At 42.7% G+C, this 60,378-nt stretch overlaps 1 protein-coding gene and 2 long non-coding RNA genes across 3 annotated transcripts in view; all 3 read right to left on the bottom strand.

Moving 5' to 3' along the window:
- LOC123600028 overlaps positions 1-2,901 on the bottom strand; it is a 4,869-nt gene extending 1,968 nt beyond the window's left edge. Inside the window, exon 1 of the long non-coding RNA XR_006713433.1 lies at positions 2,403-2,901. This is a non-coding gene — a long non-coding RNA (uncharacterized LOC123600028). The remainder of the gene's footprint in view (positions 1-2,402) is intronic.
- Positions 2,902-34,792: 31,891 nt separating this feature from the next.
- LOC123600029 (60S ribosomal protein L39-like) lies at positions 34,793-35,105 on the bottom strand. Its single transcript, XM_045482421.1, is given in 1 exon segment — positions 34,793-35,105. A coding segment is annotated over 1 exon segment (156 nt). The 3' UTR covers positions 34,793-34,949.
- A 9,776-nt stretch (positions 35,106-44,881) lies between these two features.
- On the bottom strand, positions 44,882-58,691 carry LOC123598265. The gene is made up of 3 exons (XR_006712470.1): positions 58,402-58,691; positions 46,750-46,819; positions 44,882-46,406 (listed from the first exon to the last, which is right to left on the bottom strand). It is a non-coding gene; the product is annotated as an uncharacterized LOC123598265 (long non-coding RNA).
- Positions 58,692-60,378: the final 1,687 nt, after the last annotated feature.

The following is a 60,378-nucleotide window of genomic DNA, read 5'->3' on the forward strand; positions in this document are numbered from 1 at the left end:
AGTTGGCTTTAGATGTGTTTAAATCTAGGGGTCAGACAATTGCTCAGGATTCGGCCATCTCTTTGCTTACCTTAAAAAGGGCAGCTATGACCCCTGGCTCACAACCTCCTCGTAGCACCAGAGAGGACTCTGAGTGCCCCCATGAGACCACTCCTGAATCAATCCCTTTTTGGGGAGAAGGGGCAAGACTCTGACTGTCCTGGCTTGGGTAACATGCTCACTCTTGTGGTTCTTGTATGAGGCTGGGGGTGGGGCACGGTAGTAGAATCACAGAAGGAGTTCCTCAAGGAAAAGACAGATTGTGTAACTAGGATGACCTGAGGAAATGGTGCTAAATAATCAAGAACAATAGAATGCCTTCCTGCAATAGACACCCTGTGCCAGGTGCAGCAGTAGGTCTTTAACCTACACGAGGCAGAATGTACAGGGGAGATAGGGATGCACTATGGAATCGGATTGCTTCAGTCTAAATCCTACCTCTTCCTCTTACTAGTTATGTTATTTTGGGCAGATTAACCTCACTAGGTCCAATTTTCTCATGATGAACCAGTGATATAAGACGTTCAATAGACTACTAGCCAGCCTTGAAAGGGAAGGAAATTCTGACACATGCTATAACACCGATGAACTTTGAAGACATTATGCTAAGAGAAATGAGCCTGCCCAGAAGGACGGATGCTGTATGAGTCCACTTATATGAAGTGCCTAGAGTAGTCGAAAACATAGACACAGAAAGTGGAAAGCAAAGGGCTGGGGCTGGCAACCGGGAGTTACTTTTTAATGGGCATGGACTTTCACCTTGGGAAGATGAAAAAAGTTCTGGGGATGGATGGTGATGGCAATTGTGCAACAATTGCGTGTTCGTAACCCCACTGAACTGTACGCTTAAAAGAGCTAAAATGGTCAAGTTTGTGTTATGTATATTTTACCAAAATAAAATAAAATGGTGATGTAAGGATCAAATGAGACACCAGGCATAAATGTGAAATACTATTAATTCTCATAATAATCCTTAGAATGAGGTATTGTGATCTCTAGCTTTCTCACTGGATGGAGACTTGAAGGTTAAGCAACTGATTCAAGGCTACCCAGCTAGAAAGTGGCAGAGCCAGATTCAAACCCAGTACTTGACCCCTGAGCCCTGCTGTTTTCCATTATACCACATTTCTTCCCAACACACTGCTTACTAGCTACTGTTGCCTGATTAATATTTTAAAATGCTACTTTGATTACATCAAGCTCCTGCTTAACAAAAACTTAAGGGATCCACCCCTGGTCTAAAGCCCAAATGCCTCCCCAATGGCAACTCTCCTTGCCATCTGACCCGTTACTTTTCCAGTTTCACCTCAAGGTCAAGGACCTGCTTTACCATACACTGTGTTATCTATGTCCATAGCATATACTGGTTCTCCTACTGGGACATTGTTGAAATTCTCCCCACCTTTCAGTGCTCAGCTCAAGACCCAACTCCTCCAGAAAGCCCCACCTAACTGAAAGAAAGACATTATTACTTCTTTCCCTTCCCTGCCACAGTATGTATTATTTGATAGTGATGCATAATGTGCTTTAATAGAAGTTATTACTTCAGGGGTGCCTGGGTGGCTCAGTCAAGCGTCCGACTTCGGCTCAGGTCATGATCTCATAGTTCGTGGGTTTGAGTCCCACATTGGGCTCTGTGCTGACAGCTCAGAGCCTGGAGCCTGCTTCGGATTCTGTGTCTCCTTCTCTCTTTGTCCCCCTCTCCCCACCCCCACTCATGCTGTGTCTGTCAAAAATGAATAAACATTTTTTAAAAAGTTATTCCTTCAGTTGTTTATGTCTTATCTCCACAGCAGGCCACCTGCTCAGGGAGAGCAGGGATCGTGTTGGTTCTTCTTTACATTTCCCACAATGCTGCCTTAGTGTTTTGCTTTGCACAGCAACTTAATAACAATGTCTTAATGATGCTGATTCAGGAAACATGACAAATGATGACTAGTTCACTCAACCATGATTTGGACTGAGGAAAAACATGTATTATTCCCTTTCTTGTTAGAGAAGGTGCTGGAACTTTTCCTTGTACTTTTAGGCCAATTCAGGACATAATGTTCCTAGTCAGCTTGGAAATGAAAAGATTGAGTCTGGTTAAAAAGCTGATCTGCTGGTAGGCCTGTGTGAGAGGTAGATGTCTCCTACTGATTAAATTCTGAGAAACAGAAGCTGGCAAAACTATTTACAAAGCCACCAGAGACAAAGCAGTGTTGTTTTGTTTTGTTTTGAGCACATCCCCCAAAATATAAAAGGTCGTTTCAGGTTCTGCAACTAGTGTCTACTGTGCAAATACTGTAGTCTCTACAGAGGTACTGGAAATGTTATCATAATGTCTTCAAGTCCATAAACGTTGCTAATGACACTGTCCTTACCTCCAGCCCCTGCTCAAATGCTAGTCCTCTGTGAACCATGTAGAAGATCTGCAGACGTTCTCCAGGAAGAGAATCAAGGTCAAGGTGCTGGAAACAGTGCAGAGATGATATTCAGCAGAAAGCCCTCTTGCAGTAGTTCTGAGTGGTTATCAGGTTTGTCCTGATTGGCCAGTTCCCATTCTTTAAATATTTTGAGCATCATCTCTGAGCAAAGGGACCAGCGCTGGAAGTGCAGATAGTTCCATTTGACTGGAGCACAGAACACCAATAGGAGAATGACAGATGAGGCGGGGCAAAGGTAAGGACCAGAACTTGAAGGAATTCAAATCAACCATTTGGGCAGATAATCCACAAAAAAACTGTTAAGGAGAAAATGACTATTCAGCACATTTTCAAAAGATGAGAGATACCAGCTAATAGGTTTTTATAATGTACTGGGTGAGAGATGATGAAAACTCAAACCAAGATGGAAACTCAAACCAAGGGCCTGGGTGTTGTATGGAAACCAATTTGACAATAGATTATATTGGGGAAAAAAAAAAAAAACTTGGCCGTGCCAATGGATAGGAGGGGATAGATGTAAAAGGTATCTTTTTAGGTAAAATTGACTAGATTTATGATTGATTAGAGGTAGTGGGAGAAGTGTCAGGAGGAGTCAGAATCTGAAATGTGAATTTTCCAATTGGTGGTATGTGCAAAGAATACATTGATGTTTCATGTTTATTTTCCCTTTCTTACCTCGAAGTTCAGGGAATAAGTTGTGGTGGATCATACAAAATACATGAGCAGAGCAGATGACCATGAGGCTGCTGGCCACTCTTAAAAACTGCAGTCACCTGATTTGACCACATTTTGGTTCAGTGAGCCTGCACATGAACTGCTTATTTGAAATTGCATGAGTTCAGCTTGCCATGACTGAAGCAGATATGGAGAACATTCTGAAGGCTTATGGCAACTATGAAAGCAGCAGGCAGAAGCCTTTGGATGAGGCCATTTCCAAACCTTCTCACAGGACATCGTTTCCTCTTTGCAGTAGTTGAGCCCTGGGTATCATTGGGACTGCTACAAATACTTTGGGGCTTTCCTCATCTACAGAGCAGTTGGGATGGGAATGGGGAGCATGCCGCAAGTCTGGAGAGCCCCAGGGGAGAGACTCTGAGTTATTTCCCCAAGGTGGAACAGAGAATCACCTGGGTTTGCAAGGATAAAATGTAAAATGATTGATTTTATGATATCCATCATCGAATCCCTTATGACTGCCTTCTTGAATAGTTCTTTAACTTTGCTTGTCTAAGTAAAGGAAAACATAATAAACCACAAACAATTTGAAACATTGGTAGACTTTTACATTTCATCTAGATCTCGGCTCTCCGATTCTATAACTCGGGATTTTATTTTGAATGGGATTTCTTCCAAATAGCAGCAATTTCTCCTCTCAGTGAGGACCAAGACTATAGTATCTTTATAATTTTAAAAATAAACTGTTCTTTGGACCTGCAAAGAAGTATTCAGATGTCATAACCTGAAAATGCCTCAGAATTTTCCCACACTCTAACAAATCCCTAAAGAGTCAAATGGATATGCACCAACATTTCTAGATCCCCTTGGGAGCACATTTGAGAATGCTTAGTACTGAAGAAAATGTTAGGGAAATATATACACACTCAAGAAATAGGGGTTTACACCAAAAGTGTTCTCCTGTCAACACAAGGAAAGTATCTCAAATATAACATGGTAATACATGTAAGATAAATTATTTATACAATACAGAGAGCAGTGTCACTTAACCTTCTTGCCAACAGGTTAACATTTTTATTTTAGTAACATGTTTAAAGAAACAAACCAGTAAAGAAAAAAAGAGAGAGAGAGACGAACCAAGAAATGGATCCTTAACGACAGAGAACAAACTGATGGTTCCCAGAGGGGAGGTGGTGGGGGATGGGTCAAATAGGTGATAGGGATTAAGGAGTGCACTTGTCATGATGAGCACCGGGTGATGTATGGAAGTGCTGAATCACTATATGTACACCCGAAACTAATATTAAACTGCATGTTAACTGTATTGAAATTTTTTTTTAAAAAGATATTTGAAACAACACAACAGGAAAGTTAAATGCCTCTTCATTTATTTGGTGAATAGAAAACATACATATTTCTTTTTTTTTTTTTTTAATGTTTATTTTTGAGAGAGGATGCAAGCAGGGGAGTGGCAGAGAGAGAGGGAAGCAGAGGATCCCAAGTGGGCTCTGGGCTGACAGCAGGGAGCCCTGTGAGGGGTTCTTGAGATCATGACCTGAGCTGAAGTCAGACGCTGAGCCACCCCCGCACCCCAAGAAATAAAAATATCTTAATTTCTTTTCTCCCTCCCTCCCTCTGTTATGCTTATCTTAGCCACGCCCAATCCCAGAATGAGCCCAAGGAAACCATTCTTTGGCCTTCTACTTAGCGGCTAAGCACTGATGGAAAGCATCACCCAAACTGGAAATAGATGCTGTTATAAATTCTTGGCTGCCTCCTCATCTGCAGGACAATCTAATAAGCTAGCTCTCTATTATCCATAACAATTGTTTCATACTTCACTCTCCTCAAACATCTGATCTTTTCCTCTTCCTCCACGCCTTATTGTAAATGAATGGCTTCGGATAACATTTCATTACAGAAAATATAAGCAATCTTGACCAAAACCATGAAAGGATTTTATCAAGGAACATCAAGTGGTTATAAAGACTGTCCAAAAAGTAAATACACAAGGATAGCCGAGAAAATGGCAAAAACAAAAATGACAGGGGCAATATTGCCCTCCCAATTATCAAACAAACAATAAAGATTCCATAATTAAATAACGTGGGGTTGCTGAAATAGATAATGCATCAAATGGCACAGGCCGGAGACCACATCTTTAGAATATAAGATAAGATAAAGGTAACATTTCAAAACAGAGGATAACGATAGAATATTAACAAATGTTGTTGGAAAAATTGGCTGTCCATTTGGAAAAGATAAAGTTTTATCTCTGCTTCTCAGAAATTCAATAAAAATGGATAGATTTTAAAAGCTGTGTGTTAAAATACAAAACAAAATTATAAAAGTATGAACTGGAAATATGGGAGAGCGTTTATAATTTTCCTGACGGGAAAGGCCTCAAAAAGCCAGACTTAAAACCAAGAAATAAATAACCAGAAAATCCGACAAACTGATTATCATCCATCCATGTACACCCTGACCTGGCCTTTAAGGAAGTCACCGTGGTAACATCTATCAAAATGTTCCTATCTATTTATTTCCAAGATCCTTTCTCAAAAACGTTCACATATGCATAAAGACGTTCCTTGTAGCCCTCTTTGAAACCATTAAAAATTAGAGATGAGGGGCGCCTGGGTGGCTAAGCATCCGACTTGGGCTCAGGTCATGATCTCACGGTCCGTGAGTTCGAGCCCCGCGTCGGGCTTTATGTTGACAACTCAGAGCCTGGAGCCTGTTTCAGATTCTGTGACTCCCTCTCTCTCTGCCCCTCCCCTACTCGTGGTCTGTCTCTCAAAAATAAACAAACAAACAAAAATAGTAAAAAAAAAAATTAGACACACAAAAAAATTAGACATGATCTCACTGTCCTATAGTAGAGTAATACTTTGAATAAATCATATACACTCATGCGATAGAAAGCTACAAACTTTTCTAAAAAATGAGGTGGATAATAATGGATTGACATAAAAATACCTTCAGAGAGAGATAGAAGAAAAAATCAAATTTCAGGACAATAGAATATGTATGTTCACATTTACAAAAAACAATATCAAAAACAGTTGTATGTGTGTGTGCATACATATGTAAATGTGTAGAAAACACTGTCAAAGGATACACATCAAACTGTTAATTCCTAGTACTCTGGTGGGTTGGCAAATTCGATTTGGAAAGATGGAAAGTATTTTAGCTTTTACTATACCTACCTCTGCCCTGTTTGAATTTATTACATTGAACATATATTCTAGTATACTCCTATAATGGAATTAAAAATTAAAAAGAAGAAAATAGAAATTATCAGAACCAGTTGCACATAGCAAAGGCAAACATTGTTTCATTTAACTATTGTTTTCTGAAACATTTGTTTTGATTGTATGTGTGTAGAGTACAATTTGTTTCAATTGTATGTGCTAGAGTACACGCTGAATCAGTGCAAAATAGATTTCTTTCCAGGAGTTAGTTGCATTTGAGTGCATAATAAATGACCAAGGATCTCCTGACTATTCATCCTATTCATTGATTCTTGCTGCCATAGAATCCTGTACATGTGTATTTAATTGTTTAAAAATTATTTTGGGGGCGCCTGGGTGGCTCAGTCAGTTGGGCGTCTGACTTCAGCCCAGGTCATGATCTCATGGTTTGTGGGTTCAAGCCCTGCATCAGACTTTGTGCTGACAGCTTAGAGCCTGGAGCCTGATTCAGATTGTGTCTCCCTCTCTCTGCCCCTCTCCAGCTCATGTTCTCTCTCTGTCTCAAAAATAAATTAAAAAAAAAAAATCATGTTGAGGGGTGCCTGGGTGGCTCAGTCAGTTGAACACCCGACTCTTGATTTTGGTTCAGGTCATGACCTCACCATTGTGAGATAGCACCCCTGGGTCAGGCTCTGCCCTGGGCTTGGAGACTCTCTTAAGATTCTCTCTCCCTCTTCCTCTGTCCCTCCCCCACTCACATGGACACATGCGCCCATGTTTCCGTTTTCTCTCTCTCTCTCTCTCTCTCTCTCTCTGTCCCTCTCTCAAAAAAAAAAAAAAAAGAAAAAAAAAGAAAAAAAAAAAAGAAAAAGAAAATCATTTCGAAAAGTACTCCTGAATTTAGGAGGGTAATTTTAAATAAACACCCTAGACAAAAGCAACGCTATACTTTACTCCCTATTAAACAAATGCTACATTTGGGAAATTAGAGAAAGTTACAAGAAGTCTAATTATTTCAATGGTTTTGACTGCTGGAAAACATATCCACATTTTCAACACCTGTAAGATGTTTGTTTCTGAACAGCTCCATCTAGCAAAGCTTCAATGCTGCTACTTTTTTTTTTTTCAATGTTTATTTCTGAGAGAGAGAGAGAGAGAGTGTGTGTGTGTGTAAGCAGCAGGGGGTGGGGGCGGGTGGTGCAGAGACAGAGAGAGAGAGACAGAATCTGAAGCAGGAGCTGTCAGCACAGAGCCCGAGGCGGGGCTCAAACCCGCAAACCGTGAGATCATGACCTGAGCCAAAGTCGGACACTCAAAGGACTGAGCCACCCAGGCGCCCCCTGATGCTGCTACTTTTCATTCCTGTAATAATAGTACTCAAGAATGAGCATAACCGTTTATGTCATTCCTCTTTATGCATCTTTGAATCCTTAGTGGATTACATAGGGACTGGCACAAAGTAGGTAGTTAGGTCTATTGTTTTGAGTTGATTGAACTTGAATTATTCTGATTATGATAGAATATCTTAGGGTGCACATGGGTGGCTCAGTTGGTTAAGGGTCTGACTCTTAATTTTGGCTCAGGTTGTGGTCTCACGGTTCCTGAGGTTGAGCCCCACATTGGGCTCCATGCTAACAACTCGGAGCCTGCTTGGGATTCTTTCTCCTCTCTCTCTCTCTCTCTCTCTCTCTCTCTCTCTCTCTCTCTACCCCTTCCTACCCCCTCCCCATCTATCTTTCTAAAAACAGATAAATAAACTTTAAAAAAAGAATATCTTAGAAAAACAGACTTTAGTGATCAATGTTTAATGATACCCAAATGGGAATAATTTTAACTAGTTTACAAAATATGTTCACATGAATTTCCCTTCTCCCTGCCACTCTCCCCCCAAACCTCTATAATATAGGGAGGAAAGATAGTACCAGCAGTAGTAGCAATTTACCCCATAAGCCTGCCCTTGCTTCACGGGAGAAATTAAGCAGACTACTCAAGGCCTCCGTCTGAATCTCTTTCAGTTAGGTCCTACTTTCTCTACTTATAGTTGGGTACACAAAGCCAGGCAGGGCATTTGGGGATTGTATTTCTTGATTGCACAGAAACACACAGTGTCTGGAAAAACACAGGATAGATAACTAATGGCTACTCTCTTTTTCTCCAAGGAAGTGGCTTATGATCCCTGCTATAAATATGAAAGCCAAGTCATGTCACCATCTTCTTCGTTTCCATTTGTGTTGGATGGGCTGTATCTTGTGCAGCATTTTAAGTCCTCCTGACCCCACCTCTTACTCCAGCCACTGCTCCAGGCACCCATTCTGAGTAAATTGCAAAGGTATGTGACATGGCCTTCCACTTGCAACTCGGGTATGTACCGCCCAGTCAATGCCCACCAGGCCACCCTTGATCATTGGAGAAATCCTTGGATAAATTCTCCCCTTTAAGTCCTCTGAGGGGACAGTTCTGAAACGCTTGTCATAAGACTCCTCAGAAGCTCATCTGGGATTGAGCACCAGTCACCTGCAGTTCCTATAGCCCTGACCAATTTAGTAACACATCCTTGAATAGCCCTTCCCTCCCTCCTTCCCTGTTTACTCCTCCTCTTCCCAGTCCTGCTCCTCAGGATCACATTCCCAAATGTACAACACGCGGGCTGTGTGTGCGAGCCTTTGGCTCACACTTTCATTTGGGAGGAGCCCAGACTCGGACTGGGGTGGACCCCTTCCTTTAAATGGAGTGAAGAAATATTTCTGTACAATAATACTTACAAATATTTGTTTCACACTTTCAGGAATTCTATTTCATTTTCACAAAAAAACTTATGGGGGAGATGTCTCTGCCTCCACTTGATAGATGAGGACCACAGAGGCTCAAAGAAGTTGAGTAACTTGACCGGGGTCACATCAGCTAAAGAATGGTAGGACCAGGACTCTGCAAAATTCTTGGAGGAAAAATCAGTGCCTGCTTTGCTATGACACAGCTGCCTTCTATCAGAATATTTGCAGAGGGCTTTGATCTCCGGGCCTCCCCCTCTGGAAAGTGCTCTTCCTCATTTATCAGCTCTCTGCCACAGCACTCACAGCTGTTCCAAACACATCCATGCTTTTTCCAGCCCCAAATACACCACACGTGGAAGGTTTTGTTTTGTTTTCTTTTCTTTTCCAAGAAGTTTTGTTGTGAAGCAGTACGAGGAATAGTGCAGTGGCTGGAGAGGGCAATGTGGATCAAGGAAAGGAGTTTTGAAGGTGAGCAGGTGCACGAGCTGAAGGGAATCCCCCAGAAAAGAGAGAGAGTAGGTAAGAGGAGATGCGTACCAAAGTCAAGTATGGAGCCTGGCTTTCAAAGGGGTAAGAGTTAAGTCCTCTGTTACCACGAGAGGAAAAAAAGAAGAAACTCCAACAAATAAGTTCAGGCCTCTCGGTAAGTTAAAATCTTGCCTAAGCAAAAACACAAACCACAAGCTCCTTCTGATCCCGCCCTGCACATTCTGTGAAAGCAGGGCCCTGTCTGGTTTGTCTGCTACTGCTGTATTCTAGTACCAACCTTTTGGAAAGTTCTCAATAAATGTATGTGATTGCTAAATCGATAGATATAAATCAGTGGGGTGCCTGGGTGGCTCTGTCGGCTAAGTGTCCAGCTCTCGAATTTGGCTCAGGTCATGATCCCAGGATCATGGGGGACGAGCCACGTGTTGGGCTCTGTGCTGAGCATGGAGTCTGCTTAAGTTTCTCTGTCTCTCTCTCTCTCTCTCTCTCTCCCCCCCATCTCCTCTTGTGCGCGCGCACACACACACACACAGTGTCTCTCTCTCAAAAAAAAAAAAAAAATAGGCATAAACCAAGTATACACTTCCCTCACTACCAAAAACTCTGAGACTAATACTAAATGATGAAAAGATTGATAAAAATGTCATTAAGAATTTTAGTAAAAGTTGAAATGACCCGCAAAGAAATCATTCCTCCGAACTTTGCTATTTAGTGTGGGTAAAGACACACATGAGGTCCAAAAAACCCAACTACTCAGGTATGCCGTGGCAGAGCCCTCGTCTGGCAGCAATGCTTGCACCAAAAAGACCCAGGGGTTGTGGTAGCCAGAGGGCTCAGGGTGAGTTACCAGGGGGAGGGAACCACTGAAAGGGGAACGAGATCCATGGCTTCCAGTACCTGTTGAGGGAGGGTGTCTCTGACCAGGGGAAGAAGGGATCCCTGCCTACTTCTGTAGGACAGAGTCTTTGTTATGGTCTCCCTGTGCCATCTTTTCACAGGAACAAGATTGAGCATGCTCAGTAGAAAGCAACCAGGCTTTTAAAAAATATACTTGAAATATTCTCATATGAGGACCAGTGAAGAAACTGGGTATGTTTCATTCCGGCAAAAAGACTCAAGAGGACCAGAATGGTGATTTTCAAATGTGTGGAAGGCTATGTGACCTTTCCAGAACATTCCCCCTGAAACTTCAAAGCCAACCATTCTTTGACCTCACTGGGGTCCCAATTGATTGGTCCTACCTCCTTTTCACTATCTCACTTCCATGTTGGGTTAGCTCAGATTACATAGGTCAACATGGTAATCAATTTCCTGTTTATATCCTCAAAGTTCCTACTCCCTTTTACCTATCTGGTGCTTGCTTCAGGGCTGAAGCAGGGGTAAGGGGACTGGGTAGCCTTTCATGGTCCCCAAGACCTTTCTTTCAATTCATGACTATTAGGAGGGAAACTTCCATCCCCATACCTGCTACTTCCTTCCATGACACATAAATTATGTCCCATTCCTGGCCTCCTTCTCTCCCACTTGCCCTCCCCCACCAGCCCCCTCCAGATAAAATGATGTACCTGACTGGTTACTTTGGAAGGAGAAACTGGGACCTGCATCAGATGGGAACACCTTCCTTGCCTTTCTCCTCCTGGCAGTGATATGCCCACATTAGGTCACTTGTTTTCAGCCCTTTCTCCTCCAGGCTATGGAGGTCCACTGAAGCTTGGGCCTGGGTGAGTATGCCTAAATAGTAGTGTCTAATTCTGGGGTTCAATGTGTCAAAGTTCACTCAGTTCTCAAATTAAAGCCATGTTCTCCAGTTGCCTCTCCCCTCAATCCCGAGGGAGCTTGCTGCCTGCAAGAAGCATCCGTTTCCCTCTGTACGTGGGGGATGGATGCCAAAGCTCCAAAGGAATCAACCTTTCCAACCCCTTCTCACGCCTCCCTCCCCACCTCCAAGCCTGACCCTGGAGAGAACATGCCCTCACTGCATCTATGCACCAGGAACTAGGTTAATTGTGACACAAATGTTTGTAGATTGAATAAAATAATAGATGCTATATGTTTTAAAGCAGAGCACACTTGAGGGGTGGGGACAAAGGGAGGCCTGGGAATTGGTGGTTCAATCTTTATGACCCAACAACGACATCGAATCTTAAGTGACCTCAAACCCTTAGTGCTGCCTGGAGATCCTAACCGGTTTCCTCAGATGACTTACTCTCCCCTTCTAAAGAGAGGATTTCACTTATTCTCCTCTCTCCTCAAAACTACTCACTTGCTGAGAAAATAAAAACATAGTAAGAGAGTTTCCACAGAGGTATCATTAAGGCTATCAAATGTCTGCCTCTGTATCTTTTTATTCTGTTCTTGCAAGCCTCCATCTGCAACTGCCCACATTCCTCTCCAAGGCCAGCCCTCACCTGTGCCCTGGATCTCTTCCCCTCCCCCCATCCAAAGCCCTTGCTCTTGTTCCCTGAACACCAGACCCCGGAGTGGTCATTGTTAATCATCAGTCCTTACAGATGAAGTCTCCTTTCTCCTCCCTGGCTTAGGAGACAGCCTTGAGCTGGTTAAGTCCTCCACCCCTTCTCTGACCCCTTTGCTGGCTTCTCTTCTTCCTGTGGCTCCTTTAAATTTTTTTTTTTTTCAATGTTTATTTATTTTTGGGACAGAGAGAGACAGAGCATGAACGGGGTAGGGGCAGAGAGAGAGGGAGACACAGAATCGGAAACAGGCTCCAGGCTCTGAGCCATCAGCCCAGAGCCTGACGCGGGGCTCGAACTCCCGGACCACGAGATCGTGACCTGGCTGAAGTCGGACGCTTAACCGACTGCGCCACCCAGGCGCCCCTGTGGCTCCTTTAAAAGTAAGTGGTATGCAACACTGTTTCTGACTTTCTTCCTTTTTAACACTCTCTCTAAACTCCTGTTAATCATTACCTTTAGATGGTATCAATATGAGAAAGAGTAGCAAAAATGCTAGAAGGAATACTTTAATAAGCAAAATGCACTTTGGTTTGCATTTTAATGACAGTCCTGATTTCGATTAGGAAGACCTAGGGTTGAGCCCAGCTCTGCCACTTACCAGGTTTGTGTCTGTGGGCGAGACTCCTAATTTCTCTGGGCTTCCATTTCTGTGTTTATAAAATGGGGATAATAATGTCTTACTTTACATACATTATCTCAATGAAGTTTGAATGATGTATGTGTAGAAAAGTTTTGTAAAATATAACTTGATCTGTAGGCTTAGATTCTATCATGACAGACCATAGAAAGGGGTCACTAAACCATTGTCTATAGGGAATAATAATTGATATAGGGAATTGTCTTTTCATTTCTTTTTTTTTTTAAGATTTTATTTTTTAAGTAATCTCTACACTCAATGTGGGGCTCAAACTTACAACCCCAAGATGTACCCTCTACTGACTGAGCCAGCCAGACACCCCTCTTTTCATTTCTATGTACTCGTGGGGAAGAGGCTGTACGTGTAGGACCAAGATTGACTTTTAGGTCCTTTGTCAAGACCAGTCAAATCAATAATGCTCTGTAACTGCCCACGGACCCAGGGTCAAATCCTCAAATAATCTAAAAATAGGCAACTGACAGATTGAGCTGAAATACCTCTTTTGCCCAAATCAACCAGGACTCCATTTGGCCCCTAGAAGTTAACAATCCTAGAATCTTCATTGACTTCGCTCCCACCAGCCCTGCCTATTTGCTGATGGTAGCTGGAATCTGGCTGAATCATCCTCCCAGTAGAGGGGGCTCATTTGGGGTTTCAAGCAGGCACGTCAGCACATTCCTACATAAGAGAGGGGAAGTTGAAACATATTCCAGACTGAGCTTTCCTTTTAGCTGCAGATCAGACAAGGAGCCGACCTTAGTTTAATTTTGCTTGTTTGTTGTTGCTGGGTTTTATTTTGCTTTTTCCCCATGACCTACAAGTACACACTTTAGGGGGAAAGGAATCCTACTGTTCTACGGTGGTTCCATGAGAAGCCAAGCTATTTATTAAAAGTAGGAAATAGTTTACGCCGTTCGGCTGAGATTTTAACAGCTCTTGTCTAATCGTTAACATACAAACCTCCCTTACCAGAACATTTGTAAGGGATGACTTCTTAACAGAATCTGAAATCAACCTTTTCCCAAAAGGCCTGTTAAAAATTACACATTTGGAATTTTGTCCCAGCCTGACTCAGCTGCTGAATTCCCTTTTAATATTTCCTGAGGGGTGGGGTAGAGGCAAACAGCTTTATTCCATTTAATCAAGCACATGTTAAAAACCTGGTGTCAGATTTGAGTACTTGCTAAAGGCAGGGTGACCAGCTGTCCTGTCCCAGTTTGCCCTGGAGGGGGGGATTTCCCAAGACATGGGCTGAGTCAATCACCCTAGAAAAGAAACCCGAGTCCAAATCACTCATGGGACAGGTGAGGACGCTGAGGCCCAGCAAGATGAAAGGATTTGCCCCGGTATCACTTGAGTGGCTAACACTCATTGCACTGCTGGACTAGGACCCAGATCTCTTGACTTCATGATCATGGCTCCATTGACACATTGCCCTTGTCCTTGGCAGTAAGATACGGGGTGAACCATGAAGAAGAATTTAGGTTTGATTACTGGCGAGGGACAGAAATCTGGGTGGGTGGGTGAATGCTGCCTTTGGGTTGATTGGCAGCACCTCTCTGAGGGGTGGGAGTCAGTTGGCACACTTCCCAAGTGCCAGGCACAGTGCTAGGCCCAGTGTCTTGATGGAAGCCAGGAGTGTGAAGGAGGTTTCTAAGCCAGAGACTCTCAATCTGAAGACAGTGGTATCCTCAACAGGAGGATATTTTTATTGTTATTTATTTTTATTTTTTAGGTTTCTTGATGTTTGTTTGTTTGTTTATTTATTTATTTATTTATTTATTTATTTATTTATTTTGAAAAAGAGAGAGAGAGAGAGAGAGAGATGGTGAGCAGGGGAGGGGCAGAGAGAGAGGGAGACAGGGAATCCCAAGCAGGCTCTGCACCGATCAGCACAGAATCCTACATGGGGTTTGAACTCACAAACTATAAGATCATGACCTGAGCTGAAATCAAGAGTCGGATGTTTGACTGAGCCACCCAGGCATCCCAAGAGGAGGAAATTTTTTAATCCTGTGACTTTTCAGTTCTGTTCTCTCATGGGTCTCAAGAAATCTTAGAGAAGTAAAAAATTGTACTATTTGCTCCAAGAATCAGAATAAAGACAGGAAGCAGTGGTTGCTGGTTACCTTTTCCGGGAGTGGCCCAGAGGATGTTTACAGGAAGGATTCCTTTCTGCCCTCTGACTTATGGAGCTTTCAGACTAGAAATAGCACCTCCAGAGTAGAAGTCCTAGGGGGCCAGAGCAGATACAAATGCTAGATAAAACCGAAATGCAACATCCTAGGAGACAAAGTGCCTTTGCACATCCCTCATAAGGAAAGGAGAAATGCTGGAGAGCATGTGGAGAATTTTTGTTAATGCAGGATTGCATCTCCGTCCCTTCTGTTCCCCTCTTCAGGCTTGCTCTTTTCCTCCCCCCTCTCCCCTAAATTTCCTTCCATCTACTAAACAAGAATATTAAATGGAGACGGGGGCTGGAGAAGCGTGTAGGATACATGTTTTCCCCAAATCATAGGTTATTTTAAAAGACCAGTCATCATTGTCATTATTATAGTTACATCAAGTGAAATTATAGTATTTATCAAGTACACACCTAATTTAACATTGACTGGAGTCAGGCTTGGCCTCCCCTCTTGCTCGGTGGAATTGTCATGCTAGCCCCACATGCCAGGGGACAAATCCTTGTGGATCACTGCCTTGTGGAGTAACTGCGGTCAAGTTACCCAGTTTCCTCATCTGAGAAATGGAGAGAACACATGGCTGTCGGGAGGGTTACTAGGCAACCACAGAAAGGAGTTAGCAAGTCGTTACCAAGGCAGTAAGTGCAGCAGCCCATCCAGGTTTTGTGGGACCTGAAGACGATATAACTTTGGGGGCCCTCTTTCATAAAAAGAATACAAATCTCCCTTTTGCAAGTTTTATATGAATATAGGACTATGTTAACGTGTTGCTAAGGCCCCTCCCAGGGTCTGGGAAGGGCTTCTTAAATTGAGATTTTGAAGCTTAAGCTTCCTCAGCTTCAAGATAAACCTGCTTCTAAATAAATGTTCAGAATAGATGTTAGCCTTCGCCGGTAGTTATATATTTGAAAATGTTTACGGAGCACTTACTATGTGCCGGGCTCGGGCTCGGTGTTGGTGGTGTTGCACATCTGGAAATGCTGTGCCCTAGGTAAAGGGAAGGCCATTAAATATCAAAGCAAACCAAACTCCTTATCTAAAGAATGTACTTTGATTTGACAAAACATCCCAAAGCTAATAAATGGCTGCAAAGCACTTTGCAGACCTCGTTAACAGAAACACTGTACCAATAAACCCGATGAGCTCTTTGTGGTCATCATTTTTATCTTTTCCTTCTTTAAAAAAAATTGTGGTAAAATATGCATAATATAAGGTTTGCTGTCTTGAGCATTTTTAAGTGTACGGTTCAGGGCATCGAATATACCCATATTGTTGTGCAACCATCACCAGCATCCATTCCCAGAACTAGTTTTATCTTGCAAAACGGAAACTCTACACCCATTAAACACCAACTCTGCATTTCCCCCTCCCCAGAGCCCTTGGAAACTGCCATTTTATTTTCTATCTCTATGATTTTGACTTCTCAGAGTAGTCAAATACTCTGAGATGGTTTGTATTTTAGATTTATAAATACCCACTTACGGAGTACTTCATACAGGTAGAGTCATACAGTATTTCTCCTTTTGTGTCTGGCTTATTTCAGTTACCATCGTGTCCTCAAGGTTCATCCATATTGTAGCATAGGTCAGAATTTCCTTCCTTTTTAAGGCCGAATAATATTCCATTGTATGTGTATACTACACTTGGCTTATCTGTTCATCCAGCGGTGGACTTTTGGGTTGCTTCCATGATTTAGTTATTATGACTAATGCTGCTGTAAACATCAGTGTACAAGTGACCATTATGTTTGTGTTCCTTTAGAACACATACTTCAATTATCACTTTCCTTTGTTCACATGCCAGTTAAATAAAGCAATCAAGTGCCCAGGAGCCAGTAATCAAACTTAAATTTTCCTCACAGTTGATCCCATATCTTACTGTCCTTTCCTCATTGTCAATTCTTGGCTCCTTTGTCATAAGTTAATTAACCGTATACACGTGGATTTATTTTCTGGGTTCTCTATTTTGTTCTATTGGTCTGTGTCTGTTTTTATGCCAACACCATAGTGTTTTAATTATTACAGCTTTGCGATATAGTTTGAAATGAGGGAACAATGATGTCTCCAGCTTTGTTCTTTTTTCTCAAGATTTCTTTGGCTATTTTGATGTCTTTGTAGTTCCATACAAATGTTATAATTATTTGTTCTATTTTTTTGAAAAGCGTCATTGGAATTTTAAGCTCTCTTAGAACACCTTTTGCTGCATCCCATACATTTTGGTATGTTACATTTCCATGTTCATTTGTCTCAAGTGTATTTGTTAACTTCACTTTTACTCTATTCTTTGATCCATTGGTACTACAGTAACATGTTACTTGATTCACATATTTGTGAATTTTCCAGTTTTCTTCATGTAGTTAATTTCTAGTTTAATACTATTGTGATCAGAAAAGATTCTGAATGTGATTTCAATCCTATTAATTTTACTAAGACTTGCTTTGTGACCCAATATGTGATCTATTTTGGAAATGTTCCATGCGTACTTGAAAAGAACATGTGTTCTGTTATTTTTGAATAGAATATTCTCTATATATCTGTTAAGTCCATCTTGTCTAATATGTTGCTTAAAGCTGATGTTTCCTTATTGATTTTCTATCCAGATGATCTATCCGTTGATGTAAGTTGGGTACTAAAATCTTCTACCATTATTGTATTGCTGTCTATTTCTCTTCTTAGATCCGTTAATATTTACTTTATATATTTAGGTGTTCCTTTGTTGACTGCATAAATATTTACAAATGTTATATCCTCTTGTTGGGTTGACCCCCTTATCATTATATAATGCCTATTTTTGTCACTTATTACACTCTTTGTTTTCAAGTCTATTGTGTCTGATATGAGCACAACTACCCCAGCTTTCTTTTGGTTTTCATTTGCATGGATTATCTTTTCCCATCCCTTCACTTTTAGTCTATGTGTGTCCTTACATCTGAAGTGAGCGAGCATATAGATGAGACAACATATAGATGGGTCTTGCTTTTCTTTTCTTCTTCTTTTTTTTTTCTTTTTTAATCCATTCAACCACTGTATGTTCTTAGATTGGAGAATTCCATCCATTTACATTTAAAATAACTATTGGTAGGTATGTATTTGTTGCTATTTGGGCTGTTTTGTAGTTCCTCTCTGTTCCTTTTTTTCTTGTTTTATTCTCTTCCTTTGTGCTTTGACGACTTTGTTAATCTTTTAAAAATAATACTCCTTCAAGGAGGGCACTTGTTGGAATGAGTGCTGGGTATTGTATGTAAGCGATGAATCATGGGAATCTACCCCCCGAAACCAAGAGCATACTATATACAATGTATGTTGGCTAACTTGACAATAAATTACATTAAAAAAATAAAAATAAAAAAAAAAACAATACTCCTTCATGTTACTTTTCTGCTTTAAAACTACCCATTAAAATGCTGCCATTTCTCTAAAGTCTATCTCCTTCTTTGGACATTCAAGGCTCTCCATAATCTGCCCCAATTTTACTCTAAAAACTAATTTCCCAGTAATCACCTACATGCACTCCCTACAGAGGACGACTCCAAGCTGGTCATCTGCATTGTTATCTTATGGCTTTGTTCATATAACCTCCACACAAAGCATGGTTAAATTCACCTCACCAAAAATGTGCTGAGACTTAATATATAATGTCCATCTGTATCCACTCTGACCATCAAAATCCTACCCAGTTTATTCCATTTGGCCAATGAACCCCTCCTGTCCATCCTGTTTGCTCTAATAACAGCAGTTTCTAGTTTGGGGCATTTATGAATCAGTGTACGACTTCAACATAATAAAGTCCAATATAGGGTTGTCAATTTTTTTATTCTGCCAAAATAAAGACTTTTTTAAAAAGACCACCATCACAATGATCTTATGAAAGAAAAGATATTTTACCACTCAAAAAGACCAAAAGGCACCGTCTCAGAATAATGGTCAGTTCTTTCAGTGTTGTACCCTTAGCTTCAGAAAAACCATTTATATTCACTTATATATTTTTTTATTATGTGACTGTCTAAGGGAGTGAAAACTACACAGGCTAGCATTTGGGAGTGATTGTACAGCACCTGGTCTTACCACCTGTTTAATACTTACAAGCTGCCTCAGGGCACAGTTTGCATTGGTCTCTTCTAATTTAACTTCTTGTGCATGTGTGTCATTTCCTCAACTAGAAGGTAAGCTTTATAAGGAACCCGTATAAGAATCATCTCTTTAACTCCCCAGAAAGGACATGCATATATAGAATGTTTGATAAATATTTGTTGAGTGCACGAATCAGCCTAGATTAGGCTTTCCAAGTCTGTGTAACCAATAAATCTCCTCTTAATGGAGTATGAGCACCCTATCCTGAGGCAATTTCTTTCAATATACTTCTTTAAAAACAGTTAACCAGTACAAATTGTTTTGCTTTTGAGTGAAATCTGAAAAAAAATTTTTTTAACTCTGACATGAAAAGCAAATAGCTTCTTCCTCCAAGCGGTAGCAAGCCACAGCAAAGAGAATCAGCGCAAACATAACCTGTTGTTTCATTGATCCCAGTTATTTGGGGCTTTGTTGGTAGGCATGCATGCAGTGGGTGCTTCTGACCTGACCTGACTTGATAGGGTGGTTGGCTTTCCTTCTGTGGCTCCTCCCCGTGTGCGTAAAGCCTCCATAATACCCATGTTATTTCTTTATCTACCTGGGTGATTTAAAAAAGAAAGAAGCTTAACATCTTCCTGGCCAAGGCTTGGTTTTAGATTCTGGAGGTGATGGAGAACGATGTAGAGAAGTGTCTTTTAGATTTAAAATGTATTTTTTTCCCACTCAGCTTCCAGAGTTATCTTCCAAAAATATAAATAAGATCAGGTTGCATCCTTGCTTAAAATGCTCATTGCCTTTCAACTTAATTCCATTCAACAGCTATTGATTGAGTGCCTGCCACATGTCAGGCCCTGTTCTAGATTTGGGGGTTGTGCCAGTCAACAGAACAGATAAAAATCTGTGCCTTCTGAAGCTAATGGAAAAGGGTAGAGGGGAGACAAACAAGAAACGTAATAAATAAATACTGTATTATACCGTTAGAAGGTGATATATGCAAAGGAAACTAATCGGAGGGAGGAGGCTATTACAACTTAGATGAGAGGTCATGTTAGGACAAATTGAAAGAGTGGCTGAGCAAAGACTTAAAGGAGCTGAAAGATGTTGGCCACGAGGGCATCTGAGAGAAGAAATAATGCTTTCCTACAGCACGACCTCACAGGTACCTTGTCACTTCATCACATGCACACTGGCCCTCCCTCACTGTTCTCCAGCCAACTCGGGCATCTCATTCCCACCTCAGGACTTTGCTGACACTGTTCCATCCACTCAGCATTCACCCTTCCCATCCCTGGCCCCTGGCCCAGCTCCTTGCTTTCAGGTCTCAATCTAAAGACCACCTCCTCAGGTGGACTTCCTTTGTTCCCCAACGCATTATAGCTTAGGTGCCCTCCCACAATTATTCTTATAGCCCTCCCTTCAGATACTCAATAACTAAATGAGATACTGGATAAAACAAATAAATATGAAATAATAAATAGGTGTTTGAATAAATGAACAAACAAAAAGGGCTAAAAAGGGGTGAGCTCGTTAAGAACAGGACTTCTGACTTGTTCATTTATCCTCAGTGACAGGCGCATTGTTGCATGTAGTTGATGGACTTTACCTTCATAAATAAATGTCATTATCAAGGATGGATAATAGGGCTTGGGTTATGATTTGCTCAAATATAAGCATAATAATAGACAAACAAACAAATGAGATTTTAAAAGAAATATGAAGCATTGAATTGCGTTTGGAGAATGATTTCCCTGCCTGCTTCACTCTTTCAGCAGAGTAACCCTTCCCTCCAGATGAGGTTGTCCTTGGTTTCAGCCCTTGGCCCAGATGGGCCCTTTCAGGACCATTTCCCACCTAGTAAAGGGTCAAATGGTACCTTCCTCCTTTCCTGTGAGTCCTGGTTTGCTCAGTAGTGGTGTCCTACCCAGCAGAGAGTTTTTGCTTCTTCTTCCTCCAGTCTGAAATCAACATGTGCTTCAATTTCCTCTGTGTTTCAGTCAAATTAATTAAAAATAGCTGCTGTATCTCAAATTCTCAATTACCTGGAGTAGTAAAAATATTTAAAAACTTTCCCCCATTATCATTCATACTTTTGGGGGTATCTCCAGGGGCTATTTTCTTGTTGATGTTTGCTCAGAAAATGCCATAAGAATGATAAATGTATCCATTTAACTACCCTGACTTATTTCAAAATGTACCTTACGTGACTTATAAAAATCATGCAATAAGAGGTGTCTGGGTGGCTCAGTCATTTAAACATTCAACTCTTTTTTTTTTAAATTTTTTTTTTTTTCAACGTTTATTTATTTTTGGGACAGAGAGAGACAGAGCATGAACGGGGGAGGGGCAGAGAGAGAGAAAGACACAGAATCGGAAACAGGCTCCAGGCTCTGAGCCATCAGCCCAGAGCCTGACGCGGGGCTCGAACTCACGGACTGCGAGATCGTGACCTGGCTGAAGTCGGACGCTCAACCGACTGCGCCACCCAGGCGCCCCAAACATTCAACTCTTGATTTAGGCTCAGGTCATAATCTCATGGTTCATGAGTGTGAGCCCCGCATTGGTTTCCACACCGACAGTGTGGAACCTGCTTTAGATTCTCCATCTCCCTCTCTTTCTGCCCCTTTGCCACTCGCTTATGCTCTCTCTCTCTCTCTCTCAAAATAATAAATAAACTTTTAAAAAATCATGCAATAAAATTGAAACAAAAGAAGAAGAGAAAAAAACAGTAAAGTGAAACAAGAAATAATGCCACTGCAGAGCAATTCCAATCATAGGGATTCAAGCAGTTACTACAGAGGGACCACAGATTTGGCTCTGAGCAACAAAGAAACCATATCAGTCATAAAACTCACCCTGTTTTTTTTTATTTTTTATTTTTTTTTATTTAAAAACATTTTTTTTAATGTTTATTTATTTTTGAGACAGAGACAGACAGAGCATGAACAGGGGAGGGTCAGAGAGAGAAGGAGGCACAGAATCTGAAACAGGCCCCAGGCTCTGAGCTGTCAGCACAGAGCATGACGCGGGGCTCGAACTCATGGAGTGTGAGATCATGACCTGAGCTGAAGTTGGCCGCTTAACCGACTGAGCCACCCAGGCGCCCCAAACTTACCCTGTTTTGTAAGATACCTACCAGGGGCTCAGGATACTGGAGACCTGGAAGGAGTTTCTCCGGTGCATCTTCGGAAAGGATACTGATGTCATGAATAATATGTAAAGCAACTCAGTTCCCAATAGTTGTTTCTCACAGGATCACCCAAGGGGACTTAAGTTAGGGCCTCACAGCAAAGTGAAGTCCTCAAGAATGCAGTTCTCTGAGGGAACAAAATGATACAGTTCAAACACGAAGTTCTTTAATTATCTGCCTTGATCCAGGGATTAAGTTTAAAATAGCTGAAAGAAATGACAGAATATATCCTTCCAGAGATGTTCTCTTCTTCAATCAGGCAGCAGAGAAGTCAAGGATAAATTGTGTGGCAGGGGACCTAACGTGTGTCGAAACTCTGTGTTTCTGATTAGATGCAGGTGCACACCTAGGAGCTTGGCATCCACAGGTGAAGAACCAGGCCGGGTATCTGCATAGACCTATCTCTGTAAAGACACAAACTAAGGTGGACCCATGGGCCAGGGCCAGATTTTTCCTTCAGAGAACAGTTCACAGTTCACGTTTGCTCTAGCACAACAAAGGGACAGCCAAAGCTCCATGGAGCGTGACCACCATGTGACATAAATAACAGCCCTCCCACAAACATACATTCCACAGTTAAATATCAATTCCATTTTCTGTTATCCTGTTTTCGTTTATTTATCCTATGCGTCCCCACCCATTAGTGTAGATAGTTGAGACTATTAAAAACAAAATCAACCTGCAGAGAAAATGTCATTTTGGATTAATGAGCGGGGCCCTTGGCTGTTGGTTTAGTGTTTAATTTGGCTTCCTCTCAATCTGGTCCTGTATAGGAGATAGGTCACCGCCAATAGCTTCCTCTACCAGCAGGATGATTTTGTTTTTTAGAAAATATGTACAATTGGTAAGCTGTCAAAGTGAGTTGCACTTAAAGTATGCGTTATTCAGAGGAAGAACATATTTTCAGCACTACTTGAAGTCTGTATTCCTGACAACGCATTAAGAGTTCAACACGGTAATCTTATTGTTTTAGCTCTTGCTTTTACCATTACTCATGCAGCATGACTGGAAAAAAAACTAATGATGATTTTTCCCTCCCACCGTGCTGTGTGTCTGTGTGTGTGTGTGTGTGTGAATTTTTTAAAACTTCTGGTTTGGGATGAATGCTCCTAACAATCCACCATCTGGTGTCCAAATATTTTTACGGACAGGAATCCAAATACCACAAAATCACTGCCATGGCTCAGGTTATGGGAGTCCTTTTCTTAGGCAGACTTTTTATTAAACGTGATTATTCTCAAACTATGAGACTCTCAGCCAGGAACATTAAGATTTAGCCTCGATGACCAGTTTAAAAAAAAAAAAAAAAACTGATGGAAGGGAGAGAACTCTCCCTGGAGCTAATCTTGGGACCAAAAAATGAACTTTTCTTTTTATTATCACACTCGGCAGTATACAGACTGAATCAAAGTGACACCTTGTGCCGCATTCCTGCTGTAATCATCACGAATGAAGAAGATAAGGTGTGAGTAGTCTCTGTGGGAATCAAGTTTCAGCCCTGTCAGGTGTAATCAGAACTGCGGTCTTAAAACAAAGGCCTCCACTCCACCTCCTCAGTCAAGGGACAGTTCATTTCCCCATCCCCCCAAACCCTAAAAGGAAAAAGAAGGATCAAATCTGCTGGAGCAAAATAAAACCAAACAAAACAATAGCGAGCTTGAGTGCTACCCACCACCCCCCCCCCCCACACACACACACACCTTGGGATCAATGAGCCTACGTTAAATATTGGATACCCCTCCTTCTCTAATGCAATAATGACACCAGCTTTTAAAAATTAAGATTTCCATTTTAACCCTTGGTGAAGAAACTTGGTGAGTGAGCCTACGTGTTTTGACGGAGTTCCTAGGACACCACCCTGTGGGGAAGGGTAAGAAGAACATTTTTTTTTTTTCCTCAAAGAAAAGAGACAATAGGTTTACTCAGGATGTCACTCAAATTTTTACAGCACAGAGAAAATTGCTCTGTCAGTGAATGTGCCACACAGAGAAAATGAGAACTCGTGTGGCTGGATTCCCTCGCAAAGTTAAAAATAGGGGCAAACAGAGCCAAAAGGATGACATATCCTCTCAGCTTCCAGCTTTGCTAGTGAAACCGATTGGAATGTTCATTAAAATAATCACAGAATGCAGCACGCCCATCGTTTGTTATTGGTAAGACTGTCCCAGAAAGACTGGATTTTGATCCGGCGGCTTTGGGAAGAAAGGGAGAGTTACCACTCCCATTTCAGAGATCGGCAAACTCGCGTACAGTGGAAATTAAGCAGTTGTGCTAGGGACCCTGCAGGTCAGCAGTGAGCTGGAGATAGGTCAGAAAGAGAGAGGAAGTGTAGACATTGGTGATAAGGTGATAACTAGAGGAAATTAAAACCAAGTAGTGTGGGAAAAGAACAATTAGCCAAGACAGAGGAGCAGGAAGGAATACAGAATGAATTACAATCAGAGGAAATAGCCAGCAACAAAGGAGTAGGGACGGGAGGTGGGACACCGGGTGGGAGCTTGAGAGGAGTCAGAAGAAATGATTTAGGCAGGCTGGCTCTCTTTGGTTCCGTCAGGGCCTTATTGTTTGGTTGCTGAGGCTCATAATTTAACCCCTTTATACCTCAGAGTGTCAAACTCTACAGTAGCTATCTTTATTCATGAAGCTCTTTGAGACTGTTACATGAATATTATGAATTCCAGATGAGAATGACTTCATAATTAATTTAGAAAAACCTGTCCATCACCCCCCCAAAAAAGGGCAAAAGTCTAAGCTTGGATCAGTCAGCAAAATCTCTCCATCAGAAACCTAAGAAACACCTATACCACAGGTATTAGCAAGTGTAGATGGTTTAAGACCAAGAAGGTAGTTTTCATGAAAATGAGATAGTTTTTTAGAGAAGACACATAGCAGTATTTAAAAGTTATTTCTGTGACTATCATAATTACCTAAGGAGATGAAATGTTTTATAACTAGTAGGAGGTCATGGGAAAAAATACGGTTGCTTTATGACAATAAGCATGTGCTTATTTTTAAATCAATGTGTTTAGCATACATGATTGTTGGCACAAGTGAAAAAGAGTTACCATGAGACCAAATAAAATTATTTTTGACTCACTCCTAAAAATCAATTGGCAGAAGGCTAAAGGAAGCTCAATTTTGATCAGCCCGGATGTAATATCACGGGAGAAAGGCAAATAGAAGGATGAACCACAGAAGCTGGTCATTGAAGAGAATGGAGAGTTGATTATAAAGTAGATGAGGATGTTAAATAGGATTAGAAGAACCAGATACTATTACAAAGGGTTGATTGAGGGGCAAAGTGGATAATAAGGCAAAGTAAGGCTTCTTTAAAACCCTCTGTGTCCAGGAAATGAATTAACTGCTCACAAAAACTACTAAATGAGGAAGGACCACATGAGAATAACCAAAAATGACCATGGGAAAAACAGAAGGCTCTTGATTTATAAAACCAGCATGCTTAAAAAGAAGAGGCTTTAAAAAGGGGTAGGAGGACTGAAACAATACTAACAGGGTACAAAAGTGAACTGAGAAAAATCTGGAGTAGACAGTGATGGAAGAATGGCTTTGGAAAAAGCCACACGATGAGAGATTCTTTAAATACCTTCAAAGCCATAATGGGTAAGGGAGAACATTCAGGAACTTAAAGCATTGAAGTAGGTTTCATTTTAATTTATTTTAGTTTAGTGCTTTGGTCTTGTCTTCATGAAGCCAATAAAATGTATCAGCAATGGAAACAGGGTCAGAGGAGTGATAAATTAAGGGCAATTAGAATTTCCCTCCAATAAACTAAGAGGATTCAGGAAGAGGTAACTCCTGAGCGGGAAGAAACACTGCAGAGATTAATGCTGCCTTAATGCAGCGTTTGGATGCCTCCTTGGAAAGGTAGAGATATTCAGGGAAACTGGAGCCAAGTAAATCTCACACATTTCTAGCAACAGACCAGGCAAGGAGCAGAAAATTGCTAGCCTTTCCCTTTTAACTCAGGAGCAACTGAACAGTGTAAAGGTAGATAGAACACAAGGATGAAATGACCAAATCCCTAGCTAGGTATAAGTTCAGAAAATAAAGCAATCTGATTTTGAGAAAAGTTACCTCTTGATTAAAATCCTTATAGAGGTTTTGGCCACTTACATTTATAGAGAAGGCAGGTAAATACACATTTGTTGGCAATATCATCATATTCTACAAATGTTATGTGTTAACTAGTATCTCAGAGTAGAGACTGGTTAGGACATATTGAGAGCGGACGAAAGTCCTCCCTGCTTTGAGACTGGGACACTCTCAAGGAGCTGACATCCAGGTGGACACAAAGGTTCCCACAAGCTTGGCCATCCAATGATAGGAAAATACCTAAGCTTTACAGTGAACACAAGAGCAAGAGAATCTCAATCTCAGATTCACCCACAAAGAGAGGACCTCACAGAGAAGGTATCCATGAAGAAATCTTTGAAGAGAGGGGGTGGGGAAAACAGTGTGCTTGGCAGAGAGGGAAGGGGACATAGTGTACTTCTGATACAGGAGGAACCTCTGAGAAGGTCCAGAGTCCAGACTGGGAAATCAGACTGAGGATTCCTGGGCAGAGCTTAGTAAGAGCACACGTTTTGTAAGTCATGATGGGAAAGGTAAGGTATTCTAGAAAAAGGCATTTTATGGCATGGGCTGTAAGGTGAGGTGAAGTAGGTTGGAAGTCCAGCTCCATCACTGTAAACATTTTTTAAAACCTCTCCGTGCTTTGGTTTCCACCCCTCAGAACTTAGCTTAAGGATTGTTTCAAGAGTTAAGTGAGATAATCATGCGGTTTGAAGTGTTGGGGTTCAGAGCCAAGGCCAAGTTTCTTTCTTGAGATGTCTTTGATGCAAAAAGGTGTTTTTATTTTATTTTTTATTTTTTAAGATATTTTATTTCTTTTTATTTTTTTTGAATGTTTATTTTTGAAAGATACAGAGCACAAGTGGGGAAGGGGCAGAGAGACAGGGAGACACAGAATCCAAAGCAGGCTCCAGGCTCTTAGCTGTCAGCACGGAGCCCGATGCAGGGCTTGAACCCACAAACCGTGAGACCATGACCTGAGCTGAAGTAAGATGCTCAACCTACTGAGCCACCCAGGCGCCCCTAAAGATTTTATTTTTAAGGAACCTCTACACCCAGTTTGGGGCTTGAACTTACAACCCTGAGATCAAGAGTTGTGTGCACCACCGACTAAGCCAGCCAGGAGCCCCTTCGGTGCAAAAAGGTGCTTTTATTAAAGCAAGAGGCAGGACCCATGGGCAGAAAGAGCTGCATTTTAAGTGTGAGGGCTGACAGACTGTATACTTGGGAGTTGGGGAAATAAAGACCAGGGGAAGTTTCCAAAAGGGCTTTCATATGTTAAAGAAGACTTACAGATCCTAAAGACCTGACTATCCTCAAGCTAAGGTTTTTTGTTTTTTGTTTTTTGTGTTTTTTTTTTTTTTTTTTTTTTGCCTCTAGGCAGGCATTAGCATTAAGACTGTAGGGAGTTTCAGGAGAAATGTTTTACCCTGCCTGCCTCAAGTATTTGTCAATGGGCTGTAGGTTATAAGGAAATTTAATTTTATCTCCATTTCCTTTGGCCTTTGTTCTCCACATCACCGCTGCCCCCCCCCCAACAATTTTGACCCCTAAATCTTTAAGGCTGCTGAGGGAGGAAGGTCTTATCTTCTGTAACTTCTTCCTGCTGAATAGGGGCAGAGAGATGTCCCTACCTATGGGTCAATATTGGTCAGTCTGGGAATGTATAGGGGAGTTACGAAAGGCAGAGGCAGCTGAATCCAATGTGGACAGTAAAGAAGTATCTCTGTGGAAAGGATCATCTGTTGATGTGAAGTCATCGTAGTGATGGAGTCTCAGCAGAGAGACACTGAAAAAGGCAGTATGTTAGGATGAATACAGCTATAAGAATGAGAAGTGCAACAAAGAGACCCTTAATAGTTGACCATAATGCCCCTCCAAAACCAGTAATGTAACCAATCACTGAAAAGGAGGGAAAGATTTTGTAGAGCCTCGATTTGGGTATTCATATCTTTTAATAGCTTTGTGACATTTTTGTGATCATCTGGGATGTATACACAGCATCCTGTGTTAATAATGTCACATGTACCACCTTGTGCTGTTGTTAGGACATCTAAAGCCATTGTATTTTGTAGAACAGCCTTGCTTATCTGTGCGACTTAAGTATTAAGTAAGGAGATGCTGTTCTGTGAATCATTGAGGACCTTCATGGTGCATTTATTAAGGGCTTCTATATGCCAAATTACACTTTCTAATCCTACAGATGGAGCAAAAATGGACACCAAGTGATCATCTGTTTTCTAGACTGTGTCCATCTTATTTTTAAATTGGGAAGATCACCGGGGGGAAGTGATGGTTGGATAACACACCCATGAATCCAGGCAAAACCTAAGGTGCGATGATGACCTAGAGGATATGTGGTTAGTTCCACATAACCAGTGGATTTCATTTGGAGCCAGCCATCTGATTCCAGGTCGCCTTATCCAACCAGTAGCAAGCCAATCGGCTGCCTGGAGCATAATGGTTTGAGAACCTGTTCTAATGATAGCCATCCTAAATGCCATGTCCTATTTGCCCAAGTGTCATATGTATGATTTCTTGCCTCCCCCATAAAATTGCCGTTTGACTGAACTGTCCAGTAGTGGGTGTGAGCCATAAATATGCATCCCAAATTTGATATATGCCATCCTCAGTATAGTGATAAGTGGGGTTTTGTAAGTTAGGCACTCATTAGAGGGCATCGATTTGTGGGTTTGTAAAGTCAGTTAATATTTTAATAGTTTGAGGGTATGAAAAAGTCTGGTTATGTCTTGGTAAATTCCATGTTCTATTGGTCATGGGCTGGGAAGAAACATTCTAAGTAGTGATAGATTTATCAATGAAACATGGTATCATTATATATTATTTCTGAAATATAAGTATAAAAAGAGTGCCAATCAGTGCCTTGCAAAGGGGAAAACCCACCAGGGAATTCAGATGAACTTGACTTGAGCAAATTCCATATATCCAACAAGTTGTTTGATGTCGCAGTTCAGTATAATACTGTGCCCGTTATAGAAAGGAATTGTCAGCTAAGATAGATGAACAGAAAACAAGGAGAAAATATACAACCTTCATTGTTGTTTGAAGAGGAATTTTAGATTTTCTACAGGTTCACAGGTGTAAGAAGGCATGTTAGTTTGCTCATTGGTTTCCTGTGAAGGAGGTACAGGTTTTATTCTAGATATGAGCCCATGGAGAGTGCCCCTCTAATTTTACTGCAGTGGGAGTACATATGGACCTTTCTATTTTGGATTTAAACCCCCCCTGTATTTGACTTCCAATCTTTTAAATAAATCATATCTCCAGGACTTATGTGCGGCGGACTTTCAGTTGTAGTTAAATCAGGTTTGGGGAGCATGTGATCAGTATACTCATTAAGAAACTTACCAATAAACCAACCTTAAGTGAAAAATTTGATGGAGTATTATAATCTTAATCTAATAACAAGTCTACTGTAAGAAATGGCTTTCCATATAATAACTCAAAAGGGCTAAGTCCTGGAGGTTGTTTTGGAGCTGTTCTTACTCTGAGAAGTACTATTGGTAAGAGAGTAACCCAATTTTCCTGGGCCTCTGGACTAAGTTTAGTAAGGTATCATTTTAGAGTATGATTAGCTTTTTCCACCCAGAGGATTGTGGAAGCCAAGCTGAATGTAGAAAATATTTAATTTTTTTTTTTTTTTTTTAGAAAGAGAGAGAGAACTGAGGTGTGGGGGGGGGTGCAAGGAAGGGGCAGAGGGAGAGGGAGAGGAAGAGAGAGAATCTTAAGCAAGCTCCATGCCCAGCAAGGAGCTGAAATCAAGTTTGATGCTTAACCAACTGAGCCCCCCAGGCACCTCCAAAATATTTAATTTTAAAATCTTGTGCTATTTATTTGCATAGTAAAAGAAGGACCATTGTCACTTTGAAGGGATCATGGAGGCCAAATCTAGGAATAATTTCTAGCAAGAAAACTTTGGTTATTTCCGTGGCTCTTTCCATTTTACATGGAAAGGGTCGATCCACCCAGTAAAAGTATCAGCAAACACCAGTAGGAACTCATAGCCTTTGCAAGGAGGCATTTGTGTGAAATCAGGCTGCCAGTCCTCTTATGGATATGTCCTATGGCTTTGGATTGGTTTTAAAAGTGGGGGAGGGCAGACCGCGTCTTCCAGATTTACTTGTGCACAAACAATATAGGATCGGCAGACCAGTTTTATTGTAGCTGTTAAATTTATTCGATCAAATATATTTTTTTTTAATTTTTTTTCAACGTTTATTTATTTTTGGGACAGAGAGAGACAGAGCATGAACGGGGGAGGGGCAGAGAGAGAGGGAGACACAGAATCGGAAACAGGCTCCAGGCTCTGAGCCATCAGCCCAGAGCCCGACGCGGGGCTCGAACTCGCGGACCGGGAAATCGTGACCTGGCTGAAGTCGGACGCTTAACCGACTGCGCCACCCAGGCGCCCCGATCAAATATATTTTTAATACAATGTTTTAAAGTATTTTCCCCAAATGAGTAGCCTGGTGTAAACCCTGTATTATCTTCCATTGGTTATTTTTGGGTATAAAGATTTTTCCCTTATTATTAACAAGCCAGTCCTATGCATTTTTTGAATATCCTCATTCCTGCACTTTGTGAATTTCTTGGTCTGAATAGATTGGAATTATGGACTTTATTGGAGTTAAGATTGGTATGAGACTGAATATTTATTTATTTTGTGCTGCCTGTTTGGCTGCATGGTTTGCCAAGTTGTTTCCTTTAGATTCTAAGATCATATCCCTTTTTTTTTTTTTTAAGTTTATTTATGAGAGAGAGAGAGAGAGAGTGAGAGAATGTTTGGATGCAAGTGGGGGAAGGACATAGAGAGGGGGAAAGAGAGAATCTCAAGCAGGCTCTGCACTGTCAGCACAAAGCCCTGTGCAGAGCTCAATCTCTCTCACAAACTGTGAGATCATGACCTGAGCCAAAATCAAGAGTCAGATGCTTAACCAACTGAGCCACCCAGGTCCCCCTAAGATCATATCCTTCTGAGGTCCTTTGAGGTGAATTGCAGCTACCTCCTTAGGTAGCTATACAGCTTCAAGAAGAGAAATAATTTCAGAGGCCCCTGGATGGCTCAGTCAGTTAAGCATCCAACTTCGGCTCAGGTCATAATCTTGCACTCTGTGAGTTCAAGCCCTGTTTTGGGCTCTGTGCTGACAGCTCAGGGCCTGGAGCCTGCTTCAGATTCTGTGTCTCCCTGTCTCTCTGCCCCTCCCCTGCTTGTGCTCTGTCTCTTTTTCTCAAAAAATAAATAAACATTAGAAAAAAAAAGAAAAAAGAAATAGTTTCAGGCCCATATTTGATTGGGGAGTTATGGCTTGATAATAATCCCTTTTCCTTCCTCCATGGGTATGTAGCAATTAAAGAGTATGGATAAGTGCTATTAATTCAGCCTTTTAAGCAGAAGTATTTGTTGGAAGGGCTTTTGCCTCAGTGGTCTTAATTAAACTAACTATAGCACATCCAGCTTTTCTCTCTCCCTTATCCAGGAAGCTACTGCCATCAGTAAACCAATTATCATCTGCATTTTCAATAGGGGACTCCTTTAAATCTGGTCTGCTAGGATAAACAAGATCAATAATCTCTGAGTAGTCGCAGTCTATCATACAAGTATAATGGCCAGGCATAAGGATAGCTAGGCTTAAAGTTTGACAGGTTTTAAGTATTATTTCAGGTGTATCTAGCCTGGTATTTACTAAGTGGCCTCCCGTCATCCATTGGTGGCCTTTGGTTTCTAAGACACTCTGGACCGGATGTGGAGTCATCACTCGCAGAGACTGTGTCAGAGTAAGTTTTGAGGCCTCTTCTACTGGGAGGCCTCTTGCAGCCACCCCTCGAAGACAAGCCGCCACCTTGAGCGACATTATCGAGTGACTTCGGAAAATAGCCCACCGGTCTTGTTTCACTTCCTAATTTCTGGGTAAGAACTCCCAAAGCTTGTCCTCGTTTTTCTGCTTCATATACAGTGAAAGGTTTTTCTAAATTTGGGAAAGCCAAATCGGGGGCTGGCAAAAGCCTAGCTTTTAATGTTTGAAAGGCCGTCTGCTGGGCTTTAGTTCAGAATAAAGGTTCCTCATCAGGGCTTTTAACTGAACCATACAATGGTTTGGCTAAGAGCCCAAATCCAGGAATCCATACCTAGGAAAGTGTAAACTGGGAAGAACCTACCATACCTAGGAAAGTACGGAGTTGTTTTCTCATAGCTGGGGGTCCAGGATCTAATATAGTCTTTTTCCTGTCAGTAGACAGGATATGGTGACCTGGCGTTAGCTCATATCCCAAATATTGTACTTTCTGTTTAGATATTTGCATCTTTTTAAGGAAGATGCAGTACCCTCTCCTGTCTGCCAAGAAATCAAGTAAAGTTACAGAATTGCCATCAGACATTTCTCTCGTGGGACTACGGATTCAAATATCATCCACATACTGAACTGTAGTCCCTTGAGGCAAGGCGATAGCATGAAGGTCTTTACTAAATGCAGTCTCAAAAAGGTGAGGACTGTCTCTAAATCCCAGTGGTGGCTTGGGGAGACCATCCATGTTAACTGAGCAGCCTGGGGGCTCAAAGGTGAGGCCCATTCAAAGGCGAATAGTGGCTGCATTTCCTCACTTAGAGGGCTGCAAAAGAAGGTGTCTTTTAAATGAAGTACTATAAACCAGTGGGCATCACCAGGGACATGGGTGAAAATAGTATAGGGATTTGGGCCTATGGGATGAATAGGCATAAAGCTTCATTTATAGTTCTCAAGTCTTGTACCATTCAATAGTCCCCACTTGGCTTTTTGACTGGTAAAATTGGATTGTTATAAGGAGATTGACAAGGCTTTAAAATACTATGTTTGAGAAACTTATCAATAAGTGGTTGCAATCCAGCCTTTGCCTCAGGTTTTAAGGGATATTGTTTTCTATGAAGGGTAGTGATTGGGTCCTTTATTTATTTATCTTTTTTAAATGTTTATTTATTTTAGAGTTGGGGGCAGGGACAATGAGAGGGAGACAGAGGATCCAAAGTGGGGCTCCAATTCAGAACCATGAGATCATGACCTGAGCCAATGTTGGATGCTTAAGTGACTGAGCCACCCAGGCACCCCTGGTTGGGTTCTTTAAAATCACTTTAACTGGTTGGGCTTTAAGAGCCATCCTAGGACATCACAATCCCAGACTTGTGGATTTATTTCCTTCCAGCTAGTAGTGATAGCAGGACAAGGTTTTAGCTCTCCAGGTGTTAAAGAGAACAAGCCATCCCCTTCTTTAGTAAGGGAAAACCTGCTTCCCAGTTTACACATTAAGTCTCGTCCAAGTAATGGAGTAGGACAAGACAGAAGGAGTAGAAAAACATGAGTAACCCATTGACTTTTGTATATACAGGTTAAAGGCATTGTCCGATGGCACGTAGTTTCCCCTTCTATGCCAACAATTTTATGGTTAGAAAAACAAGCAGAACCGGAGTGCTGAATAGGAACAGAGAAAGTGGCTCCTATATCAATAACAAAATTGATAAACTTACCTTCCACATCCAGAGTAACCCAGGGCTCAGTCATCTTGATGTCAAAGGGAGCCAGACCAGCCTCAGGGCCCCATCATGCCAGATCCTCTGGTTCCTGCTCTCAGGCAGGGACGTGAGTTCCTGTCTCCCTCTCTCTCTGGAGATGAGGACAGTTTTTCTTCCAATGTCGTTTTTTTTCTTACAGACAGGACATGGCCCTGGTGGAGAACATTTGTTTAGACATTCTTTTTTCCACTGTCTGATCTGACCACAGCGGTAGCATGGAGTCTTACCTGATTCTTTCATACCGGCTTTTTTTTTTTGGCCCCTGGTTAGTCTGGTGTCGTGGGGAATCCACAATAGTGGCAGCCAATATTTGAGTCTATATTTTACCCTGCAATTCAGCTCTCCGGTCCTTTCCTTGCTTTAAGGCCACATCTGTATTATTGAGGACTCCAGTTGCTACCTCTAGTAGGTTCTGGGGGAAGAGGGAAGATTTGAGGACCTAAGGCCATTTTAGTCAGTTTTTAGTGGCTGTCAGGTGCCAGCTGACTTATAAAATGCAGGTTTAGTATAGTTGTTCCCTCAGGTGAGGTTGGGTCCAGATTTGCATTTCTACGGATAGCTTCTATCAAATGACCCTGAAATAGAGCTGTATTCTCACCAGCTCCTTGAATAACTTCCTGAATGTTATCAAAATTTACAGGTATAGTGAATCCTTTTTTCATTCCTTCTGTTAAACAAGTAATCACATGATCTCACCTTTCCCTTCTTTGTCTGTCCTCCTGATAATTTCAGTGTGCTTCGGTATTTGGAACAGCAGCGCCCCCTACCGGGTAACGTTCCCTATCTCTGGTTGCCAGAGATACTCCAAATACATCCCCGATACAGTTCCTTTCCTCATGGGTGCGACGAGTTAATATGATGTATATATCTTGCCAGGTCAAATCAAACAGTAAATTCACTTGTTAATTGTTGATTCAATAAGTTGAGAAGGGTTTTCGCAATATTGTCCTAATTGCTTTTTTCTGTTCAGTCAAAAGTTCTCACATGTTTATTACTAACCTACTGGTACAGAAGCATAATAGCAGAGAAAAATCATTTCCCCGATAAAGCATATCTATTGTTCAGGTAGTAGGGAGGTTTACAGAGTGATGGGATAGGAACACGTGACCTTCATGCAGCATAAATATGCGTGCCATCGCACGAGCGATCTCTTACAGACCCAGCTTGGTTCTTCTCCAATGCCACCTCTTGGAGTTGCACCTGATTTTATTACCAGTCTTCATCTGAACTCACTAGGGAATGGGATGATTCTGCTTTTGTTTCCTGGCCAGAAATCGCTTGATCCCGAAAGTCTTGTGAGAAGACATGGCAAGGATCAGTCACCCGCACACACTATGATCCGTCCTAATTATTATTTTATCTGGGCCAGGTCTGCCATGGAGAAGGGGACATGGACTTGAATCATGCCCATTTCTCCATTGGCAACTTTCCTAAGAAGATGCATTCCAAAGTTAGCTGGAACTCCTGCAAGATAAGGAATCCCACTCCTAGTTTTTCCAGCTGGGCTGGGAGCAGACAGGTCTTGGGGTCTATAAGGAGGAGGGATAGCAACAGAGCCAGTGTCCTCTTTGTCTGGACTGGTCAGTGACTCCTGAAGTAGCCCTGGCTTATTAGGAGGAATGGGCCTATTTAGACAGTCATCATCCAGTATATCCAGATGGGGTTTATGAACCTGGTTGGTGGTAACACATTCTACAATAGGCCCTCAGGTCCGAATCCTGACTTAGGGCCATGAAGGCCTGGATATAGGTACCTCAGTCCACTTTCCCTGCTTCTTGCAGAAGAGATCTGATAGATCATACAGAAGCTTAACGTCCCAATAATGGCCATCTCCCCTCATCTCCTAAGGAGTACTGAGGCCATGCAATGTTACAGAAGAAGATCAGTTTTTCTTTCCTAGATCTTACAATCTGAATTGATTTCCATGAGTTAAAAGGCATCCCAAGGGAGAATCCTTGGGGGCTGAAGAAGCTCCCATGCTTCTAGAAAAGTAGAAAAGGTCCACTGCCAAACATCCCCTGCCCCTGTCTCCTGGGTGACATCCAGGCGCAGGACATGTCAGAGGTTCTTGGTATCAAAAGCAATCTGAGGCATTCTTTGAACGAAACCGCTGTTGGTCACCATTCCCACTGTAAAGACCTGTAGGAGGGATACTAGCTACCACCTTCCCCTTCCCCATTTGCTTTCTAGACTATAAATGGGTAGCACTGAATGGATCAAAATACATGCTTTGCCTTGAAGAATCCTTCCTTTTTAACCCATAGAAAGCACTAGGAGAGTTTCTCAAGGGGAAATTACCCAACTTTATAATTTAAGTAGCCAGTAAGGGACACTGATGGAAAACAGTAAAGACAGAAATCCATCATGATCTAACTGACATTCCAATACATGTAGTCTTTACAACCAGCTTCCCTAGGGAAAGATCCTGGTTGGGTTTAATTCAGTCGGTTACTGGTTTTGATGTGCTCCAAGTGGAGGTCTCGAGGCCAGAAGCAGCTAGGCCAGAGATGTGAAGGGTATCACATTAGACCAATGAGGAGGAAACCTCACACGGGAGTCTTAAGACTGAGCTGTCCTGGTGAGTTAGGTGGCTGTCCTGTGCCCAACACAGACAACTTTTGTATAAGAATGGGAATAAAGAGAGGGCATCAAGTTTCTGAGTCTTTATTAGCATTCCGGCCAAGGTACTAACTTCCACCCAAAAGGCAGGCTTTCTCTTCCCCATAGAGGAGCCGTGGGTTAGAGGATTGCAGCCTGAGCAATTGACATGAGAGTGTTCCAATAAGACCATACTCCCTGAAAAGCTCCTGAAATGAAAGTAAAGGGAGAGGAGAGGAGTACTTACCAAGTTTGCACCGAGGCTCAGAGTCCAGATGAGAAGACGCAGGCCTCACGTTGGGGTGCCAAAATGATGCAGTTTGAAGTGTTGGGGTTTGGAGCCGAGGGCCAAGAAAGAATTCTTCAGACTTCTTTGGTGCAACAAGGTGTTTTTATTAAGACACGGGGTCAGGACCCCTTGTGGGCAGAAAGAGCTGCGCTGTAAGTGTGAGGGGTGACTGATCACATAGTTGGGAATTGGGGAAGGTAAAGGCACAGGGAAGTTTCCAAAAGGATTTTGGAATCCTTGGTCTGGTGACCAAGACTTACACATCCTAGAGGCCTGACTATCCTCAAGCTAAGGTTGTTTTTGCCTCTAGCCAGGCATTAACATTCAGACAGTTGGGAGTTCCTGGAGGAATGTCTTACTCTGCCTGCCTCAAGTATTTGTCAATGGGCTATAAGGAAATTTAATTTTATCTACATTTCCTTTTGCCTTTGTTCTCCACATCAATAATATGTGAAAAATAAGAACTCTAACAATAGCTATCACTGTGAATGAATTGTCAGTGTGAGGATGAGAACACACACCTTCCTAGCTTCCTCAAGGTCATCTCTGGCTGACTCCTATGGCCTTTTCCAACCTGTTATGCTCTCCAAAGACCAGAGCCCCACCTGGCCCTCTGTCTCTAAGAGGTAGGAGGAAGGCCCACTTCACCCTCAATTTCCCTTTTTTCTACTCAGTCCATTTCTTCTGTGTTGATCTGCCCTCCTATGTAGGAGAACACAGTGCCCCACTCCTTTCCAAGGCTACCTCTGACCCAGCCCAATCAATGGTTGCCTCAAGCCTCTGGCAGCAAGACGGTCTAATCACTAAGTCCCACCCACTTTCCTCTCTGGAGTCCTTTCCCTCAGGCTCTGGCCACGCTCCGCTTTTCTCTGGCTTCTCTGGCTTCTCATCTTTTCCTCCAATGTTCAGTATTCTAATGCTAACTTCTCTCCTTCCAGCAAGAGCAAAAGTCCTCTCTACATTTTGTCCCCTCACTGTTGAAACGGTGGCTCTGAGGGTCACCAAAGAAGAATCTAACCTGTTTTTTCTTCCTCTTCTAGTCTAGCTTCTTGTGATTCTGCATTTACCTTCAGTGACAGGTTGTTACTCTCTGTTCTGATTGTTCCTCTTGAAACAATCTTTTCTTTACTCAATCTGTTTCGGTACACATCTCTGAGGATTCTAGACTTAGTGTGTTCTGTCTCTTATGCCGTCTTATGCTGTTCTGTCTCTGATCTACTGTAATGCCCCCGATTTCGAATCCGAGAGACCACCAAGGAGCCGATACCGATGCAAACGCATGAGGGTTTATTTGCAAGCTCGAGCTTGGGCCCAAGTATACCTGACACAGCGGAGCAGGGACTTGGACCCCTAGGTTAAGAGGCATAGCAGTTTTATAGGGGCCAGTGGCCAATGAGATTGTAACACACACAGAAAGTTGCATAGTCATGTCAGTCCACATGCAGGTGGCCAATTGAATTACAATTTACCCTATAGTAACTGTTTGAACTAGCCTATCATTCTGGTCAGAATTGGCACGCAAGTTTGGTGGGCAAAAGGCGGGGTTTACATTCTTTGGCGGTTAGGGGTTCCGTATTCCTATACGAGCGGATTTCCAGTAAGGGTGTGCTCAGCGGCTTGACTAGGGTGGGGGAGTGTCTTAGGCAATAAGTAGGTCATGTGGGGGTTATACATGAGATGGTGGGTGTGGCACAAAATGGAGTTAGTCTTTCTCTGCTTGTCCAGGGGTAGGGGATTTTTGTTAAATTCCTTGGGTCCCACAGTATTTCCACTGGGCAGCCTCATCAAACCTACCACTTAACCATTTCTCTGCAGGCCATTCCTTCACCATCCTCCTAGGGTTGGAATTTCCAGTTACCTTTGAAAAGCTCATGCCATTGGCTTTTCATTTCATTTATTCATCCATTCAGGAAAATATTTGAGCACCGCTGAAACATCATCTATCTCTAAAATCACCTATTTCTCCATTTCCGCCCCCATCTGCGTTTTGTCCTGTCCTTTCTCTGGATAAATTACATTAATCACTCCACCTGAACGAGGATCTCAGAAGCCATTTTCAGCTTCCTCATCTAGACATCTGCTCAGCCACTGAGTTGGTAGTGTATCCTTTTACATATCCCTATTTTTCTTTCAAGAAGCCGGAGCTTATTTCTTAGGGGTAGGAGCTGATTTTATTTCTCTTTGCAAAATGACTTAGTTTAGTTTCTAGGACTGAGGGCAGCTCCATAAATACTGTTGAATTAAACTCAGTTGATATCACTCACAGAGCAATTGACAGCTACGATAAGGATCTTAGAAGACATATCTGTTAATTCCCTGGCAAAAAATGCACTCAGTTTTCAAATAATACCTACAGTTAAGATTCTGAAACTCTGTAGAAATTGTACAAAAAAAATACATAATGGGCCTAAAAACATTAATTATAAAGATGGAAGTAGAATTGTTCAGAGAGAAGACTATCCTTTGTTTTGTGAAAGACCTGGCACGTGAAAGATGAAATCCCCAAGGATAAATTGCCTTGTATGAGAAAAATAACAAGAATTGAAGGTTAACAGCCAGAGGAAAGAGAAGAAACAAAGGGAAAGAGGAGCCAAGGGAAGTGAGGTGAGGGGGTAATGTGAGGGACCACCACAAAGAGAGCCACAAGTGGTTAGGAATGGCCTAGTAAGTTTAAAACCAGTGGGGTCCAATATTTATTTTCCTCTATTGGTTGTGCTGTGCCTTCACATGACTCCCATCATTTTCTCCTATATTTTAGAACCTCAATAAAAGTCTGCTATGTGGTGCTCCAAGCCAGCTGTGGAGCGTCATTCACTCAGATCTCTCTTGGGGAGAAACTGCTACAAACAATGCAATTAGGTTGGCCTCCAGCTCCTGCACCTTGGGGACCCACTGCAATGTTCACACCAAGGCCGCCACCTACCTGGGCTGCTCCAGCCTTGACTGAACTCAGCGGAGACCTCTAGCTCAGCCATTTCTGCCTCTTTGCAGAACTCTTCCACTGGGCGATCTTTGCACTAGATCTCCCATCTGCCTGCTCAGGACTTTCCCAGAACTGTACTGTCTTCTGAGGCTCTTCTTACAAATCCTCTTCCTTCCCCTTCTCTCGTCACAGGTGTCAGACCTGCATCATTGTGTGTGTGTGTGTGTGTGTGTGTGTGTGTGTGTGTGTGCGCGCGCGCATGCGCGTTCTCTCTCTCGCTCTTCACTCAAGAAATCTCAAGATTTCCTCAAGAAATCTCTTGCATTTCTAATTCTGTCCTGGTGACCAAATCTCAGAGGAAATGAACTGACACAGTGTGTTGTTTTTCTTGACAGTAGGGTGTGGGGGTGCAGGAATTGGAGCATTTTCCCCAGTGGGGTAACATGGTGTGGAAAAGAGTCCATGCACACAGGAGGTGAAGGGTTGAGTGGGGATTGAGAATTAACAGAAGCAGGAAGCTGAGCCCAGAAGTGATTAGGAAAAGAATAATCTAGAGATTTGGAGAGGGAAGCTGGGCTTTCCATTTCATTTTAATCTTAAAGGATAAGTTAACCTTAGTAGCTAGAGAACTTTCCAGGGTCTCCAGGCATCTTGCTGTGTGTGAGCAGGTACAAAGCAAGAAGCTCATGATGTGCTCCAAGGGAACTGGAGGGTGGTGAGGGAGCACTCACAGAGCTTGCAGCTGTACCCACAGCACCCGCTGCAGGGCCTGGCAAAGAGGAAGCTGGAGAGGCTAGCTGAATGAACAAAATCCGCTGTTCTGAGTGCACACAAATTTCCTGATCTGGGTGAATGACGTTAGATCCTCCATGAACTCTGAATGATGTCACCAGTTAGTGACCACTGAGAAATTTGGAAGAGGGGAACAGCTATGAACTAGGTATGGAACAATGCCGTTGTGCCATTTCAAACAAGATGACCTGCTTTGGTCACTCACAGTCTGAACACGGTATGATCACTTTTACATTACTTTTAATATAACTGCTTCATTCTGCAAGATGATCTGTATCTCTCTGCCTCATGGCCACCTCTGCCTCACTTACTTCCCATTGTCCAAAAACACTGAGACTCACTCAGTCTAAGAGGAGAGATGAAGAGAGCTGGTCTTACTGGCTACACTAAGTGCTTCCCATGCACTCTATCAAGCTATGTTTACGTAATTAAAAGAGTCCACTAAAGAGACTTTTCCTGAGCAAAGAAAGACTGCTCCATGCCCTGGTGTACATTTTCAACACCTCTCAGACACCCTGTTACCCCAATGTGTCAGGTGATTCTACCAACTAATGACCAGTGAGTTGATGGGATGTTCAACAAGTTTCTCGAATGTGTTGTAAAGGCAGTTTCGATAACCTATTGTATAATAAATACTTGAAGAACTCCCAGGGTTTAACTGAGGGTGTCTGGCCCTGCATGGCCATGGGACACATGTGCATAGCTATGTAAAAGGGGAGCTCCTGTAAAAATTTACTATTCGTGGTCTTAGTTCTGAACTGCCTTTCTGGACCTATTCTTCTTCCTGTTTCTCCTCTACTCCTGACCCTCTGAGCTAACAAATTTATTGTTTGATGTCCTTCCTCTGTTCCCCGATCTACTTTGGACTTGGTGTTCCACTTCCCCTCAGCTATGACTGTTGCTTCTCCCAGAGAAGACTATGATCCTCCCCTGCTCAGGGCTGCTTTTGGCCATTTCAGGTAAACACCTCTCCTGGGTAAACTGGAGAACGTTTCAACGGGTGCTCCGCTCCTGGGGGTAGAACACGTAGCAAGTTTGGAAGTAGAACTGGACACTGGGAAGGCATGAGCTGACACAGTTCTGCCTTCAAATGCTTGGAAAAGGCATTTTTCTTATTCTCTAAGGCCCCAAGAGATAGAATGAGCCATAGCGGGACGTTAAAGGGACAGAGTATAACTCGAAAGAAAAGCAAGAGGTATTTGACAGCAGTCAGAGCAGCCACAGCTGTCATTTCTTGTCACTGGAAGGTGCTCACGCAAAGACTGGCTAGCCATCAAGTGGAAACTGGAAAGTGGAAAAGTGGAAAGTGGAAACACTCGCAAAAGGAGTCATGCATCCTACGGGTCATTTTACTAGAGGTCTGCAGCGTCCTTCAATGCCGTGCTTCTCAGAGTCAAAACTTTCATGATTCTTTAAGTTAAAAACAGAAAAGTCAGATGCTTGCCTAGAGGGAACGGTTTGGAGTGAGGATCATTGGAGGGTCACTTGCGTAGAGGAACTGCCAAGAAGGAAATTACAGGTTGGGATGAGAAGCAGGAGAGTTTGAATCTGGGCTGGGAAGGAACCATATCCTCTGAAGGGACCTGGTAAACTGTGCTTTTCTGTCTCAGATGGATCAGCTTAGACCTGAAGAATGTCAGCAATTTTCCTCTTCCCACAGGGCCAATCTATAATAATTAGTTTTACTACTTTTTTCACAAGCTATTAATTATTTTAATTAGCTTATTCATGCACTCAAGTTGTTTACAAGCACTTTCCTTTTTGTTGCGCATCAATAAACAGTAGAAGGGAAACTACCACCTTGGAGGGACCCAGGAAGTTTTTACCAGGCAGGCCACGGCCCAGAGCATGAAGGAGTTTCTTCTGCTCTACACTGGGGACCTCCCAGCAAGAGCGTCTGAGTCAAATGGGTATCCTCTGTGGTCATTGCCCCCTCAGTCAAAGCAACAGAGGGCAAACAACCTGTTTTTTGTATGTTGCTCCGACAACCACCACCACAGGGTAAACCCCAAAGGTTGTGGATGGTTAATAGTAGGCTTTTATTAAAAACCCACATATTTGGCATCTCTTAGTTATCTGGTTTGACTTCTGATTTCACCCCTTACTGGTGTGTGACCTTGTAAAAGTCACTTCTCAAATTCTTTCTTTGCCTGTCAGTGAAGCCAAAAGCACCAAATCAGTGGAATTCTTTTGATTATTAAATGCATGGGCACGGAGGGTAGGTGCTCACACAGCACCGGCACTGAGCACTCATTGGATCCTCACCTCCTCTTCCCTCTTGCCTTCTTCTCTCCTCCCTCTTCTACTCTTCCCTTCGCTGCCAAAACTGGGACTCTTTGGCTCCAGACTTCAGGGCTCTTACTTCATTATTGTTCTTAAGTCTGTACTTTACAGAAGTATGAAAGAGAGAAAGTGAAATAACAATTTCCAAGGAATTATCGCTATTTGAATAGTCCTATTGGGACGTCTGAAAGACCTCAAGGGCCTTTTCTCCGGGGCTATTACGTCATGCTCTCGAAAATTGTGCACACGCGCCATTTGGAAAGTGTGTTTCTCAGTAGGTTCTTTCCACCTCCTGGGGACAACCAGGGGCGGGACGGGGGCGGGGTTTGGTGCGCTAAGGTAAGAGGCTCCTCAGGCTCCACCCACGGCCTCAGGGGATTGACACCCCTCCCCCCACCCCTCCCCTCCAGGGAGGAGACAGAGACTGGGGAAAAAAGACCCTGTGTGCTGTTAATTTTTGTGATTGAAAATCCTATTTGGAGCTTTCCTTTAACAGAGCCCAGCACCCCAGAAAGCCATGCTGCTATGCTCCCCGCACTGTCTCTCATTTGCTCAGGTATGAACTTGGAAGAGAAACCCGGAGTCACCAAGGCAACTTTGCCTTCACGGTAATCTGTCAAAGCAGGGAACTGGGGCTCTTTATAGCAGATCTCAGGAACCCCATTTTTTTTCTATGCGACGGGGGTGCTAAATCACCACCAGTGAAGTGTAATGTTTTTTGAAAAGTTTTTCATTAAATCTTCAATAGATTAATGGAAACAGAAAATTTTTTCCAGGAGTTTTTCTATGACTAGAATCTAGAACAAAGAAAAAAAATATATGGTGTATGTTGAATTGAAATGTTTGTACTTAACCCCATGTGTTGTATTTTTGTTCCAATTAAATATACTCATGTACTATTTTTTTGGTCTAATTTAAACAACCAAAGAAGGCACTGACCAATCAGATTTTCAAAAGGAATCTTTTGGCACCGTCTTGTGACCATTTATGGTACAATTTAAACAGAACCAAAAGCAGCCCTCTTTAAGTTTTTTAAAACGGTCTTCTGGAACTCTCTTGTGGCGCATCGTGGAACTGAAGAAAACAACAGTTACCGAATAATGCCCCTTGTCTCACATATGGGGAACGCTTTTGCTCCTGCTGCTATTATAACTATTATTCCCTGAAGACTTACAGCGCAGCCACACTCACTGATCTCTTTGTGTGACTTTGAAGCACAATATGAGAACGACCACGTCTCATTTTCACCTCAAAGATGGAAATAAAAGGGGACTTGCTCCAACATGTTAACATCTGTCAAGAACCACAGAATTTTAAAGCTGATCAGTGCGATGGTCATGCAGCAGGCCCACTTTGACTAGTAAAGAGAAGTGCCTGCCATCCTGGGCACCTTATTGTGCTCTCTAATCTCTTTATGTGTGTCAGTAGTTAATTTTCACAACTCTAAGAGGAAGGACTCTGTGATAATCTTATCCCCCACTGAGAAAACTGAAGCCCAGAAAGGCAATTGCCAGAGGCCAGTGACTGACAAGAAAGTGCCAGAGCTGAGAAGTGGCCAGATCATTCCCTCAGAGGCTGTGTCTGCAATCCCTACTTCACACCTCCTCTAACTCTACTAAGACTCTGGGCGTGATTTTAGTGACTATTGTCATTCTGCGTTAACCTTTCCTGTTGTTATAGCCCTTCAGCAATGTCACTTAAGTGCTTGTTAAATTGGCGATGTTAGTGTTAGTCTTGAAAAAAAGTGACTGAAAATCCACCCTTGATGTGAACGTGGACTAAAGGTGTGATAAAATTTGAAGTGCAATATTAGCTGTCAACAAAGTCTCCAAAATGGAAATAAAGGAAATCCCACTACCTTTTCTGCATTTATGAAGAACCACAAAATTTTGAAGCTGGCCAGCCAAACAAGTGCCATAATGTCTGTGCTGTTTATATAGGGGAGACTCTAAGGGTTTCTTGACTTTGGCACTATTGACATTGGGGCACTATTGACACACAGGGCTCTCCTGTGCATTGTAGGATATTTAGCAGCATCCCTGGTCTCCTCTACCCATTAGATGCCAGTTGTGATGATCAAAATGTTTCCATTTTGGTGGTGGTGGAGGCAGCAGAGAGGCTCAGATTCTTCTGGGTTGAGAACAACTGAGATAGAATATACTATGAAATCATTGCAATAAAATGAGAAAATACAAGGATTATAGCCAGCATAACTTTAATCTTCTCAAATTGTCCTCAGAAAGGGGGAGAAGAATGGAAACAATGAAAAAAAGCCATTGGCCTGGCTGCAAGATCAGCCCCCCCTGAAAAATGACACAAAACTATCACGTTTATACACCTGACAGCCGAGAATGAACACCCCCCCCCCCCTTACATTGAGTCCTATGGAAAAACCAACGTTGAGTATGTAAGATTTCCATGATTGCATTGCCACGATTGCATCATAAAATGTGACTGCTATGTTTCCAGAAAATCCTAAAGACTTATTCTCCTGATTTCCTGACCTTCAGGTTCTCTGCGGGCTCTGGCTTTCACCTTCATCAAATATTTCACTCACTTCTCAGCACCCTTCTTGAGCTATTCTCAGGTAATGACTGTAATCCTCTTCATATCTGATGTCAGCTCAGATTTAGATCTCCTCCTTCCACATATAGAATCTAAGAGTTTCCAAGGATAACCTCATCTACTCCACCATTCTCCATGGATGTCAATATATCCTAACTTAAATGTTTCAAAATTTCATCACTCTCTGCTAACACTTTTAACCTCTACCTTCTTTTCTATGATCAATATTTCATTCATTTATTCACTCGTTCATTCATCACTCATTTGGTGATTACCTATTATATCTTCTAGGCACAGTATTAAATGCCAGGAATACAAAAAGCATTAAGCTGGTCTCTAGGGAGGGCACCTGCAGTCTAACACTGAAGAGGGAGGGAGCAGGGAAATGACAATGCATTGTGTGTGGCAAATGATAGGATGCAGGTGTCCACAAAAGGCTCTGGGAACATAGGAAAGGAACAAATTCTGCGTCGGGGTAGGATAAGGAGGCTTCACTGAGGAGTTGGGAATTAATCTGAGTGTAGAAGAATAAATAGGAGTTTGCCAGGCAAAGAGCATGGGGTGGTGGGGGGGAGGTGGAGGAAGTGGGGGGGGGGTAGAATGAATAACCTATACATAGACCAGATCTGTGAACGAGTCTGGTGAGTTTCTATTCTTGCCTTTTAGATAGTCTCTCAAGATGGGAATCTTTTCCCTTCCCCTGCATGTTGATGTACTCCATGTCGAACTAATGGCCACCACCTCACAGCCACCACCTCACCAGATTCATTTTTTTCTAGCCACACTGTGGCCCTTGCTCCAGAAGGTTCTGTCACTCTCCCACTCACCACCTCCTCAGCTGACTCCTCTCTCCCTTTCTGCTCACATCCAGTTCCCAGAACCTGTCACTTCCATGTCTGTCATCTCTGTCTCGCTCAACCCATATCTCTTGTCCTATGACCATTACTGCTTTTCAGACATACCTTACCTCTGTTCTAGAATCCAGTGAAAGCCTCCTGACTGGCTCGTGACTTGCGGTCTCTCCCTTTTCCCATCTATCTGACCATAAGCTACAACTTATGGAACCGTTGTGGGATTTTTGGACGACTCGTTCATGTGTTGACTGAAAGGCAGGCAAGGCAGGCATCTCGTATTTGCAGCCTTTCATGGAGATGAGCTCTGTGGTAGGGAATAAGTAGAGACAGCAGGGTCAGAGCAACCAACAGTGAGGCCACCACAGTTAACAACCAGACCTGGCTGATGTCATCCCTAGCCCCATTCTCACAGTCCTTGCCATGGCTTAGCAGGCTCCACACAGCCCTTGTGGTTGTGAATCACACAGGACATGCGCTCTCCCACCTCAGGCCTTGTGCTGACTTAGTGGCTCCCTGTATTCTTCACTCTCCCTCATTTCCTCCAAATTGCGTCTCAGATGTCACCTTTTCTGACCCATCTCTTCAACAACCCTCTGTAGAACAGCAGCTCTCTGTGATCCCGGGAATCCTTACCCTCCCTGACTTACCTCTGTGCTACTTTTTCATCTCCCCTCCATGACAGCAGTGACTTTGTCCATTTGTTCTCTGTTGTATTCCCTGGGTGTGGAAGAGTGTCTAGTCAGGACTGAGTCAACACCAGCTGAATACATGATGGAAGAGTCAAGTTCCATTTCTTCTTTCCCTAGCAGTATCTGTATTTCCCAGCCATGGGATCTGGGTGAGGTTTTCCCACCTCTCCGTACCAGGATAGAGTGGAGGGAGGATTTGACTGGCCTAGAAGCCCCATCCTCTTGCCATCAGTCATTGGCTTAAAGGGGCACTTCCCCAAGTCCAAGTCAAACAGCGCAAGCAGTGGTTGGTTCAGGGCTGGGAAGGTGGCCCAAGTTGGTCTGATACAGGTAACACTCCTTTGGCTTGGTGGTCAGGGAAAAGGAAGCTCTGTTCTGTGGGTGGGCATGACTTGCCTTAAAGTCAACAGCTGTAGGTACTTTGCTCTCAGGAGAGACTCCAGCCTGAGGACCAAGTCTGAAAGCTGCGCAGAGAGCATAATAGACAAGTAGAGCCAGGGCCTCCACCACCATGTCAATCTCTCCTTCTGAAGCCATTGCATCTCTACAACTTCTGGATTCCTTGTTTCGTGAACTGATGAATCCCATTATTGTTTAAGTCAGCTTGATGTCAGTTTTTCTTTTTTGTGCAATCCAAAGCATCCTAGCTGATACACTGCCCTTAAAATGCTATTGTGCCCTAGTGATGATTTAAGGACACTGATCAATTAGAATGTTTATTATTGAATCAATAAATTCATTCGTCAAATATTTAGGGAGCACCACACAATGACTTTAAAGTCAACTAAATGATCATGGCTATAAAACTGACGTTGGGGCACCTGGGTGGCCCAGTCAGTTAAGCGTCTGACTCTTGGTTTCAGCTCTGGTCATGATCTCACAGTTTCAGGGGTTCGAGCCGTGCGTCAGGCTCTGTGCTAGCAGTGTGGAGCCTGCTTGGGATGCCCTGTCTCCCTCTCTCTCTGCCCCTCCCCCACTCACACTGTCTCTCTCTCTCTCTCTCAAAATGAATAAATACACTTAAAAACAAAAACAAAAAACACCTCATTTGAGGGAAAATGATAAGAGATAGGGAGTGTTCAGACTCAAGAGAAGGCTTCTTAGACAACAACTTCATGATAGATGTGGCCTCATATTTGAAGAGGATGATGTGTTTAGACATGGATTTGGCTAACACCTGCTGGAATACAAGATATTCTTAATTCTGCTGTAGGTGCCAATCCCTTCTCCTAAGGTACTAGGGGGAAATACATTCACAGAGAACAAAGCAAGGAAAGGCAAGACCTTGTGATTAGCTCAGACTTCAGCTTTAGATCACTGTGCTTCCTCTCAAAAGAAAAGGGGTCTTAACCCAAGGCAGACTGTCCTGGAGGAGCTAGCATCAAGGCAAACAGAAGGCCTCCTCTGTTTGCTTCCACCCCAAAGTGCAAACCCTTGTTGTGAGTCTTACCACTGCAATGGGAAGAGAGGATATCTATGCCGGTCTGAACCAGATGGGGAATCCAATGCAGGAATAAAAGATGCATACCTCTATCTCTACATTCCTTCCCTCTACTGAGCCACCAGATGAGATCATAGCCTTGGTCAGTAGAAATACAACCTTATAAGATCTTGATCTGGGGTATCCAGCTAGGCCACGCAGGGATTCCTGCCTGCATGACCTATGAGATAATAAATTCTTGTTTTTTTTTTTTTTTTTTTAATTTTTTATTTTTGGGACAGAGAGAGACAGAGCATGAACGGGGGAGGGGCAGAGAGAGAGGGAGACACAGAATCGGAAACAGGCTCCAGGCTCTGAGCCATCAGCCCAGAGCCCGACGCGGGGCTCGAACTCACGGACCGCGAGATCGCGACCTGGCTGAAGTCGGACGCTTAACCGACTGCGCCACCCAGGCGCCCCTAAATTCTTGTTTTTAAGAGGCTAAGTTTCTGAAGTTTCCAAAGGTAATTTGTTACACAGCAATAGATAACTGACACAAATGGGTACGTAGAGTTTCATTGCATAAATTTAGGTTGTTTCCAACCTTTCCCAACTGCAGTATGGCACTGAACACCTTTAGACATATGTCCCTATGCATTACTAAAAGAAGTTGTGTATGATAAATTATTACACATAGAATTGTTTACTCTTATTTTAAGTTATAATACTGTCAAGTTACCCTCCCAAAAGTTATATACCGATTTGTACTACCAATAAAATATGTTTTTTACCCCATAACCTCGCCAATACCAAGTATTGGGGAAAAAAAGGTTTCATGTATTGACTGGTTACCCCATGTCAAGCCCTGGCTCAGTGCTTGACATACCTTTTCCCATTTGATCCTTAGGGTAACTCTATGATGTGTTATTATGACCCCATTTATTACCCCAATGATGAGAACAAGACCTAATCAAGAGTACATAATTAAGTAGTAGACCAGGTACTCTCAGGAAGTCTCACTTAGGAATCTGATCTTTAAATGGCTGGTGAGGGAGCCTGGGTGGCTCAGTTGGTTGAACGTCCAACTCTTGATTTCAGCTCAGGTCATCATCTCATGGTTCCTGGGATCTGCCAGGTGTTGGGCTCTGAGCTCACTGTATGGAGCCTGCTTGGGCTTCTCAGTCTCCTCTTCTCTCTGCCCCTTCCCTGCTCTTGCACTCTCCCTCTTTCTCTCAAAATAAATAAATAAACTTAAAAAAATAAATGGCTGGGGAAATTTGACCTAGTCTCACATGGCCATTATACTCTTAGTATTTCTTTTCCTGTAATTGCATATTCATATTTTCTCCTTCTGTGCTGGGTGCCTTCTGTCTGCTGCTTGAGGATTCACAGTCTTCCTACTCTGCCCTACTGTCTCCTAGAAGTTTGACTTCTCTGTCCTTCCTTAGCAATGCCCCAGTGCCCTAAGGCTCCCTGCTGGGTTTAGCCAGTGGAGAACCTGGCAGGAGATTAGAGGTGGGAAGAAAATAAACTCCAAGTATTTACTCTGACTGGCTTTGAAAAAAGGTCATTGTTCTTCTCAGGTGACCCTCTCTTCTTCTAGGCTCCTGTAATTTTTCTCTCCTATTTTCACACATAGAAATGATTCCTGATTGGCTGCCAATAGCCTCAGGTAACTGTGGCTGTCCTATACACACAACTATACAAATAGTCTTTTGTAAATGAAGCCTCCTTGCTTTATCTTGAGTGTGCTATTATTTTAGATTTTCTATTATGTTGTATTTTCTCACTGAATTGTAGGCATTCTGTATGTTGAGGTCATAATTTTTTGTCACTTGATGTGGAAGCATCTATCTTGGTTTATTATTTTTTAGTATCATTCTTAAAAGTGAAACAGCTGTGGGGTGCCGGGGTGGCTCAGTCAGTTGGGTGCCCGACTTTGGCTCAGGTCATGATCCTGCGGTTCGTGAGTTCGAGCGCCACATCTGGCTCTGTGCTGACAGCTCAGAGCCTGGAGCCTCCTTCAGATTGTGTCTCCTTCCCTTTCTGCTCCTCCCCCACTCCACGCTCTGTCTTTCTCTCTCTCAAAAGTAAATAAACATTAAAAAAAAAAACAGTGAAACAGTCAGTTACTTTATGAATAAAATGGGTTTATTTGGGAATAGCAGAGGAATTTCAATTCAGGACATGTATGCCATGGCAAACCATAGGCAAGTGCAGAGATCAAAGGAGAGAAACATTACTTTATAGAGGAAAGGTAAACATTGGAAGGGGCTGCTTTGAGCGAGAGTCCAATTAAGAAAAGCATGATGAGTTCAGGCTGGTGATGGTTTCTCATTGGCTGAGTTGTGGCATTTTCTTATTGGCTGAGTTTGCTACCAGGCAAGAAGAAATCCTCCCTTTGCTTTCTACTCCTGCTGAAGTAGTAAAATCGGCTCCTTCCTGTTGGGAAAGTGTATAAATCTCTTCCTGTTAGGGTCTGCAATTGACCATGAGTGATGGGGCTTGAGAATTCCTTTTGGCCTTGGATCCATTTTATGAGGATTCCTTTATTCAGTTGCAATAGTTTTATTTAAGATGATTGCTGTGTAGGGGCGCCTGCATGGCTCAGTCAGTAGAGCTTCTGACTTTGGCTCAGGTCATGATCTCAAGGTTTGTGAGTTTGAGCCCCACATATGGCTTGCTGCTGTCAAAGCAGAGCCTGCTTCAAATCCTTGGTCCCCTCCCCCTGCCCCTTCCCCATTTGCACTCTCTCTATCTCTCAAAAATAAATGAATGTTAAAAAGATGATTTCTGTGTAAATATTTTTATATCCTCACCCAAGGCCCCACCCTAGAGAATGTGGCCTTGACCTTGACAAATCCATTGCAACTCACTTCTCCACTTTGGGGTGGGATGAAATGTCTGGATCCTAATCCATTTGTGCCCCAAATATCATCTTGCCCTCCTTAAAAGTTTACTTTCCTCTTCAAGTATATGGAAAGGTTTTGTCTGTACTCCACCTGACTTGTCTACTAGATGCTGTTCCTCAATGTCATGTGCTTCCTCCTCTGCTCATGGCCGCTTCCTGCCTGGAATTCTTAGGCATGGTCCCCTACCAAAAAGGCTCCTCTACTTGTACCGGTGGAGGAGTGAATGTGGGGCAGGCCACGCTTTGTTTATTGTATACTCCCTTTACTTTCTAAGATACCGTTACATGAGCCTGTACGGTTAATCAGACTTTGGCTTTGGGGGTGGGAGGAAAGAGAGGGTGCATTGCAATTGAGGTGGAAATTATTATAATATGGGATGGTGGAGGAAGGAGACTTACACTGAGGGTCTAATACGATTTTTCCCAAAGTACATGTAGGAGGTTCGGTTATTCATAGGGAGTTCCTTGTGGGCACACCTGGTCACTAACATCACTCCTTATCCTGGTATCTTTCTTCTAACCATCTAACCCCTCCTCTCTGGATTCCTCTCCTGAACCTCCCAGAGAAATGTTGTTTCCTGTCCACATGGTCAGTCTTGCCCTCAGAATTATTTTGTTACCTCTAGTGTTAAACTTTCCTTAGCAGAGTGAAGTGAAAGAGGAGCTCCAGCAGTACACCAATGGAACAATCTTGCCTTTGCAAAAGTCCCCCAGAACTGTGTGCGGAGGTACTCCAAACCCCATGGAAGAGTCTAGGATGGGCAGCCCGAGTCTAGTCCCTTTTGAAGAAGCTCGACCTGCAGAAGCTGAAGACCCTTTTGCATTTTTCCCATTCTCGAATGTATTCATTTAGGTTCTCGATCTCCTGTTTTCCGATTGTGTCCCTTCAGGCTTCACAGAGTAAAAAATGGACCATAAAGGGCCACTCCTTTAGCCATACAACTCCACAGCAGCTTTGAAAGCACCTTTTGTGAAAAGATGGGGTTTCATTTTTAACCAGGGGCTACGCTTACCCTCAGTTTGGGGGAAAAGGAGGGAGGAAGTCTTGGCTACATGTCTTAGGGAGAGGAAGGCAGATGGGAGACAAAAGAAAGAGGTCCATTTCACTCTGTCTCCTTAAAGGACGACAGGCCCAACAGTCAGATTCTAACAGTTGTTACTACAACAATGGAATGGGACACTGTGAAACACAGAAGCTCCCTGTCCTGGGAAGTATGTGATTAATGGGATGTCATAGAAAGGATTACCTGTCTTTTAAGAGCAAACACAAAGTCTTTCTCTTTACCTGACCTTTTAAATCAGTTCTTTACTATTTAAGGATATAAATGTAAAGTCAGAATTGGACTTGGCTGACTGTTCATGAGGGAAGAATGCCAAAGGAAAGGGGGATGGGATCCGGGCATAGGTTAGACAGGTAAAACAGGCTGTGTTACATTGTTGAAAGGAGAAGATATCAGTGTGTGTGTGTGTGTGTGTGTGTGTGTGTGTGTGTTTGCGTGTATGTCTGTGTGTGTCTGTTTGTGTGTTGCACAAAGCTAGATGCTGGTAGGCTGAGCTGGGCTAACAGATTCATGAAGAGGTAATTAGCTGGACAGAGGCTTCCCTAGACTCTTGGAATACAATCCACCGCATGCCCAGGTGTTATCTGGCTCTCTTCGCATTGCCCTGTGGGAGCTGGGGCTTGGGACACTGACACAAGTACTGATATTTGGCTACTCCTACTGCTATAATGAGGTCCTTTGTCTATGATCCAAGAGTCTTCTGTTTTCTCCCAATATCCATGAAACTGTGGCAGGCTAACTCAGATTATAGGATGGTAAAATCTCAGACTCTTCGCAGTTCTTGACAGTCTTGGTACCAAGGGGGGATGTAGACAAAGAGGCTAATTAGCAGATTTTTGAGGGAAGTCTCTGGGAATTGGCAGTGAACATGTTGACCAAGTTTTTGATCAATGAGGCACGGTTCTCCATGTTTTTGCCAATTATAAGGAGGAATTGAAGCAAGCTGAGGACTAGGAGGTAGGTTCAAAGTCAGCTGTGTGAAGTGGGGCTTGGAGCATTGCTAATTCATCTCGGTGTAGGGAGACCCTCACCGGTTTGGCAGGCAGCTTCAGGTCTGCCCTGCTGTAACAACTAGTGCTAATATTAACCCTGGATGAGCAGGAGTTTTGGGCCTTTTTTAAAAAAAAAATTTCTTTTGGGGCGCCTGGGTGGCGCAGTCGGTTAAGCGGCCGACTTCAGCCAGGTCACGATCTCGCGGTCCGGGAGTTCGAGCCCCGCGTTGGGCTCTGGGCTGATGGCTCAGAGCCTGGAGCCTGTTTCCAATTCTGTGTCTCCCTCTCTCTCTGCCCCTCCCCCGTTCATGCTCTGTCTCTCTCTGTCCCAAAAATAAATAAACGTTGAAAAAAAAATTAAAAAAAAAATTTCTTTTAACGTTTATTCATTTTTGAGAGATGGAGACAGAGTGCGAGTCGGGGGAGGGGCAGAGAGAGTGGGAGACACAGAATCTGAAGCAGACTCCAGGCTCTGAGCTGTCAGCACAGGGCCCTACACGGGGCTCGAACTCACAGACCGTGAGATCATGACCTGAGCCGAAGTCGGACGCTTAACCGACTGAGCCACCCAGGCGTCCCAGGCCTTTTTCTAGAAGAATGGCAACAAATGGATCATTAGTCCCTCCTATGGTCTATCATTCCACCCTCAGATTCGTTCAGACAAGAGCAAAGTGTCTCAGCGGCTTTGCAGTGGGTCCCAGCCATTATCATGGTTCTTTGGGGGAGATATCCGAGACAGCTTCCATGGGAAGCCACAGAAGAAATCTAATATTTGAACTCGTAAGAGTTCCTGGGATTGGATTTACAATGCCGCTGCAGGTGATCCGCTGGAGAATGAGAAACTGACCCGAAGAATTCTACATAAACTCTTATGGTCAGTTCTCACCCCGCCAAAACTTACACTGGAACTAGATGAAGTCTCAAGAGATGTTATTTTGATAATGGGCAGCAAATGCCCCAGATTGAGGTAGATTCCTTTAAAAAAAAAGAAAAAGTTGCTGCCGTGTGAGCCATGCCCAAGTCAGCAAAAAGGTGCAAACCCAGTAACACCAGCCAGAATATAAAGTGGCATGGCTACTGAGTCAAGGGGTTCCTAAGGCTGAAACGGGTGGTATTAGCCATGAGGATTTTCACCCAATTTAAATTGTTGAACCAGCCAAAAGCACTGCAAGCTCATTTGGTTGAGCCATGAGCAGACACCATATTGTTTGAAAGTAAAAGTAAATATAAAGCCTTACTGGCCTGGAGAAGCTCTTTTGTCCTGTGTCCCCCTGAACCCTTCCTCTTCCCTCTACCGTTGCCTCAGCTGATGTTAGTACGGATGTTTTATGGACCTTCCAGGATCCATAATGTCCACAGGCATCTGGCATCGACCTTCAAAATTTCTGATTCTGCTCCCATCCCCTTATCCTAGTCCACACACATAAGTAAATCAGGTTTGGTCACCGAATACAGCTGTCCTCGGAAAGGGATCATTTCCTCCTAGCTGCTTTCTGGGTAATGATCAGGACACAAGGGATGAGGTGATAGGGACTTATTTTGAAAATCTGAGATTTCTCCATGACCATTCCTGGGCATGGTATGTCTTTCTCTCCCCTAACAGCAACTCCAGGCCAGCATGGTTGGCACATCCTCCAGATGGCAGCCCCATCAAAATGGGGCCTGGGAGATTCAGACTTAACTCTGGTTCAGCCACCTCGATTCTCTGGCTGGACTGACACGGTCCCAGATCATAAGGATAGTTGCCATTTGGTTGAGGACACCATCATCAATCCCCTATTACAGGCCAATGTGGAGGCCGCAATGGGTCTGTGTAACTTTTGTTAAAATGTCCAAGTTACTTTTTTTTTTCTGAATAAAAGGTCTGAGTATGATTAGGGGATGATTGAAGCAAAGGTGAAATGATCAACGCCGAAAATGGATGCAGAAATTTGAGGCAATGGAGGACAGGCAGCAGTAGCACCTGGGATGGGAGCATCTCAGACCCTGAGACACATGATAGACAGAGAGAGAGAGAGAGAGAGAGAGAGAGAGAGATCTGAATGATCTTTGTTTTTCCAAATCACCTCTGGAGTCTTCCTCATGAAGGAAAACCTCTGGTGAGATTCTCCCAAACCATTGCAAGGACTTTCCCCCCCCCCCCCCCAAGGGCTTTTGATTTGACTGACTGCCTGATTTTGTCATCATCTGCCTGATGACTCTGATTGTGATTTGACCACTAGTCACCTTACCTTTACAGGGGAGTCAATCAGAAGAGGCAGAGGATGGTCCCAGCTCCTGCACCGCCCACAAAGATAATACCTGTTAACACATCCAGATGTCTTCACCCCTATTCTTACAACCATCAATAATAGATAATAGATATCTATTATAGATAAATGCCCCCCAACTGCCCTCAGGCAGTCCTTCTATAAAGAAAGACTAAACTCAATTATTTAAACTCAGCCAGGGAAGTTCAAGGTTTACCAGCTGGCCAAGAGGTAATGTTGGATGTTCTGTCAACGTCTCCCTTTAAATGATATAGGTCCTACTTAGCAACCCCCACAACTATAAACAACACTTTCATTTCATGGTCATGATGTACATATGCCCTCGGAACTATACTTGCTTTGTGGAACTAGGACATTAAGCTCCCTGCCTTCTGAAAACACAATGATTTGCAGCTTTGCCATGGTCATAAGAAATCTTCAAGAGGTTAGGGAAGCAACACTAGTAAATCACGAAGCCCTCACAACTAAGAGATCTCTCCCAAAAGATGCCACCCTTGGTTCTCAGGAGAGATTCCCCAAGAGATAACTGACTTGTTATTTATGTGCACCCTGTGTATACCTATCCCTATATCAGGACTCATCCGATTAGAAAAAGTGGTACAAAAAATTAGTCCCTGACTGTGGTTGAGGTGATCAGTGCTAGTGCCTCATCCCCGGGAAGCATTCAAGTGGGCCTCAACTCAGCAGGTAAGGTTGCTACAGATGAGAGAATTGCCCTCAACTTCCTCCTGGAGGGCCAAGCAGAGCCTGTGCCATCACAGATACATCCTGTAGTACCTGAATTAATGTCTCAGGCCAAGTGGAAATACCAATACAGAAATATAAGGAGAAAATCCCCTGACTTTCTAAGGTAGAACCTGATGATATATGGGATTTGTTCAACTGCCTGGATCTGGAACGCTGGGAGGCATGGTTGGGGTGAATTCTACAGGTTGGTTTCAGCCTACTGGTTTGAGTCCTACTGATAATAGACTAATTAGATGTTGTACTGTACAAATTGAACAGATTTGGTCTCAGCCTCTGTTGGTCAGATTCATTAGAGTAGCCAATGGAGTGGTAGACCCATCAGAAAAGTTTCCAGAGTATAAGAGAGTGTAGATAGATGTGCTTATCTTCTAATATAATAAAGATAAAGTTTACTTTCAGAGCAAAGAGCCAGCAGGGTAACTTTTTTTTATTATGAAATATTTGGTTTCTCTAAGCTCAGGACTCCTTCCCTTTATATGTACATGTGTCAGCTGGCCCTTTCTGCATCACCCTGTGGGAATTGGAGCATAAATACTCATGCTTTGGTATTTACTTTGTGAGTAAGAAAGTCCTCAGTCTTTGACCCTGGAGTCTCAGGTCTTCTGCCAGGATCCATGAAATTGTAGCAGGCTAACTTCTTAACTTGTGAGTGGGGTAAAATACCACTCTTCACAGTTTTCAACATTAATCTGTCCTATTTGTTTTGTACCTAATGGATTAAAGCTTTCCATCAAGTAAATCTAGGATAATCCTGTTCCTCTCCACCCACAAAGGAAGAACTAATGAAGGACTAGAGTGATGTTTGGTGTCCTTCACAGCTTTCTCCCCATTTGTGGGTTGCCCGTGCTCTTTAAACAGCCCTCTCCCAGGGGTAAAATGACCTCAATGAATCGCTCCAGACTCTGCCTCTTGCTCTCTCTTGTGCCATCCTATCTCACCCCTGCAGCCCGTTTCTTCTCTTTGTCCATGTTAGTTATAGTGGCCATTGTTGGTTGGCTCTCTAGTATCCATTGTCTATCATTCCCCCATCCTTTCAGTTGGAGCTCCTGTGGGAGCCCAATACCATTCAGACATATTTCAAAGCATCCAGGGGAAGCGAACCCTGTCCCCAGCTTCAGACGTGGAATTGAGTGGTGTAACAGCAACACATTCATTCTCTTTGCCAGGAGATCTATTCTGGCCAGTGAGATCTTAGAGGAAATCTGAGGAAGAGCTTCTCAGAAAGTTACCTTTCTCTATTAAAAGATGGCCACAGAAAGTTTCTGAAGCACATCCTATTTCCAGTCAGGAGGTTTGGAGCTTCTGTAGCCATTTGATCCCAGCTTGCAAATAAGGCACCATTCAGGATGGCAGAACAGAGAGACGACCATAATGTCGTGATGTTCAATCAACTGTGAATCCCACTCTCCCTCTGGGAGATAATGCATTTCCTAAATGTTTAAGTCTTCTTGAGTATGCAATTCTATTACTTGTTAGCATACAGTGAACTAAGTTCTGGGCACTCTTCTAAGTACCTTGAATGAACGTGTGTAGTTAAGGCTTATAACAAACCTATGTGTTTATAATTTTCTTCACTTGGAAGACAAGGAAACCTAGATACAGACAGCATAAATATCCTGCCCAGGTCACACAGCTACTTAAATGACAAAGCTAGGATTTGAACCCAGATCTGGCTCAGAAGCTACAGATATAACCACTAATCTAGCACTTCTCACTATGCTGTCACTTGCGGTCTAAAGCATTTCGACTGATACTAACTGTTCTTTGCTTCTCAAGGCTACCTCAACTGACACTTAGGCTTTGGACCCCTTTGACCTCCAAGCTCACGGCTGCAAGCCAGTTTCATCCTCCCATGTCCACCTTCAGGGCCCACGGCTTGCCCAGAAGAAGAGATTCATCATTAATACCTAACTTCATCTCTTATGTGAACACCTAGGAAGGCAGCCCAAAGTTAATACATGAGTTCTTACTTAATAGTGTTTAAGCACCTTGATATGACCCACGTGTTCAAAGGGCATCTGCAGTATTGACCAAATAATGCCAATTACTGACTGGCAGTAACTGGGAGCTCTTATATTTGCCCTACTCCCGTCGAGGAAACAGACAAGCAGCTTCTCAAGCCTGTCTCAGGGATATACACACACACATATATACACACACACACACGCACACGTATATCTACACACATGCACACAGCACAGTTACTCACCATGTATGACATGGGGCAATTACCAGATAGCAATTACCTTTGCTCCCCTTCCTTTTGTCTTGGAAGTCCCTTCTCCTCTCCTCATTGACTGTTCTGGCTACTGGTCACATTCTTCCCAGCCTGTGATTAAGGGGAAATCTGGACTTTGCACTGGACGCTTCTGCAGCCCACTGTCCCTGCCCCACCTCTCTCCATCACTATTATCGGTAATGTTTCAGATAAATTGCCAAAATAATTTTTTTTTTTAAATCACTGGAGAAATGAGGGCAGAAGTGAAAGGTGTTCTAAGGCTGGGGACAGAGGGTATCAGTGGGTGGATCTGTTTGATTAAATCAGGAGTGCTCTATTGCTTAACATTTTTACAATAGAAATGTTGAGTAACTCATTTCCACATTTTCTCCGAACCACAAGGGGTGTGCCCTTGAGGGAAATGGAGATAGGAAGAGTTCACCTTTGAGAGATTCTTAAATGTTACAAGATTTCCTTAGAGCTACATGTGGAGAACTTGGCTTTTTTCCCCTAAAAGCTTTTGTATTATAAACATCCGAAGCCTCCTTTAAAAAAGATCTTAAATGAAGCAGATGGTTCAAACTGATCTGAATTTGGAGCTCAAAAAACTAGAAAGTCTCTTTTGTAATTCACACTGGACTTTGAAGATAAAGGTCAGAGTCTTGAGAGGTCTCCTTTTCACATGGATAGTTGAAGAAGAGAATGCTAATAGAGGGTTGGGATTTTTCAATGTGTGAAGAAAGTATTTATTTTATATTTTAAAAATCCAAGTACTCTTTTCTCTAGACCAGAGAGAGAGAGAGAGAGAGAGAGAGAGAAATGATCATAGGTATCAGAAAAAAAGACGGAGAACAACGATGAAAGGCTGTGCATTCTATTAGACTTAGTCCCTAAGACAACTCTATGAACCTAAATGCTTAACAAGAACTGAATGCTGAATACATTATGGAATACTCACACAATGAAATACTACATAATGATGTGAGTGAGCAATTTACAATTACGTGCAATAGATCAATCTCAGGATATTGGGTTTCGGAAAGATACCAGATGGAAAATAGTACATTCTGCATGACTCATTGACAAGAAGTACAAAACAGAGAAAGCTAATCTAAGCCATTAGACATCAGGATGGTGAGTACTTTGGGACATAATGACAGAAAGGGAGCACCAGGAGGATGTCAAAAGTCAGTGAAATGTTCTGTTTTACAACCGAGGGGCTGGTTAACATGGGTGTGTTAAGTTTGTGAAAATTCAGTGTAGCTTCAAAATTGCAACAAGTCTATGAGAATATAGTTATTACCATTTCCATTTGCACATGGGGAGTCTGTGGTTCTGAGAGGCTGATGACCTGGTCAAGGTTGCACATTTCTTAAGTGCTAGAGTCAGGATTTGATCTAGGCTGCCTGCTTCCAGGGCCCAGGTACATAACCATTCTGAGGAGTTTCTATTGCTGCATATCCTGGCAACATTTGATGTCAGTTTTTTGGATTTGGGCCACTCTAATAGGTGTATAGAGGTATCTCGTTGTTGGAATTTGCAGCTCCCTAAGGATATGTTGTACATATTTTCATGTCCTTATTTGCCAACCGTATATCTTCTTTGGTGGAGGGTGTCTGTGCAGATCTTTTGCCCATTTTTTTAACTGGATTGTTCATTCTCTTATTGTTGAGTTTTAAGTGTTCTTTCTATATTTTAGATAACAGTCCACATCAGATATATCTTTTGCAAATATTTTCTCCTGCTCTAGGCCTTTGTCTTCTCATTCTCTTGACAGTGTCTTTTGCAGAACAGAAGCTTTTAATCTTAGTGAAGTCCAGCTTATCAATTATTTATTTGATGGTTCAGGACTTTGGTCTAAAATAGTCATTGCCAAATTCAAGGTCACCTAGATTTTCTCCCATGTTATCTTCTAGGTGTTTTATAGCATTGCATTTTATATTCAAGTGTGTGCTCCACTTTCAGTTA

The sequence above is a fragment of the Leopardus geoffroyi genome, chromosome C1 (genome assembly GCF_018350155.1).
Source record: "Leopardus geoffroyi isolate Oge1 chromosome C1, O.geoffroyi_Oge1_pat1.0, whole genome shotgun sequence".
Lineage (NCBI taxonomy): Eukaryota > Metazoa > Chordata > Mammalia > Carnivora > Felidae > Leopardus > Leopardus geoffroyi.